Here is a 72,089-nt window from a genome sequence, read left to right on the forward strand (position 1 = left end):
GACATCCTGGCGCCAGCCGTGAAACTATCGATCGAGCGCCAAAGATATTGCAAATATACCTATTTAATGTACCTAACCTAAAAGTTTTTATCATAATCTTTAACAAAACATAAATGTTGAACTTTAAGCGTTTGAAAATTTAAACATTATCAATATTTTATTCTTTTTAGTTTCTTTTATTAAACTACTTACTACACTTACACACTCCAATACATCATTACATCATAAATCTTAAAAAAATACTTTCATCTCCTGTACATAATAAATGTAAAGTATGGTTGAGGCTCATAGTATTAATGCAGAGCATAAAGACTTAATACATGATGTTGCATTTGACTATTATGGAGAAAGAATGGCGACATGTTCTACAGACCAATTTGTTAAAGTAAGTGTAATTCTGTTGATTTTTTGTAATTGAAAATGTTAAATGATACTTTTTAATAAGATTGCTAAATATAGGTTTGGGACCAAGATGAACAAGGTAATTGGAATTTGACAGCTAGTTGGAAGGCTCACAGTGGATCTGTTTGGAAAGTAACTTGGGCTCATCCAGAATTTGGTCAAGTAATAGCAACATGTTCCTTTGACCGTACTGCAGCCATTTGGGAAGAAATAAGTCAGTATTGTAACAACTATAGTTTACAAATTGTGTAAAATATGCCAAATACATTAACTGAACCATATTGACAGTTGTTATTTTGTAGTGGGCGAAAGTAATGAAAATGGAACATTACTACGGCATTGGGTGCGTAGGGCAAACTTGGTCGATTCCCGCACATCTGTAACTGATGTAAAGTTTGGTCCAAAATCTTTTGGATTAATTTTAGCAACTTGCTCAGCTGATGGAGTCATGCGAATCTATGAAGCTCCTGATGCAATGAACCTTGCTCAATGGCCATTACAACATGAAGTATCATTAAAAGTGCCTAGTAGTTGTCTCACATGGAATCCTTTATTATCTACGTAATAATATTTAATTTTTTTATTTATTTATTTACTAACACCCACAAGGGTTAAGCAGTTAACCAACAATATTATTATACTATAATTTCATGATAAAATATATACAGATACAATACAATTAATTTAATTCAATAATATATTATAATTATAAAAGTATTTTACAATATTATGTACCTACAGTTTTAGAATGCCGAACGCAATGATAGCAGTTGGTAGTGATGACAATTCCAATACTATAAACAGTAAAGTATTTATATGTGAATATAATGAAGTATCTCGTCGATGGGCAAAAACAGAATCTGTAAATAGTGTAGCTCATCCAGTACACGATATGATATTTGCTCCTAATATGGGACGATCATTTTATTTGCTTGCAATTGCTACAAATAATGTTCGCATTTTAAAACTTAAACCAATTGTGTATGTATTAAAATTATGATATAATTGTTAAAAAATAAATTTAATTCTCTATTAATAATAGGATTATTTTTACACAGTGATGCTACTAGTGGTTTTCCTTATACTATTGAAACTGCAGCTCAATTTAATGATCATTTTTGTACAGTCTGGCGTGTTGCATGGAATATAACTGGTACTGTTTTAGCATCATCTGGTGATGATGGATGTGTGAGGCTTTGGAAATGTAAGCTTAAAAATATAAATAATTTTTTTTCAATCTTATCAAATGTATTGAATATACAACTAAAAATAATAGTTTAAATTTTAGTTCAAGGAAATTATAATTTTAAATTAATTTTAATGAATGTTTCTGATCCTTATTTTATTTTTTTAGCTACTGTGGATACTTGGAAATGTGTTGGAGTGTTAAAACGTGATGGAAAATTGCCACAGCCACAATCAAAAAAGACTCAATCAACTACTCAAAACAATTTAACTAGGTTCTTTAAGCTTGGTCAAATAACTCATCCTAGTGAAGTACATTGGCATTAATAATTTATTACTATTATTTGTTTATCTTGTTAAATTCATTAAAGTATTAAACATGAGATACTTTCATGGTTTTCAAGTAAAAAAGTTACAATAATATTATTTTTATTTTATATAATATATGAACAGTTGAAGTTGATATGTTGTATTTAATAAGCATTAACAATTATGGTAATAAGTAATAACTAATAAAAATGAATATTATCTTTTGTGAAAAAAAAAAAAAAATGTATTTTATAATAAAAGAAAACTTGGGATCAACAAATAAATATTATTATTATTTTTTTTTTTTTTGTAATAGCATCATTACTCAAAAGCAAACTATGTATAAATAGTTCATTGGTATCAGGAATGTGCACAAAGAAATAGGTTTTTTTTTGATGTGAGGGTGGTTTTGAAAACCAGTTATTGAAAAGTAGAACTTTTCTTAATAAACAAGAAATATGCCAATACACAATAAGTATAATTTTATTTTATTTATTTATTTATTTTTTTGAGTATATTAAAGTTTTTATTTTGTTTTAGTCAATTTTTCACAAACACTATGTGATAATAAATCTGTCTAAAGTATTATAAAACAATTAACATTAAAACTTAATAAGTAAATAACCATACAAAAAATAAAATATTTTGGGAGGTGTTTGAACACTCAAACACCCTTCTATGAACTTACTGGTATGAATCTACTAAAAACTACATACAAATTATTAATTTATGATAAAGCATGTTACATAAATTATTTAAAAGATATATTGAAATTAAAGTCAATGTGTTTTTACTTTTTAGATTTTAATATGTTGATTATTTTGTGTGTGTAATGTGTATATACAATAAATAGAGAAAGAATGATTCAATTTTTAATTTTGAAAGAAGTTTAGGTTATAAAATTGAACAAACTTGTTATTTGGAGAGGTTAAAATTCCTTGTATTCTTCAAAATAAATATAAAATTTTACATAAACACAGTTTTCTATAAAATGATTTTATTTTTTCGGTTTAACTTAAAGAACAGTAACTGTAGAAACTTGTTATTTTCAATAAATGGTTATATGGTTGTTTTATACACATAATATAATTTTAAAAATATTTTGGGCCATTTGTGTATATTTAAAACTTTTTTTTATATACGTGTTCTGGGAAAATGACCGGCCAACCATACCAAAGTATACCTAAAATTATGAAAAAATACCTTTTAAAGAGTGCTCTAACTTTTTTATTTTTTAAGTTATCGGCAATTTAACTTTTTTTAAACAAAACTAAACCTACCACATATTTTTTTTATGTTTCTCCAAAAATTTTCAACATTTTAACATAATTTTTGTTTTTATTTTAAAGCTTTTAAATTATTCTATCAATCAACATATGCAATTAAACCAAATATTATGTAAAATGTTATTATTACATTTAAAAAAATAAACATTTTTTATCAAAAAACAGAATTTTTAAAAATAAATCTCGTACATTCCTTCAAATAATTCAATATTTAGCATGAGTTTTTTTATTTGTGTATTATTTTACTGAATAATACCTAGAATACCTATACGTTTGATTTTCATATCTTCCATAATTGAAGAGTTATACGCAGCTAAACATAGGTTATATTGTAATTATTGGTTATTAATAATTTTACTAAACATCAAGCCTAAATGAGACATAAACTTACTAGAAGTGATATAAATAATTTAATTAATTAGTTTATTTTTTAAGATAAAATATGCTTGAAAACATTTCATATTATATAATATCGACAATCGTAATTGTGGCCCTACCTTGCGTACGAAGAATCAGTGTTAATAACTAAAGGTTAATTACTCAGTGTTATATTTTTTGTAATCTAAGATGTTTTTGAAATGAGAAATCACCTTTTCTTTGGGAATTGTTGATTTTTTTGTTTAAACAATTTAAATTTAAAGTATTTGGTATTACCTACTTTTGATAGGTATCTTTTTAGCTTATTTTTTGATTTAAAAAACCGAAAAAAATCGAAAAGTTTACTGTATACTGAATATTTCGTTAATTGTGGTACTAATTTAGATCATATTATAATCTATAAGTATTAAGTTCTAACCAATAGAATACGATTACACATTTATTACTATAGGTACAAATTATTACCATATACTAAGTTCATAAATTTACGAATTATATTATTCACCATGAACTAAGATATTTTAAAATGATATTTAGTATTTACAACGAAATTTATCTATAAAATATCTTATGACCTTGTGGGATTTGGTTTGGTCGAACCACTCGAATCTGATGATTGTGTTCTTCATTTTAATTATTTGATTTTATAATTTTAAACTTGCCGCTTTAAAAATTGGCCAATCAGAGTAACTCTATTCACAACACTAATCTGCGTAGAAATCATGTGTTTCCATGCATCTTAGAGGTTCATACTTCAGATTATTGGGTAAACAAAACCCTAACAGCTGGTCGAGTATCATTTCAATATTATTCAATGCTATTGCTAATAATATTATCTATCACAGGATACAGTAATAGTATCACAAATTCACAATTTACACTTTACAGTTCATAAAGTTCTGGACATTACGTGGAAAATTTTTCTCTCATATTTTTTTTTTAATTTTTCTCTTTTTATAATTTATTGTTTGATTATAAATATTGCAAAGTTCATAACTGTTATTTTTAACAATGTCGTTAAGAATCATAACCAGAGCTATTCAAAGATTAAGTACAATTCAGACTGGTAATGGCTAAAAGAATTTCTTTTTTTTACCAATACATATTTATAATGATCGATTTAAAAAATTTTCTTTATCAATGTTTTTTTACTTTAGGCAGCAGAATGCCCAAGTATTTCAAAACGATGATCCGAGCTGAATCCACTACAGGTAGATATTGTTTGCCAAGTATTTAGTTATACATACTTTTTTATGGCTATTTAACAAACGAATACATATGTAATTTACACAATGTTGGTGGTTCATCAACTGTTTTAGTTTTTCTTCTTAATACAATAAAATAATATAATTTAATTGTACTGATTAAAAGTTTAAATTAAGTAAAACTATTTTAATTTTTTATCTTGAATAATAAGGTAAAAAAGTGAGTACTTTATCATAGCTAATTCCAAAATAGATCCATAATACACACCTAAGAAGAGATTTTTAAGAAAAAAATTTAATATGTAGTAGACATGTATAGACTCATATCAAAGTTAGAATCCGAATGAGTTGGTGAATTTTGCTAGAATAACACACAACTTACTTGAACTGCTTGGAATAATTACACTCTATTTTTTCTACAAAAATCTTGAAGGTTACATTTATTTTAAAAATTCGTGATTAGTAATTTTATGAGTTGAAACCTATGCCTAACCTAACCCTAAAGACTCTTGATTCACAATAAAATATATACATTTTATATACTTCATTAAAATGTGAAAACTATATTTTAAATTTTAAAATGATTAGATTAGTTGTATTGTGTTTTATTTTTTTATTGTAATTAACTACTAAGTATAAACAAATGATAATTAAATAATTTTTTGAACAAAATGATATTAAAACTATTTTATAATTAGCCTCTTATTATTTCCTAAACAAATCTGTATTATTAATTATAATTAATGTATACATATTTTTTTTTAGTGGTACCAAAACAAAAATTTGAGTCGATAACAGATCAATATCTTGGATTTGGAAATTTTGTTGCTGAATGTTTACCTAAGTATATTCAAAAAGTTCAAATAAGTTCTAGAAATGAATTAGAATTACTGATAGCACCTGAAGGCGTTTTACCAGTATTTCACTTTTTAAAAAACCACACAAATTGTCAATTTGCTAACTTATCAGATTTATGCGCTGTAGATGTTCCTCAACGTTCAAATAGATTTGAGGTAAAGAATTTTTTTATTATAAGAATATTTATATTTTTTTTTCTATCAAGTAGTGTAATCAGTAAATTAGATCATATGAACAAATTACATTTTATGAAGACATGAGAAAGGAGGCAATCTATTAGTTGCATCTCTGATAATTATTATGTCTTACATTGATTTTTTTTTATATATTATGTTATAATGATTGTGGTGAAGTGTCTCTTAGCTAATTTCTTTTTAACCTAATAAGGTTTGAATTTACCAAAGGATTATTACTTGGAATTTGTGAAGGAGATCCTTTCTGATTTAAAGTAAAGAATACTTGAATAGAGTTGGTTCTGTTGAATTTCATTTTTCATTTTTGGATCCAGGATGAGATCAAATTGTGGTAATATTAGATTGTTAGATTGTGATGAAGGATTAATATTAGATGCTAGAATTGCTATGTTATTGGCGTATGTAGTTAAAATGGTATTTGAGGTTTTGGAGATTAAGTAAATAATTAAGGACTATAAAGTACTATTGACATGTTACTATCTTGGAGGATTCCTACCTTAATATTATGACAAGTTGAGTTTGAGTTCTCATGTCTCATAAAAAAATTCTATTTTTAAGAATTAAAGGTAATACGGAGCTGATAAAAAGAGTTTTAATTTATATAATAGTTTATTGCATTCTAAATTTTAAAAATCAATTACCTGATTTTTAAAATTTTAAAAAAAGTTTACAGATACTTAATATTTAATTTATTATGAATTAAGTAGTTTTTATACATTTTTTGTTTATTTATTACTCGCTAAGTACTAGGTGTGTTTATTTCATATTTTCAATACAAAATATAAAATGCTGCTTTTATAATAGTTTGTGTTTAATAGAAAAACCTAGAGAAATTAAAATATTTGGATGTGTATTCAAAAAAAGAGTAATAATAAGTAGGTTTTTATAATTGTTTTTAAATATTTTGCTTACAGTAAATTTATTTTCTCTTATTATTTATGTTACATTTAATAAATTGTGGTCCATTTTAACTTTGTGATGTATATGGGTATCAAATACATATACATATTTCATTATTTTATTTAAATTCTAAGCAGAGCAATGACTTTAAGATATGTTTGGGTTTTTTTTTTTTGATGCTTGTAATAACTTTTTGGGGCAGTAAAAATGCTTTAATTTTCAACTTAGGGAGTGGTTTCTAATGTAAATGGATGTAAAAAGTTTTCGGTAATTTTCAAAATAATTGGGAATCAAAAAAAGAAAAATGAAAAATGATAAAAAAATGAGAATTTTACACTAAATCAGTTTTTAACTAAATTGATTTCTTGGTTTTATTATAAACTTATGATTCAAAAATATTATTTGTGGAGACTTAAAATGTTTATCTTTCTTATGAATTTTTCTATTTGCAATCATTTTACATTTATAAAATATTCATATCAATTTTAAGTTATTATAAACATACTGTTTTTCAGCAAGATTTTTTTTTTTTTATTGAATTTAAGCCTGGCGATTAGGGCCATTAGCTGTTGTAGGGGTAATGAACTGTGGGTAGAGCTAAGGTTGGTATAGGTAGATTGTTATGGTTGTTACGGTTGATAGCAAACATGTGTATGTGTGGTAAGATTTTTAACTACTATGAGCCTGGGTGGTCACCCATCTGAGAACTAGTAGCTGTGGCTGTTACTTACTCCCAGTTGCATTCCGCAACTGGTAGCAGCCAACGTGCCACACCAAGCCATAATTTTAGTAAGATTGTATTGTTTCATATTTAAATTAACCTGCTGTACTATTATTAGTAAATTAATTCAGTAGCATTACCTAAACACATATCATGAAATAAACTCAGTTATATAAATTGATAAACCCTTTCTGCTCAGAATCATTTTTCATATTCAATGGTATATCATAAAATTCAAATTTAATACATCTATTAGAGTGACCCATTGAAAACCTGTATATTAGAGCCATACCTATTTGTCTTCCATTTTTGACGTATTAACTTAATCTAATCTAATCCATTAGTTTTAATACATATGAATTTTGATATTAGTTATCAATGTTATTACTTATTACTACTATAAAACAATAAAATTATTTGAAAAAAATAATATATTATAATTAATGATTCAGATTTTTTTTTACACTTTTTGTTCATTAGATCGTTTACAATCTGTTGTCACTTCGATTCAATACTCGCATACGTGTCAAGACATATACTGATGAGTTAACACCAATTGATTCTATTACATCTATTTATGAAGCAGCAAATTGGTACGAAAGAGAGATTTGGGACATGTATGGTGTGTTTTTCACTAATCACCCTGATTTAAGAAGAATTCTTACTGATTATGGATTTGAAGGTCATCCATTTCGTAAAGATTTTCCATTGTCTGGATATGTAGAAGTAATTCATTAGTATATAGATTAAAAAGTATAATATTAACTTCAAAAAAAAATATATTGTTTAGGTGAGGTATGATGATGAAAAAAAGAGAGTTGTGGTAGAACCATTAGAAATGTCACAGGAATTCAGACGTTTTGAGCTATCCACTCCGTGGGAACAATTTCCGAATTTTAGAAGTGCTAACACTGTTGAAGAAGTGGTATCAGCAGAAAAAGAAAAAAAATAAGTTTAAATTTTCAAGGTAATTGTAAATAATTTCTGTACTTGACTAACCATTAATTTATATAATTAAAAATACAGTTTTAATATCATACTGTTAATTAGTAAAATAGTTACAATACTGTATTTATAATGTTAATAATATTTTATCTTAATTATATGTTTGTATGATATTGATATTATTCAAAAAATACTTCAAGTTTTACTTAAACCAGTAACACAAATATGCACATTTATGGGGGGGGGGGTAAGTTTATAAATATATTTTTCCAGGTAATTTAGAGTCAAAGCTAGACTGGTGCTAGAAATATTAGTCTCCTAAGCAAAACCATATCTTGAATACCCTTCTCGCAATAATCAATAACAATTTTTGTAAAATAATATAAAAATAAAAAGGACTCTTAGTATATCAAAACACTAAGAAAAGATCATAGAGATAATAAATTGTTAGATAAAACTTATGCTTTTAATAAATAGCTATATCTTAATTAAATTTCTTTATTGATTTTCAGTTTAAAATTATTAGGTAATGATAATATAATTTATTTTTTTGTAACTATATATATATATTAAAATATTGTTGGAGCCTCTTTATAGCAAACAACCTGATCGGCCACTCTTATATTTTACTAACTTATAATACAGCAATCAACTTATGTTCTGTAGTTCTAATTTTGTATAGTAAGTAAATTTAAGTGAATTAATCTATTTATTAAACTTAAAGGTAAGAACATTATCTATGTAGTCCTGTAGTATTTTCATAAATATTTTAATTTTCAAAGGAATTATAAATCTCTAGAATATTATAAAAAAACCAAGTTAAAATATAGATAATGTTTTAATTAAATAAATTCACTTTATTATTCAAGGTTACTACATAAAATTGGAACTTCTCAGCATACATTTGCTATGTTGTACATTTGTAAGATAGATAACATAATAATATGCAGGTATAGCATTTTTAATACTATTATTATTATTATTATTGGTAGAAAATTATATAGTTACATGTTGAAATATCTTATTAATTGATTCATATTTATAATTTTGTTTAGGAGCATAATTATTGTATGTTTTTTATCTTTAACTGTTGGTGGTTCTAAGGTTCAGAAAATTTACTATATTACTTTAACAAATTCCATTAAAAAATATTTATATCTATTTTTACTAGCATTTTGTATTTGTATGTAATAAATAGTAAATTGGTTAGTTCTAAAATTATTTTTAAAGGTTTATAAATGTATACAAATGTATAATCAAAATATATGTGAAGAGTAACTATTAATGAAACGAGTATATGTGATAAAATAAAGATATTTAACAAATTTGTTACAATAGTAGTTGTGGTTAAAATTTTATCTAGATCTTGAATAATTAATTCTAAGGTTGGTGGACTTAGATTAGAATTAAACTACCATTTAACTTTATCACATAGACATATATGGGTATTTTATTTTTAGTATTAATTTTCAACTATTAATGTTATAATCTATAATGTATAACTAGTTAACAAAATGACAAATAAGAATGGGTGAATACAAGAAAACATTTTTTGAAAGTAAATAATAATTTAATGCTTATTTTTGGATTATATTATATAATATTGTCTGTTAATAAATATTAAATTATATTAATAAATATTTTATGCTAAGTTGTAACCATAATATCAGATCCAATCATTTAAAATTTTTTTAAGGAACATATTAATTAACATACTGTGTTAAGATTTAATTTTAGTACACATTAATTTTTTAAAAATGTTGTCATGCAACATACTAATAAGCATTAGAATTAAAAACATAATATGTGTGAGTATGTATAATATATTGTGTGTATAAATAAGTTGATCATGAAAAGTGGTGTATATAATACTGATGTAGGGGAATGAATAAAATTGCATAACATAATAAAAAATTATAAACTCCTAATATGTTTTGTACGTCTGACTAAAAGACAACATGAATTTAAATTGGCTCCTTCACATTTTAAAAGTTCAGAAATATCTACTGATTGTAGGGTGAAGTCAGTTATTTTCTCTGCTAAAACCTGAAATCATTATTTCATAAATTAATATTTATTAAAAATTCGATTAAAAAAATCAAAAATAATTAAATTATATTACATTGAATGATAATGGTATTTCTTTGGCTGACCGATGTAATAATGTACCATTGATGTACATAACATTAGCGGCTTCATCTTCGGGTAATGTAAGAATTTGGTAGCTATACGTAGCTTCTCTTTCTAATCTCTAAATATTATTTAAAAATATATTTTAATAACATATTAGTTGAAATATTAAGTTAAATTACCTTCAAAACATTTTTTGAAGAATCACTCGAGCCCACACACATAAGATCTGGTCCTGCCATTGATACAATTGTTTTAAGATGCTTGTTTTCTGTAACCTGTTACATCACTTTACTGGCTTTAATTATCATTTAAACCATACTGCCTACATAAATATGTAACAAAATAATTGAAAATTTTCTAACCTTAATTGGAGTACAAGGATATTCGGGAAAAGCAGATGCAACTGCACATGCTCCCGATTCATTAGTCCATTTTGTTATTCCAATAAAGAATTCTCGGCCTATAAATAATGATATTTTTATAATTAAACGTGGGTGATAATAAAATTTAATAATTTAAACTAACTTTAACACATTCAGATAAATAGTTTCATGGCATGATGATCATTAATAATGACACGTTTAAAATATTAAATTAAGGCGTAAATTGATAGTGTCATCAGAGCTATACTTAAACAATTATACTGCAAAGAATATGTATATAGAAATATATTTAATAGTTATTCATTATATTTTTATATCATAATAAATTAAATTACTTTGTAAAAATTAATTATATGAGATAAAATTATGATTGATAAAATATATACTTGACTCTAAAGCAGTACTGTAACATTATGTAAAAAAAAAAAAAACAGGGGTTAATAGTTGTGATAATATATGCTATTTAGTGTTTTTAAGTAAAAAATTGAACAATGATAAAAAAAAAAGTTAAGATTTATTGTTGGTATACCATGAAATTTTTGTAATTTTTTTTAAATAGAATTTATTTATTACCTAATAATTTATGTCATATATTTTATACCTGTAAATAATATATCGCTTCCATGTAATTTTGCAGATTTATCAGAAACCTCAACAATAGGCAAACCAATTTCTTTCTTCAACACCGCTCTTATTGCTTCAACCTGAAGCATTTCAAACACTTATTGTTTAAGGAAAATGTGGATTTATTTTATGTAGATACTTCATTCTAGAGTAATAAAAAATTATATTATGATCAATTTATATGTTAATTAATATTGATGCTGTAAGTAAATCGATTGATTTTATGAAAACAAAATTGTAAAATCCTATTGCATGTGTTTTATAGTTAAAAATATTCATTATATCTACTGTAATAAAATCCTGATGAGAGGTAATAGAAATTACATGTTAGTTTTATTCTTAGGTGTTTCAATTTTACAATTGTGTAACATAGTAAATTGTTCAGCAGTTCTCATTTAGCTTCATTGATTTAAATATTAGGTAGAATTAATGTACTATTATAAAACCTAAAGGTAACAATATTTTCTGTATAGAATTGTATTTTTTTGTCTAACAAAATTTAAATATCAAAACAATAGCAAATATTATACTTATGTTAGATAATAGATAAATTCACTTTTATATTAAAATTAACAATACTGAATTTCTAAACATAAATGTATTGTATTGGCACTTATACAACGAAAATTAAATGCGTGAAAAGTGTCCAATTAATACTTGTGACGAAGTAACAAACTTACTTCTTTCAGTCTTTCGGGCTCAGCGGGCTTAGTGATGATCGCCGTACCATTGCACACAAACGCGGTGTCGTCAACGAAAACACACCAAGGTGTATCCTCGTCTGCTGGCATTTCAATCACGTCAAGACCAATATCTCGCAGGGCTTGAACGTAGTTCTCATGTTGCCGTTTAGCTCGATCGTAGTCCAACGTAGGTTGTCGGTCTTTTAGCGATCGTGGTAAACGATTTACCACCGCGTGGGTGTAACGAGTTGTTGGCATTTTAGAAACTTGTTCTTGCCAACTAACAACTGAATCCTATCCTAATGTATCTAAAAGCGGAAAGCCGTTACGCTGGTAATGAGTAATGATTAATGATAAAAATCAAAAATGATAATTTTTTAGCCACGAACCAGTAACCACGATTTAAGATACTATGCCCTATGGTTGTGTGACGGTCTATAATAGGTTGTGGCCTGCACTCTGTAGAGAAAAATTACATTTTTATCAAATTAGACAATAACCTGCTCATGCTAGCGCTTCCAGTGGAATATAATACGAAGTATTACGTCTATCTCCATTACCATTCCAATTCCCAATCTTTTTCTATACCTACTATGGGCATATTTTACTTGCGTGTCTGGATTCTGGATCGTGGTCTTGGAATATTAATTTTTATATAATAAAAAATGTATACTTATATTCTTATATATCTGTTTGTTTGATAATCTTCATTATTAACCAACAATTTCAAGATCTTCGTATTAAATATAAATTCGTGTTGAAGTATACATTGTTTAAAATAAAATTATGGTTAGATTTTAATATAATATACTGATATTGTATTAAACTTTATATTTTATAATATATGTATATTTATTAAAATATACATGTATTGTTGTACAATTGAAATAATTTAATTAAACATTGACCGTTTTGGAAAAAGCGAAAATGTTACAAGATGTTTAGATTTTGTTATTTAATATATAAATATTATGCATTAAATAACAAATGAACAAAATTTAAATGTCTTTTCATATTGTCACTAAGTTGCTTTATATTATATTATCAATAATTTATTTATTATACTGATTTTTGATTTTACTATTATAATAACATTTTTAAATTAAGAAGACATCACACCAAAACAAGAACGTAATCAATCCAATTTTATTACTTCAATAAATAAAATTAGGTTCAAATAACAATTGAGTCGGTGAATCAATTTTAAATGTTTGATTTAACTTTAAACGTTGGCCTTAATAAATTTTGCTTTTTTTTTTACAGTGCGTTGTTTGTTTTCTTGCTCTTTTTTAATTCGCTCTAAGTTTTTAATATCGCTTAATTATAATCGTTTTCTAAATCATGGATTTACTAACTCTGGCAACAAACACTTGTAATAAAATCTATACCTACTACCTAATACCTATAGGACTTACTAAATTCAATTAAGGTTAAAGGTTAAATGTTTTTATTTTAAAATTGTTTGCAGTATTTTATATGTAATACCAATTTTGAGTAATAAAAAAAAAAAAAATGAAATAATGTTTTTTTTTTGTTACGTGAAGTTATGTTAGAATTTTAAAATAGTAATCATGATTTTTTTAAAGTAGTACTACTTCCTTATTTTTATCCATATATTCCTGCAATAGATATGATACCTATAGAGAGAGTTTAAAATATTAAAAAATAAAATAAATTATGAATTAGTGTATTATTTTTCCATCACCATAGCTTCAAATATATCTAAGTAGGTAGTTTTTGGCGGAATATGGAAATTTAATTTCAATTGTTTCGTCATCTCCAATAAGACTAACTACATTTATTAGAAAAAAAAAAAATGCAAATACAAATACGAATTTAAATTTGTTTTATACTTTCATTGTAATTTGTTTTTGAAATAAAAATGACAAAATAGTCTCAGTTGATCGGTAAAATATTTTAAATGATTTTATTTTTATAAAATTATTAATTATTCATAACCCATTCATATTATGTGCCATTAAAAGCCAATAGAAAACTTCCAATTTAATATTGAAAACCTAAGTGACAATGAAAATCTTTAATGTAATTATGGCAAAAAATTGTAATTAATCAAACATTCTGTGTAATATAATATTGCCAATTTGAACAATAAATCTATAACTATTAATTTTTTACTTACATTTTTTTCGAGATAAACAATTATAAAATTTATTTGCGTTTATTATTGATAATTTGTGAATTTTTAAAACGTTTCTTGTGTTTCCTGAAAAATCAGATTTTAGTACATGGGACGTTTTTTGTGTCAACGACGATAATATTGTATTTTACCGACAGAGAAAGCGATAAAACGAGACTACTTCGGCACGCGAATATTATGTAGTTATGTAGTAAGTCGAAAGATTTTATCATTGTAATATTATTATAAATTTTGTTAAGTAATTAAAATGTAGCTATAGGTACCTATAATTGAGACACTTCGTGATAATACAAACGAATGTAAGATGACAAACTTACCTAGCCGTCTAGGATATATTATTATATGTATATTGTTATATTTATGTATATTAAAATAGTAAAATATAAATATTTAAATAATTTCCCTTATGGGCCTTATGGTATACTATAATAGGTATCTATACTTAATAATAAAAGCTTCGACTAACTTGTTTTCGTGGATATGCATTTTAATTAAATACATATATAGTATAGAATATTTGGATCTATACAACAAGTTATTTTGTTATAAAAAAACTGTGTTTGATTGTTGTAGTATTAATATGCTAGCGCATAATTAATATTACATCAGTGGCATAACTTTGGTTTGTTTTTTTGGTGAGTGGTAGGCAAAATATAATACATTTTTCACCTATTTTAAAATATCATTGTACCTATGTTTTTTAATAATTAAAATTATATTTTTATTATTGCATCTTAAAAAAAAACTATATAGGAAATATTACATATTTCGTATTTAAATCTTTATTGAGCTATATAAATTACTTACTCTGATGGCGCCCAATGTCCATGATATATCAGAATTTTGCGCTCTGGGAGATCGGTCAGCTCGCCTACTTCTAAGACTGATCCTGTATGTTAGTATCAGTTAGATATTGTTGTATGTCAATGTCGTACAATATTTAATACTCGTATATATATTTATGTATACATTGGTATAAATAGTTATCTACACTAGTTATTAGTTATAGACAAAACTACCTACTTATACCATAATTTTGAAACATCAAACTAAAGAACATATTTTAAATTGAGGTTGCCATTTACAAATAATATTACACTATAATATTCCCATCAACACAATTTCGAGAATTTTCAGTAACACTTTTTTTAGTCACACGTTATTTAATGTTTTTATAATATCAATAAACTAAAAAAGTCAAAAATTAGAAATACAACAAATTGTAATAATATAATAATTACTATTTTTTATACATAAATATAATTTATAATTTAATTTAATTTTAAAATTAAAAAAGTTTTTCAAGGTTTTTTATGCACCATCATTCATCATTAATTTTATCTAACTCTTTATTTTCCTAATCTATTGATACTAGAAATCCACAAATATTCATTAATGATAATATTCTTTGTACTGCAGCCTAAGATCCAGACAATGCAAATGTAAATTTTACAGTTTTTAATAATATAGAATTATCAATATTATTTTCTGTAAATGATTAAAACTCAACATTAATTTTTTTCCAGATGTTTTGCATTGCCATTTATGGGTATTTTTTTCTTAAAAGTTATTCAAACATTTAAATTGATCATACAGTTCTTTCTCGTTCAAAATAATTTTAAGAGTTTAATTTTAGAAAAGAAATAGACGGCCGCTGTATGTTGGATTAATTTATTTCATCTTTGTTAGACAAACTCATCTTAATGAATTTAATTCTGATATAATATGTTAGTATGAAACAGTTTAATCGGTTGGATAGTTTATGCATAAGTTATAAAATTTAGTACACGTTTTTTTTTAACTCTTCTTTAATTATTTTACCACTTTTTTTTTAGACGAACAATTGAACAAGTAACTAGATATTTATCCGTATGGGCCGTATGATAATTATTTCTTTTAAAATGATTTTTGTTTTTTGTTGTAATTCAAAAACAAATAACTGAAGATACCTAAAATTTTCACAAAATGTTTATATTATCATTTTCATTGTATTATTGACCATAAATATTTTTAATAAATGGTTAAATGATAAAATTTTCAACATTTTTTAACTTATTTTCAGCTAATTATCAATTTTTTTTTTTTTTTTTTAGTGCCGATAAATAATTATTTGATGAATCAATATACTTAAACTTTTTTAAAAAACACAGTGAATGATCCAAATAGTCTTAGAAAATATTTTTTTATTTTTTTTTAAATATTTTATCCAATTATGTACAGATTTATTACATAGATGTATAGTGTTTTAAAATTTTTACAATTATTTAAAAAAAAATATGTTATAATTATTAATAATCAATAGTTAATAATTAAATAAAACTTTTAATTTTGTGTTAGAATGGTTAGTTACCTGTTTAACGAATTGCATCATAGTAATATTTGTATAGAACGATTATTTGATTATTTAAACTAATTAATTGTCTTAAAATTGGAGAACACTTATTTATAAATAATTATTAATAAAATTTTGATATTAGTTGCAGTTTGATACATGAAATATTTTTTAAAATTATTCAGCTCCAAGTTACTAAATTATTAATTCTTGTTGTCATTGAAAAAAGTACAATTATTAGTATAATTAAAAATAGTATTGTAAAAAACACTTTATACTTCAACCCATAATGAAAAGAAGATATCTTTTCTAAATTGTAATTCAACTTAATTCAAATTAACTTATAAAATTAATGTATTTAAATTGGTCACTCTGTATACATAATGTCTATACTTAAACTTATTACTGTAGATATGTATATTATGCTATACTATATTATGCTAATATATAGTGTTGATTCTTAAATATTAATGTCTTTGGAATCGTCATATTATTATCTCTTATAAAACATTAAGTAGATAGCAATGTAATTATATAAAAAATGTATAACTATTAAAATAATAACAAGCGGATACGCATAATATATTATGTTTATAATACGTATATATATATTATGAATGAGAATAGACAATGGTCATTAATAAGCTAAAATTGTATAAATACAAAATATATATTGATATACCTACATCCTATTAATATTTATTTACCAAGTATATAGTCTATAATGATTATTCTATTATAGGTAAATATATAATTTAATTTTTTAAACAATATGTTTAAAATTGTCATATTATTAATTCTAATAAAACATTTATGTGGGTAAAAAAGTATTAAAAATTAAATTTAAAAGGTTTTAATAAAATGGTAATTTTTTGTAAATCGGGTAAGTTTCAAAATTGGTTGCTGGTGGTTAAACTCAAGTACTATTTTTTATATTATACTATCATATGTCAAATATTTGTATTATATATTATATCGTAGTGTCGAATATAAGTTTTGGTATGTCGGAACGCAACTACTACTAATTGAAGATTTTTCATAATAAAACATTTCTGAACATAACGTATGTATATCATAAAATATACTTAATAATATAGGCTGACAGATCGTCATCGTTCAAAATCGTTTTTGGTATATGATAAATTGTTATTGAATTCAAAATTAACTCAAATATTACCACGACTTACTCAATGATGAAGTATACTCAATACATAATGTAAAGAATTAAAATTATAATGTTGATTGTTTACAATTAATTTATTTAAGAATAAAACTGATCATTATACCTATTTAAATATATTTGTATAAATATTATACTATATTTTTATAGCTATGAATGAAGTTTTATAGAAATAATAACATATTGATATTTTGAAAATGATACTTAAATACAATATTTTTGATTTCATTATTCAGATAGTTAATAATTTAATAAACGTAGACCGAAAAGTGGAAGATTGTATCAAGATATATTAATTAGTCAGATAATTCCCGAATACAGTAGATTCACAACTAGATAACATATTGATTTATATCAACATCTTATGACATAAAACATATTTATTTAAGTATAAAAAAGTACAAGTTACATTTATAAAGTACCAACTTCTACAACCTATTAATGTCTAAAATAATACATTATTATTATAAATAATATATGACCTATAATGATTATCTTATTATACGTAAATATATAGTTTGAATTTCTTAAACAATAATATGTTTGGAATTGTTATATTAACATATTATTATGTCTCATAAAAAATGAAGGTAGATAGCTGCTGTTATAATATTAAACCAATGCATATAAAATCGAAAAAAGAATATTTCGGGCATAACTCCATAACCAAGATAATAATAAATTAATACGTATAATAAATGGCAAACACTTAACATATATAAGTAAAATATATTGTTAATGTTGATGGTGATCACATGAGTCTCCTTAGCTGAAGTTGAACCACGTTATTCGTTTGGATCGTATACACAACAATATTATAAAAGCACTCATTCGGAATGATGCAGAGTAGTGATTATTTATCGTTTGCATACAATTTTCTCCGGTGGATCGGCGTGTTTCAATCGAGTGACTCAACAAAATGGACGCGTTTGGCTTTGAACTTTTACAGATTGATCATTTTTATCATCCTGACTTTGTTAACGATTCTGATGTTGGTCCAGATGTTCATTACCACCGACCTAACATTGTTGGCAAGGACCATAGATATTTGGACCCTGTTTTTCTCAGGCTTGTATAAATGGCTTTATATGACGGCGTTCAACTGGGAATTTTCCCATCTTAAATTCGCACTGACACAATTACAAACTCAAGGATCGATGGCATATGGACGCTCAGCCGATGTGTTTACTGCCGATTATTTAAAACAAATGCGAAAGATCAGTTGTTGGTATTTATTCAGTGGTTTTGTTGCTGCTTTCTTTATATCCGTCAATCCCCTGTTTACCTTGAACAAGTAAATGTAATTTTTTTTATTATTTTTTAATTTAGTTAACTTTAGTAACTCTTAATTTCCTCGATAATAGTACAAACTACATGTAAAAGATGAGATTCCTCCCTTGGAAAGATTTGGCAGGTGCGTCCAAAAACTGCACATTTTCGATTTCGGTTCCAAAAAGGTTGATAGAAAAATATTTAACATGTTATTGATTTATATTATATGTAGCAAAATACCACATACTATTTTCGATTTATTACAAAACAAATACATTATAAACGACAAAACTTCTACAATGCTAAACAAAAAGTTTGCAAGTATCTAAATAATTCAACCTCGGTGCCTAAAATTTCAGTTTATAATTCAGGGAAGTCTGGTAGATTCATAATACTGTATTCTGTTTCTGTTAATAGTAAAAAATCTAATACTTTATTAAACAACGGGAGGAACAACTAGTCTGTTTGTGTTATATTATATTTAAGCAATCGATGAAACATTTTTATGCAATTATTTTAATAATTACCTATTGTATGTATTATAGTGATCAGTCCGATTTTCAATACTACAATGATCCAAAAAGCTATCCTTTTATCTGTTGGATACCATTCACGTTGAATGAAAATTGGATGTTTTTAGCAATTTTTGCCTGTCATATTATTGCGTCATTTTTAATCGCGGCTATATATTTAGGTATTGATATATATTTTTTTGGGGCAATTTATGCTGTCGGTGGTCAAATCAAATTACTAAACACATCTCTAAATAATAACGAAAATAATTTAGCACAACGTAAGTATTAAATTATTATATTATATTATAATAAATTATCTGAAATTTTTGAAATTTTTGAATTTTTGCAAGAATAACTTATGTGATGGGTTTTTGCCTTAAATGTTCAAGATTTTTTATTTAAAAACAAAAATGTTATCAACATAAACGGAATCAAACTATAAAAGTTGAAAATTTCAAATCTTAAATATTAATTCTAAATGTTTAACAAAATATAGAATTTTTTTTTTAAATTATACAATGTTTAGAAAATACCAATATAAAATAAATATTATTACCTTTTTAAACTTAGGAAATTTTTTTTTAAATTTTGTAAGACTATGATCGCTCTCAAAAAGATATATGAATAATAAAATTATTGCATTAATTTTTAGATTAATTTTTCAAAATTATATAATATATTGAAGAATTTCATTATTATATGTAGCACGTAACTATATGTTAAAATATATTAAATATTAATTATTAAAGATTCTTTATTAAATTTTAATATTTGGTTAAAAATATGTAGATTCTTAAATTCAACTTCAGGAGAATTTATGTGTGATACTATTTTCAGAGACAAATTCTTGTTCCATATAAATTACCAGTATCGCATCTATTCTACCTCGTTTGTTTTATTTACTTTTTTAATATTGTTTTCACCAAACTTAGTTAGACAAACATATTTACACCTGAACGATTAGAAACTTAAAATTCAAAAATAATTTCACAGTCTTAAAAATATTAAAAATTTTAACTTATTGATAATTTTTTGAATCATTGATTAGCAGTTTTATTTGATGTCCTACAGTCCTTACTAGATAAATTCCGATAAGGAATGTAAAAACCTTTATTTGGTTTTTAATTCGTTACTATTATAGTAATATGTAAAATCTTTCAGATAAATATCAAATTTTTCATCTTTAAAATGTAAATTTCACAAATGTCAATTATGTTTTTTGGTAAAAGTAATTTTTAATTATTTTAAATTTTTAAATTATCATGAAATTAAACTACTATCTGATATCGTCACAACTTCCAATATAAATTATTACGAAAAAAAACTAAGCCCTATTATTTATCAAAATGGTCAAAATTATTATTATTAAAATAAATAGTTATTTATTGGCATAACATAAGTTAGATTAGTTCTTATATAGGTAATTGCTTTTCGAAGAATGTTGATGTAATAACTAATTAAGTAATAAATACTATAAATATAATTTTGGACAAGTATTACCTATAATTTGTTATTATAATAAATAATAATTATTTAAAGCCTCGATAAAAGACGTTAAAGGATACGCTTTTGGTATTCCTAAATCTAGTTACTCTATTGAGTTTTGTTTTTATATGATCAATGTAATAAATATTTCATTTGATTTATCAAATACAGTGATACTTCGTTAAGACGCTTTCTCTTAATACTCCATTCCACTTGGGCGTAACACGATTGCGCACTTTTTACCTAAAAAAAATACAGCACAATAATTGCGTTAGGTTAGGCACTTATGTAAAAATGTATGCCACATTTGTACATAAGTTTTAGTTGATTTTGAAATTAAAAAACAGTAAATTACTGGACATAAAAACCATTTTGTAATATATGTATTGAATACAGTTGTTTAAAATATTTGGGTGTTTATGAAAATGTTTCGTATGCAAAAATATGAGAAACTTGACTCAATAGTTTAAGATTAGTTTTGCAAGTGAATATGACTGGACTTAAAGTTTCTTCCGTGTGATAAAATAATTCACCAGTATAAGTTGTAATATTTTCACGACCATCAAACAACTGAGTTATCGCTTCCTTTAAAGATTTTGGAATTTTTTGCATGTTTTTTCTACGTTTATCGTACATACACTTTCTCTTTAATTTATATCAGAATAAATCGGCTAGACATATTTTTCGGTATATATTTCTAAGTTTTTGCCTAGTGAGAAAATCATTTTTACATTTTATTTTTAAACGAGAATTCACAATTTCCCTACCAACAATATTTTCTGAAATCACGTCATGTGTATGCTCATTTAACATGCTTAGCACTTTTCAAAACTTCAAATTCACTACATTTATAATCATCAACTAAAATACACGGCTTACTTTTTTCTGTTTGAAATTTTTTTTTTGTATTTGTTTTTCCATTTTCTCAAAGCGAAATTGCACAAAAATAAAATGGAAATATACACGTTGTGCGATGTGATTAAATTACGTTTAGATATGAAGTTAGTATGTGACTGTCATACTTGATATTTCGTTAACGTACAGTATTAGTTAACTATCAAAAAAATCCGGTGCAATAAATATTATCGGATGCGAATACGTCAGAAAATCAATACGTTTAAAACTACAGCTACTAACACTTATCAATTATTATAGTAATAAAATATAATTTATGTAGCTGCCATAAAGTATCTACCAGCCGTAGCAATTGTATATATATATACGTATACTATATTATAGGTGGGTTTTTAACTATTATCATTTAAGCCAAAAATATAAAATTAAATTAATTTTGTGCACAATCGTGTGGTATTTTCTCAAATATTAAAAGATAATGCACAAATTTCACTTAGTACGTGGATTTTTTTTTCGGTCCCTATAGTACCTGTAGATCTTTTAACATTGAAAAAACACGCTTAGTATGCTCCCAATTTAATATTTGATCCCGCATAATCCGCTCTTTTTTTTGGACACTATCGTATCTATTGTACATAGAAAAAAAAAAAATTCATTTAACAAAGTAAGTATACTTATTACACGAAGATACAAATTTCGTTGAAACGTTTATCTTAAATTCATAAGATAATATAATATTATAATCAGCGGCGTAGCTAGGATTTTTTTTCGGGAGGGGAGGCTATATAATGGGTTTACTTAGGTTCTTCCATAATTTGAACATGCAGATGCTGAAATTTTATTTAAGATTTTTGTTCCTATAACCCTTAACATATATTGATTTAATATACTTGTATACTTTAAATACTTTGGATATTTTATTTTAATAGTAATATACAATAAATTATTTTACCAGTATTATTTATTTAAAAATAGTAATGCATTTTCTTTTTTAATAGAACATAATAATATAGTATACCAACATTTTATATAATAAAACTAACTACAATTTAATAAAATTGAATATATGATAAATAAAAAAAATGAACAATATTTATTTACTATTTATTAAATGACAAAAAATTAAAGTGACAATTTTAACCTTCGAGTCTTTCCGCTGTTGGCAAATTTGTCTAATATTTTTTGATCATCTAAATTGTTATTGTCTCTATGAATAGATAATAATGCAAGTCCGACAAGTCTTGACTCTGAAGTTGAATTTCTAAGGTAGGTTTTTAGTCTTCTAAAAGAAGAAAAACTCCTTTCTGCAGTTAAAAAAAAAACCAGAACGCTATTTTGTATTATCGCGACCTATGCAGAATATTATATACATTAAATACCTACTAGCACAGCCACGGCTATAGAAAGCTAACAAAATTTAATTAATCAACATTAAAATAATTTTTAAATTTTCTTAAAATTTCGGGGGGGGGGGGATACAGCCCCCTCAGCCATCCCCCTGGCTACGCCACTGATTATAATATTATATGTTCTGGTATATTACACTTTTAAACCGTGGATTACCTATTTAGTTTAATTAATGTTATCGATTAATAAAGATAATGAATTGAATTTTGATATTTTGTGACGTGCAATGTTCTTACTGTATAACTACAATAACAACTACATCGTAATCGTGTTCGATTGTTGAAGTGGTGCATGAATGGCATGAAGATTTTTAATTTTTAATTTTTATACGAGTAGTAGTTGTTTTGTGTAGTTTGGATATAATTCTAGTGTGTAAAATGACAAGTACGTATATGTCAATTAGTCATGCAGGGGTATAAAGGAAAGCTTTATCTATTGACGACAAACTGAACATTATAAGACACTTAAGACAATATGACGAAAAAAATGGTGTATTGAATAAACAACAAATTAGTGAAGAATTGAGATTACCATCCTCTTCGTCGTGGACCATATAAAAGGACAGGAGTGAAATTGAAAAAAAAAATGCGTTTTCAGGAAGTATAAAACGTAGAAAGGTTAAAGTTAGCAAACGCGAGTAGATAGAAAATATTTTGTTGGAGTAGTTCAGACCAGCTCGCACGTTAATGTTTATTTGTAAATAGTCTAGTTTTGGCAAAAAAAAGTGAACGAAATCGCAAAAAGTTTGAACATAATAGATTCTGGCTTGATTGATTTAAAAAAAAGCATGGGATTATCTATTGTAAAATGTGCGAGAAAGCTGAAGCTAAATGTGATAATTGTAATGCATTATTTAAAGAGATTATTCTACTAAATCTGTTGAAAGACTATTTACCTGAGGAGGACACACACAACGTCGACAAGTTTGGCTTGTTCTTTAAATTGATGCAAACAAGTTAATAGTGCTGAAAGACGTAACATGTCATGCGTACCATGTTAGTAAGTTAAGTAATGAAATGTTAACTGTATTAGCTTGCTCAAACTAACAAGTTAAGACTATTAGTAATAAGTAAAACGAAATCCCTCAGATGTTTTAAAAATGTACGCAATCTCCCGTGTGACTACAAAGCTCAAAACTATGCATGGATGACTGGAAGTTTGTTCAATTAATGGGTTTAAGAGCTTAACCTCGGGTTTGTTAAATAGAAGAGAAAAATCATTTTATTTATCGACTATTGCCCAGCTCGTCTGAAAGAAATTTCCGTTGAAATCAAACTTGTGTTTTTTCCATCGAACATTACAAGCAAGCTTCAGCCTCTTGATTAGGGTGCAATCAAGGTTTTAAAATAGAAGTACCGTAAGAAGTTAGTACAATGGTATTTACGGGCAATAGAATCAGTGACTGATGAATAAATCTCTAAAATTAATGTTTTAAATGTCATTCATTATATTTCAATCGCGTGGGATAAGATAACACCAGAAAGGATTAAAAACTGTTTCAATAAAGCCCACATGAAGTTTTGAATTCAGACAAAGAAGATGAATTTGAAGAAGCTTATCTAGGCTATATATTCATTGATGATCAATTAATAACGAGTGAAATTTTAGATCTTGAAAAAATTATCAACCAGATTACAATTACTAATGATGAACTATATGTTTTAAAGCAGTGTTTCCTAACCTTATTGTAATGATGAATCATAAATCTACTGCTTGTTGGTTACGCGATACGCCCCCACTAATATTAAAAAAAAATTTGTATTGTACTGAACTGCCTGATGGAACTTGTTAATTGGTACCACCAGATATGGTTATACAAACAATATATTTATCCATTAGAAAAATTAAAACTTAGTATACATTATATAAAATTTGAGTATTTAAAAATGAGTGTCTGATCGTAAACTAAAACTTTTTGTTTGTTCCTACTCTCGTAGTCTCTATGTACTGCTTATTGTTCAAATAAATGGAAAATTTACCGACACCATATCTACAGTTATTAACACATATACCGATAAGATAAAAATATAATACAAACTTTACTAAAGATATATTGATATCTACAATACTAGCAAGACTTCACATTATTATTATTTATTATGCGTAAAGGTATCAAATAAAACCTAGCTTAGGCATTTATAAATTTTCTTTTAAAATTGTTTTCATATATATTTTAATTATAGATCACAATTGGTGACCCATAAAAAATATTTCACGATCCATAAATTGAGAAACACTGTTCTAAAGGATGTTGAGGAAGAAATCTCTCTATCTTTTTACTCGCAAGTACTATATAATCAATAACTTCATTAATACAGGTACTTACTGTAACCTATGGTTTCGAAAATATTCTTTAATAATACTTAGGTAAGATAGAAACCTTCTTATTGATAAATTATAGAACAAACTTATTGAATAACAAACCAGTACCACTTTAAAAATAATAATATATGATATAATATAACAACCTTGTAAATGTATATGCATTTTTTTATATTTGATGTTTTTGTTATGTAATAAATAACATGGAATACCATAAACTTTTTTCTAATTTATTCTGTCTAGCATCCCGCTTGGACTCAATTCTGTACAATGCTCGTTTGTAGTTTTACGAGTTCTCCTTCGATAGCGTCTAAACGAAGTTTTACTGTAATATGAATTTTTATTAATTTTAAATATAGTCATAGATTGGACGAATCCGTGAAAGCGTACTAGCCCCGGATGTTCGTCTAAAACTTATAACATAACATTTTTACAGTTGAAAATTTTTCGTGTTCAAACCAGCCTTCAATTTTTACTGAAAAACAACTAATGCTATGCTACTCGACACTCCGAGAATGTCTAAAACACCACATCCTAGCCCTTGAGTATGTATTAAATTTAAATATATACATATCTAATATTTTACATAAAACTATTTAACTATATAGCTATATGTATTTTTTGGTTTATTATATTGTATAAGTAGGAATTTACAATTAAAATAATTGTTGGTTTATATTTTATATGTCATTTTTTGTTTTGCAGTTATATAAAAAGTATAAGTAAACTATTTAGCACACTTATACTTATGGATTATTTACATGGAATAACCTCGCTGACATTTGCATTGTTTCAGTTAACGGTATGTTAACTTTTTTTACTGTAAATTGTTTAACAGATGGTTATAATTTTTAAATCATCATAGACACTTATCAAACATATATTATTATCATGAACTTATATTATTTTAGCCTTAAAAGTTAAATGAAATAACTCAAAATGATTTGTTCAAATTTTGAGTTAGAACAAAAATTTCAATAAAGCCATCTGCTAAATAATTTACAGGAAAAAGAGTGTTTACTATTATTTAAATATTAAGAGTTGATAACACCACAGAGTACTATTAAATGGTATAAAAAACTCTATAGATTTGAAAATAAAATCCTTAAGTATACTTAAAAATTCCAAAAATCAGGATTTGAATAAATTCATTATTAGGGACTAGGGTTATAATAAACAGAGATAAATACGCTTGATATATTACTCTGTATGTAACATTATAATTTTGTACATCAACTTTTTTTAACACCTACCTAAAATTAAAATATATCTTAATCATGGTATAGGTAGATGAAAAAAAAATACAATAATAAATTAAATTAAATACATAGCCGTATTAGTATTTATTATTAGTTATTATTATATAAATATATAATATAGGAGTTATATTTTATTTATATCTTTATCTTAGATCAGTAATCAGTTGTTGGTTTTATAAAATAAATCTATTATGATTACTTTTAAACATAATTTATTGCAAGTTGCATTTACAGCCATATAATGATATAAGATATCATATCATTTTGATAATATTATAAACTTAAACATATATATATATATAATTTAATGTTTAATTATCCTGAAATAATTATATTATATCTATTTAAAGTTATTTTCATTTTATTTAATTATTTTCCTTTTTCTGCATTTTACTAGAAGTTATTTTTAAAATTTACTTACCTAACTAAAAAGCTTAATTTATGTAAAAACTACCCTATTTAAATTGTTATTTAGGTTGTAGAAATACAATTATTTAGTTTTATCACGTGTTTTATGTTTAGATAAGTACCAGCATAGCTGAAACAATTACTGTAATATGTTTCATTTGTGTGAGTGTTTGGCATCAATATCTCAATAATTTTTTTGGTGAATTTATCATACAAAAAGTACGGATAAACCAAAAAACCTACCTAAATATTGTAATCCTACTGTTATTTTTGTCTATGTACAGCAAATAAGTGTTAGTACGACATTGTATAACGTTCCGTGGTGGCGATGCGATAAAAAAATACGACAATTAGTGACGTTAATGATTTTGAGATCTACGAAACCAACTGTAGTCACAGGGTATTACATGTACAAATTAAGTTACAAGTCGTTTATTTCGGTAAGATGGATTTATTTTATACTTTTTTATCTTATCTTAAATCGACTAATGCAAATTATGTATCTATACTTGTAAAGTATAATATACTAACTATTCTATTAAGTTTTCGCTAACTGGTCATAACTATTTATCTGATATATCATTGTAATTAATTATTTTCAGTTTGTTAAAGCACTATACACTTACTATATGGTATTAAAGCGAGTCAATATCCAAGACACAAATATATGAGGTCGGTTCTATTTAAAAAACATATAGTTGTTTAATTAAATATGATATATTTGAACAAGTACTTTACATTATAGTCTCATTTTTATAATAACATATCATATTATTAATACTGAATTATTCATATTATTAATTAATGAATTTACATAAGTTTAAAGTTAAGTAAAAACTATAAATGAAATATAAAACATTTGGAAAAACTAATATTGTAAATTCTTAAAATTATTGTATATATAGATTATAGGTATGAAACTTGATAAATAGTGTAATCAGTAGCGTAGAGTCGTTAATGGTATACGCTATTACTAACAATTATACCTACCTATTTCATACAAAGCATGCATCTATATGTAGAAGTTATAATTATAATTTTATAAAATTGTTCTTTCTTTGATTAAATGGTAAAATTAACATCTTTAACATGATCATTTTTTGATCATCATAAAACAATTATATTTTTATAATTATATAATTTGTATATAAAAATATACAAAATAATTTATTATCTATACGTAATCATCAAATAAAGAATATCGTTAATAATGATAGTTCGAATTTGAAAGTCAATGAATGGCGGTGACTAATGAGTCTTGGTGTTGGATCAATACAATTGATTAAATGTAATAATGTCGATAAAACCACGATGATTGGCCACGTAACACATTTAAAATCGCTTATATTATTAAACCTATCATTTAATTTAAAAATAAATATTTTATGATCATCGTAAAAAATAAAATATTTTAATTGTCTTTATACCACTGTATTTTTGTTATTTAAAAATTTAGATTATAGATTATACTTATTTACTAGTTCTCAATATTGAGAACACATATTACAACCAATGTCACTGTTAGCAAGTAGTAATATATATATTATAATAATTAGTAAATGCGGTAATAAATGAATGATATCATTATTTTTATTATGTAGAACACTGATATTCATACCAATAATAGTTGTAGTAATGTAATATTAATATTTTCATCCATTACCAATTTTTACTCTATGCTCTGAATAGAGCGATGAATGTATTAATTTTACAATAATGAGTATTTTTTTATATCTATACATATCTTAAAATAAAATTTGTTCAAAATTTTAAAACATTTCTTAGTTTTTACTATTTTACTATTTTGTAGTAAGAAATTCAGAAAAAGTTTTATTTTTTTATTTAAGTTTTGAAAATATAAGATTCTTCATATCTATAGTTCTTACTTGAATCATAAAATCTAAAATATATATTTATTATAAATATTTTAGGTTTAAATTTGAAGTAAATAATGTTTTTAAACAATAACAAATATCAATGTTTATTATTTTGTTAAAATTTTAAAATATCATACGTGGGAACTTAAAACTTTAATATATATTGTGAATTTTACTATACACAATGAAATTTTATAAAATGTATTCATATTCCATTAATTTCAAGATATTATTTAATTATAATATTGTATTATGGTGTTTATAGGAATATGTTTTTAACTTAAAAATAAATAATAATAATAATATTATATGGTTTAAATATTAAGTATACATTATTATGATAATTTATAATAATTTTGTGCATTGTTTTAAGAAAATATTATATCGATTATCAACATATAATATACTAATAAATAGTAAAATAAATTACTTTAATAGCTATCATATCAAAAAACATATCATGAAATACACTTACTGATATTAGGCTCACATATTGTCTCCATTCAAAATCGTTTTATTTTTTTTTATATGGGTACAATATAATAAATAATATAATAAATTTGATCATTAAACCATTGAGCTCAAATTTAACACACCAATGATAGTGACCTACTCGCTATCTAGTGTACAGAAAAGTAGATCAACTTGTCTTTCTTTTTTGCATCAAAAATACTTAATAAATCTTATAAGATTGTGTAAATTATATTATAAACCTTCTTATCATAATAATATGTATGACCAAGTCACTTAAGCAGTAATCGAAATTCAATTATTTAACTTTTTTTTTACTGAGTTAAGTATCAATTTTTTTTCCATTTAAAGTATATAATATTTTAATTGTATTTGAATTGTAAAAAAAATCTTCAGATTTCTGGTTTGGATCCGTGCTTGTATCATATCTATAAATTATTGTTATATTACATTTTTTTTTTTTTAATTTACTGTGATTTATCGCTTTCATTATTTTCAGGTATTAATTAATTTTATATGTTAAATAGCAACCAATAAATTTACTTATCCTAACCTTGCAGTGTTTTTATACAAATCGATGTGTCACACAATCACATCACTTTTTATTTTAGTTGGTGGGCAGTGACTCAAGTATGAAGAATGCGCTACAAACTCAAAAACGATGTTTCATCGCAATTTTATGAGAATTTTGTAAAAAATATAATTCGAGTGTTTATTTTTATATTTTAAAAATATCATCATTGGGTCACTACCATAGTGAGTAAACTTATACGACTAACATCATTCATTTCAGAAGCACTTTGTATATAGTCAGATAAATTATATTGTTAATTAATTGACTAATCATTTCAAACTTAATTACAAACAACATTTACAGAGCGGCATAGGCGTGCGCAGACTTCAATTTCTGGTCGCGACTGGAACAATGAATGCCCCAATACTTGGACAGTACCCTTAACTTTTTTTTTTCAAACACATAAATGTACATTCTAATTGTAAATTAAAAACTATGAAAATAGAATCAAGTTATATGTGCACACGACATCAATGTGTTAATTTCTAGACATATATTTTTTAAGTTAAAAATAAATTTTTCAATGATCATGTCAATATTGATACTAGATGTTAGTTTAACTTTAATAATTAACTATTAAGTCAGTCTTGATGTATAGTACTCCTAAATTTATTTTTACTATTGTTAATTTAGACAATTTTCATTTGCAGGAACAACTTGTAATTGATATTACACTGAATAATTTCAGTGCAGTGAAAAACCTATTAAACGATTTTATGTAATTATTTGCTTTCATATAATCCAGCCACGAATGTATTAATTCATTATTAATACTAATATCTGGTTGAAATTTTATTATGTCCCTAAAAAGATTCGACCGGTTCGACTGGCTCGCCTCATGTGCATGCCTATGCAGAGTGGCATGTTGAGTGTTTATACTTACTTTAAAGTATCTTTTATTATATAGGTTCTAATCGAATACTTTATATTTTTACAATAATGCAACCTGTTAATAAACTGAATTCAATTGACACCAAAATCATTGTAATTTGTAATCTATATATAATTACAAAATAATATTTAATAAATAAATCATATAAAAAAATTATATTTTTTTATTGTAATCATTTATTATTATCATTATTATTTGTTTTATTGTATATTATATTATCGTAATAGCATTTACAAAAATCAAATTTTGAATAAACAGTTCAATATAGTTATAATTTTATAAATATTTAAAGTTATGAATAACGAACTAATATTTTGTAATTTTGTTATTTAAAATCTTGAAAACAAAAATGTTGTTTCCAATTACTTAAAATTCTATAAAAAAAAAATATTCGCAAAAACGTTTGTATTTATCAAGAAAATAAGTGCTTACCTTTAAAACTTAAAAAGAGTCACTTTATTGTATATTATAGTGATAATAAAATTGCATCAATTTATGATAGCGAGTTAAGTAGACAGTTATTAATAAATTATATCTGTTTGAATTGACTGCAATTAATATTTATCTATAATAAACAATGTAATCCAGATAATAATAATAATTTTTATTTTATTCAGTATATTTTTAAGTGTATTATATTATTTTATTAAATGTGACAAAATCAAATAATAATAAAAAAAAGTACAATAAAATTTGATGGCTTGCAGCTGTCTTTGATAATTTGAAATATTTGATTGAATTGTATATCGTATTATATTTTAAAATATATTTGTTTGTCGCAATTATTCTGTAATGAAATAAAACGTTATCGTTAAAAAACGTAATAAAATAGTCATCAGTAAGGTTGGGGTGTATATGAATCTAGACAATTTTTATTTTAGTTGTAAGTACATTGACATACAATAGAACAAATTATAAATCCATTTGATACGATGTATAATGATAATTTATTATTATACCGTTATGAAAGTTTATTTTGCATACTTTTGATCATTCTTATAGCTAAAAATGCAATTTTTGTTTTTATCTTATATTTTTTTTATATTACAAGTCATTTTTTGTACATTGTAAGCATATCATTTTATTTATTTATTTTTTAAACTTTAGATTTCAAAGAAAATATGAAAAAAAAATAGGTGCTTGTTCGTTCATACATTTTATGTATGTCTTAATAATGAATATTAAATGTATTGTTCATAATAATAGTATAATAATAAAAATTAATAACCAATTTAAAATTTAAAATATATTTTAAATGACTAATGATTAATGTGAATTTTAAAGTATTTTATAATGTCATGTTTAATTGTTTTGAGATTTTAAAAGCATACTTTGATATTTGTTAGTATATTTTTAAGATTATAATCTTTGAATTAAATTAAACAATAACAAATCCGTTTATACGACGTTCACTTTAAAACATAAATTTTGCCCTAATTTAAAAATAAATAATTTACCTGTCCCTTCTCTTGAAATTTTTAAATATTTAGGTTTAAACATCGATAAATGACTAACATGACAAAATCATAATATGGGGGAAAAACGAATACTCAAAGTCCGTTCCTGACCCTTAAAAATATTACTTTCAAAAAATACCGAATTAATTTAAATAATAATTATTAATTATTATAGGCATATACTAACTATCATCCTCGATACGGGCCAAATATTGCTGAACAGTTGGCGGGAAAACTTTTCGGTCTTCGATCCACATTGTGTATAAACTTGCATGTATCGTAACCGTATAAACTCTGAGTATATTCTGTAAAAATTGTGATCATTCAACAGAATAAGTTAAATAGAAATATAGATTGTACGAAAAAAGCACTTCGTATTATCTTAATATATAATAAATTTTAATTTTTTTAACATACATTAAACTAAAACTCACTGGCATTTCATAGGGTTCATATTATACAATAACTCCATATCTACTCCATTTATCGTCAGTTTATCTTGCAAGTCCTCATTTATTACAATCGATTGGTTTTCAAAATTTTGCTTCATATAGTACAGCAATTTTTCGCGCAGTACTTCGGTTTGTACGTCATTTTCTTTAAGCGCTTTCAAACATGCCATGTGTTCTCGAAATTCTAACAATAATAGTTAAATTTAATTAAATATTCCTGATAATATAGTATTACGCAAGATTGGTAAGCTGGGTCACTAACAATTTATCACATGTCAATATGAGTTATTGTAAATGTAGTAAAAATATATAAAAACATTGTCAATCAATTAATTTTATGACACTTTAGCCTATACTCGTATTATACCTATTACCTACATTACATTAGACCAACGATAGGACCATATAATCCAACTCATGTAAAATTAATTAGTTTAATTTGTATTTTATACTCGCTACTAATGATTAAACTTATTCTATTCGTGATTAGTATGATTATAATTTATAGTATAGTTAATAAATTGAGAGCAATTTTATGCTATATATTTATGTATATATATGTAAATATATGTGTGTGTGTGTATAGATCGCACAACGATAGTTACTTTTATTGAAGTTGGTCATAGGCATTAAACTTAACTATGCAAATATAAATATACTTAATATCAAGCATCACATATAATTTCTAATATATTATACAGGTACAAGTCGTACAACGACAAAATAATGTTGCAATATGTATTTTATAGTTCTTGTAATAATATTTTATACATACGTATGTAATCTAATAAGTTAATGTTTTCGGGCTTTTTATATTATTCTTACACTATTAATTTATAAACATACCCTTTTTGTAAGGCCGACCTTTGGTGCAGAGCATCCTTGAGTTATCAACCGGTGGCATATTTACCAAGAATAAATATTTATCTTTAATGGGCATATGTATATTACAGCTTTGAAAGTACAAGTGTATACACTTGGAGTACCGTTCCACAATATTGAACCTGTTTTTGTAAATCACAAACGCAAAATGACGAATTAACAATACAATCAGTGCATTAAATCAGATAATTACATAGGTTATGTACAATATTAAAATAGGGCATACTAGAGCTATACTAAGAGTACAGACATTTATTAACATAGTATAATAATTTCTGACATTACAACACAATAGAATACTGATTGCCGATAATGAGTCAACAATCAACATGATAATTAGGCAATAAATTAAAAAGTATAGCAGATGCATCAAAACAATTACTTTATAATAGACTATTTTATTAATTTCATAATATTTATTTATTAATTATTGGTTTATACGATATTACCTCAAACAATAAATTACTTTGATATTCCTGGTTATCTATATTATATTCACATACGTGATACGCATAAAATTACGTAATCAGTACGTATATGTGTATTAAAAATTCTATTTAAACATAATTTTAAAATAATTTTCGCGTAATTTTCTAGAACCCTGATCTTACAAAGTAAAACTACTGTAAGTCATTATAATAGTTTTACTAACTATAATTTATAACTTAACGGAAACATGGACCACATTAACTAGATATTTACACTATGTTTAAGTTGCATCCTTGATCCCGGTTCAGTTTATAGTAATGTATACATTTTAACTATTAAAATATAAATAAAGTAACAGATGTAAATCCGGAATACGTTTAAGTACGATTGGAGGAGAATCGTTGTAAAATAAATGATTGATTTTGATTCAAACTTAAAACTGTTATCACAATATATTTTCAATATTTTAATGTAAAAAATCTAAGCATGTTTGTATTTGATCGAAAATATTTTACTGTTTTCAGACTTTTTTATAGAAAAAAAATTAAAATATGGGATCTTAAAAGTTATCATTCATAAATTTGATTTTCTGCCTAATTAATTCATTTTGAGCACTGCAATCAATATTCTACTCAAAAATGTGTTCACAGAAAAGTATATTTAGGTTAGGTAATCAAATTAATACATACAATAACTGTGTCAAATACTAATACAAATACAACAATATTATATTCAAAGATAATTTATAAAAAAAGAATTTCATTTTTATTTGTTTACCTAATTAGTTTGTTAATTTTGAAATTAACTTATCTTGTTCAAATACCCGTTATAGTAAAATAGTTTTTACTAGTAAATTTAAAAAAATAATACATAATGAAAAATCATGTTAATACAAAACTATAAGTAATGAATTACTTGGTATTAAATGAAACTTTAAAGTTTAAACAATGATTTTAAATAAACAAATAAGTATTCATCGATTTAATAATCTAGTTTATACTGCAATTTGCAAGTGTATAATTTCTTAAACTACTTACAACTCGAATGAATCAAGAAAGAATAATAATTAATGATAAAATTATATTCATTATTATAGTTATTATAAATACGCCTTTTTAAAAATACGTTTATATCTGCTAATTATTTTAAATTGTTTAAAGTTTTACAATTACTACGTATAACAAATGATATTTAATTAAAACAAAATGAATGAACTATTTTTCAATTGAGTCAAGTTAATTTTTTTTTTTACATGATATGTCTTAAACTTTTAGAGTTAAATATATTATTTGTTAACTACTAACTAAAACTTAGTAACTCTAACTTGAAATTCTTAATGGTGACTCACAACTTACTAGTTAATTTATTTCAATAAATTGCAAATTTTTGGGGGTATATTTTATTATTATTCTTTATATATAGTTCAATAGTATACTGACGGACAATAATAGTTGTCTTGATATTCGTAATTATTAATTTTATTGATAGTTATGTCGATAAAATTTTTAATTTCAGGTGAATCACTGCAGTTGCCTTTTAGATCGATCTCTTCGCAAATCCATTCACCCTCAATCTCGGATCTCACCAACGTTATCAAAGTAGCTATAAACATATCAGAAGAAGAAAAATCAATTTATTAAATATTTGTGGAAAAAAAGGTATATTTACAACATAACATTATAGATGAATTTTAAAATCAACCATGGTTGTATTATAATTTTGTAAATATAATAATAAGTATTTTAATGAAATGACACTCACTGATTACAAAGAATAGTTTCAGCATTTCTGTAACATAATGTAATATGATATTTAGAATTATTTTATTTCACTCGTAAAAGTTTTCACACGTCTATTAATAAATATAGAAGTTCCATGAAAAAACAAAAATTTATTTTTTAAGTAAATTTAATGTACTAGGTATGTATTTTATTTTATTGTACTGTGTTTAAATATTAACCATGCATTTTTCAACTCATAAGATACAAAAGATATAAAAGCAGCATATTCAAAATATTGTGTGACAAAAATGGTAGGAATCGCACAAGAGCCAACGTATCCCCACCAATTTTTTGTTAGTGATATTTGATAAATTTTGTACATAAAGTGATTCATCAAGCATGCTCACTTTATATTTTTCCTTTAATTATTAATTTAAAGTAAATCATTTTTTTTAAATTTTAAATTGTACTTAATTTAAAATTTGAACGAATATTTTCTTGGTTATTAAAATATTAATACTAAGAATAATAGCTCTTAAAACGATTTTACAGATGTATAAATTAAATATAACATTGAATCTAATATTTATTATACTTGGACTGTTATTACAGTTATAAATATTGATAGATTCATATAAATTACCTGCTAAAATATTCAAGTCTAAATTATATTTCATATCTTTTAAACCCATATTTTATCATGGATCTATTACTCTTAGTATACAAAGTTAAATCACTCAAAAACTAATAGTTTAAATTTTGATTTAAGTAGGTCAAACTTTAAAAAAAAATATCTACTAAATAATTAACAGTTTTAAGTAGAAGGGGGCCGGGGGGTTAACATTTGAAATTTGAAATGAATTTATATATCCATAAAACACTCCTTAGTAGTATAAAACATATTAAGAATTTAAAAATATAGTTCTTAAATATAATTTAAAAATTGTAAGAATCAGATTTTGAGTAACTGCAGTATTGACGAAAAAAGGGTGGGCGCATTTTATCTGAATCATTTCTTTTACTTTAAAATGTATAGTTACAACATATCTTGATCCAAATATACTAAAATCGTTTTGGTATAAAATCAAAAGTTTAATTTTTCAGTTCTTGATTGTATACGATCGTATCCCACGCACAATTAATTAGTTATAATTTTTAATAATCGTACATAATGTTTGGAGCAACTTTTGTCTCTTATATAATCATAAATTCTTACTCATAGACATTTATAATAATTAGGTTTAGTTAAAAAATAAGTTTTTTTTTTCTGTTAAAATATAGTAAATCATTTTACCATCAAAACTTTTTATTTTATTGTTAACATATATATTAATTGTCCTTTAATATATTAATATGTATATAATATAATACGTATTATCTGAATGTTGTCATACGATCAATTTTATTGTCGTAAACAAATAATAACATCGATGACAATTGACGATCAACAGTTTAATACAATAAATCAATCAATTGAAAAAACTTAGGAAAAATTTAATTAATAACCTTAATCATAATTTGTAAGTAAATTATACTTTTATTAATAAAAAAATAGATATAATTTGTCTTACTGATGATTGCTGCAGTAGTGATCTGTAATCGCTGTAAATAATCTGCTGCACTTATAAGTGTGCCGGATAAGTATGTAACTATTATTATAATTATATTGTGCAAAATCGAATAGGAATTTATAAAAAATAAATACTAAACAAAATTAACAAATTATCAAACGAACAATTAACTGAGGAAAAAATCCAATTTATACCGCGAGTACTCACGATCGAAATGATTCTACTAATTTTGGTTTTTCATCGGCCAGTTTTATTGTGATCAGTTTATCAGCAAATTGTTGAGGTGGGGTAGGTATAAGTATATTATTCATAAAAACAAAATTATTTTATCATTATTTTTATTATTTATTACAGATATGTCATGTGGACATATTTTAAATTAAGAAGGTTAAGAGGGGAGGGGGTGATAAATCATGAATTTCATGATTTTACATATAATTATATACCTATGTATTTTAATAATTTTTATTTTTGTATCAGTCATTACTTTTTGGGGCAGTAAAAATACTTTAATTGTTAGTGTTGAAAGTAGTTTCTGGTAAAAATTGAATTAAGTTTATGCTTAAAAATTTAAAAAGTCAAAAGTAAAAAGTTCTTAAAATTTATTAAAATAACCTTGAAAAATAAAAATAATCGATGAAAAACAGAAATTTAAATACTATTAATTTAAAATTTTCATCAAATGGTTCTATACATTTTTCCATTTATTTAAAAAACATAAAGTTTCACATACGGTGTAAATTTACAAATTAAAATATATTATTTATACATATAGATAGTCATATGTTTTTATATTCTTTTAAAATTAAAATTTTGAAAAAATTTTTTAATGTGGAAATTTGAAAAATTATTTAGTGGTTACAAATTCATAAATAATTTTCTTTTAATATGAGATTCCTTAAAAGTATTTCTTCCAAAATGTCACATTAATTTTTTATGAGCGTTTTAAGTTTAAATTTTTTAATTTATTATTCACTTGTAAAAAAAATCCTCCTCAATTGATTTTTTATATTTTTTTATAATTTAAAAATATTATTCTCGGGTTCTTGAATTTATTAACCTATATTAATATATTTTATATTCACAATAATAAAATTTTAAAATTTAATATTTTCGTCCAAAACTTATTCAATCTTCTGTATTAATAATAATAAAATAAATCACTTTAATATTAATGTAAATATAAGCAGATACTTACTAATATATGATGTTGATGACTGTATTCCCTCAAAATCGTTTTTCATATGTAATGATTAATCATTGGAATCATACTCAACACATACATTGTAGTAATTAGTAGGTAATTTACTCCTCAATGACGAGGTACACTGGACACCGATAATTGTTCATTAGAGCGGTTACCTCCTTTTATCCTCTTTTTTTTTTAGTTATTTTAAAACAAAATGTAGGACATAACTTCATACTTAATTTTGGCTGATAGATTTCAGGCGTCATCATAAAAAAATTCCCGGTCCATATTATGTGGTTAATGGTTATTTTACATTATAACTATCCACTACAAACATTAAGAATTTTATACTTTTCCCATAACATAACATATACATGGCTTAATATTCATACTAAAATATATATGTAGGTACTATATATTTATATACAAATTAAATGACCAATTTTTCAATAATAATTGATTTATCAAAAACGTACGTTATGCTTGGATTACCTATAAATTATATTTTATGAATTTTTTATAGAAAATTTGGTCTATTTGATTCTTCGGGTCAACAATAAAGAAAAACATTTTAAATTGAAAAAAAATCAAAAAATATTTTATATAGGTATTGAGAAACGGAAATAAATGTTTACGCAAACCAGTTTTGGACAAAATCGTTTTTATTATCGAATTATTATTCAAAAATTAAAAACCATTAATTATCCTATTGGGAGTTGAATTTCCACCAAATATTTATTTATAATACAGCATTTTCTAGTTATGATAATATTTTGGTCCATTTTAGACATACTTTTTCGATTTATGAATGTTAAATTTTTTTTTTTTGTTATAATAGTTACAAATTTTGAAAATACAATAAAATTACTCATATATTGTTTTTATAGCAATATAAAAATATCTTTATTTATAAACGAACAAGTTTCAAATTTGAACAAAATCCCGAACATTTGAAATTATCTTATAAATAGTTAAAAAATTATAAAATTTTCAATTTAAATAGGTAGGATTGAAAATGTAACATGAAGATAATTCATAAATGTATATTCTAGCAATAAAAATATGTTAAAAATAAATAAGCACGAGTTTAGTTTTTTTATTTTAAAACATTTGAAGTATTATTTTTGATGAAATTGAATAATTAAACGGAGCACAATTAACAAATTTAGCTATTAAATGTTGTAATTAAAATATATTAATATTGGAGATTTTTTAAACTTTTCATTATGATACCTATAATATCAACGTCATTATTTTCTATATATACAATGATATTTTTGATGACTCAGCAGTTGGATCATATTATATTATTGTAATGAATTGTCAGAGTCGCATATACAATATCATATCGAGTCTGGCGCTACAAGTCTAATCTGAGTCCGATAACTGTAAATAATTGTATGCGGAACATGTGTATATTTTTATAAATTTTATATTAACACTTAAGAATCCTTGGATAAGAGGCGATAGGTAAGATTTTATTCGACGGTCATAGAATGCGAGAAAGTGTCAAGGTCGTAATTCTTGGTGACAATGTATCGTAGAAGTTTAGTACGATAATTATATTATGTTTGGTTATGATTATTGTACACTATACGCACCAGGTATGAAGATAAAAAAATTGAACGCTGGTTAAGTATTTATATTTTATTGAAACCAAATATTTTAATAAAATAAATGTATTTTCTTTTATTACTCATTACTCTATCGTTGAATAATCTTATATTGAGAATTTAGTTATGGTGAAATAAAAAGGATAATTATATTAGTACTATCTAATAATTTGATCAATATTTTATACATTTTGTAAGCTTATCTGCATGATTTATTTTATAAAATAGTGATGAGATGTGGAAATTTACAATGTGGAGACGTTTTGAAAATAAATATTAATACAAAATATTTATTTTTTTTTAAATAGGTTAGGTTAATCAAAATGGACCAGAACGCACCAGTATGGTAATTCGATTCGCCATGTTGTCTTTACTTCCGTTTCATGAAAATTCTTAGTCTTAAATATGTTAATTTTAGGTTATTTAATTTTTTCTATTTTTTTAAGTCGTTAATAGAGTTTATAGAGTTGAATAACACGACAGTTATAACTGGTGACAATTTAGAACCACTATAAATATATATATAACTTAAAAAAAAAAATGATTTCTATAGTACTGCAGTTAGTAGTATTACACATTTGCATTAAATATATACATAATATACATAATTAACATTTTAACGTAGCTTAAATTTTCACATAATAGTGTTAGATACTAGTATTAACCTACTTATTGAATTAAAAAAAATGTATATTTATGTTGTATAAAAAGTAATAGGTTGTAACAATGGCCAATGATGTCGAATTTATAAATAATTTTTTTATTAAGCTCTATGGCTTAGAGAGTAAGGCAAATATAGAATTAAGACCTTATCTTCTCACTTACTTATAATGTGCGTGCATTAAAATTATATGGCTTATATTTTAAGGCCTATTAAAGATTACTGGATTAAAAAATAAATATTCAATAACATTTAAAGTTTATAGCATAAACTAATATTCCACTTCAGTGCATCTGTGTTTTTCGTTTGTACCTAATGTTCAAAAGTTTTACTGAAAAATATAAATTCTAGTGATATAAAATTAGTGCTTTTACGTATTAGGGGTTAGAAATTACATTTGGAAAAGTATTGAATTTTAAATAAATGAAAATGTTTCGATACTAGACAAAAAATAGTTTTTTATCGTTCGTGGAAATGTTCTGTGGCGTACAATGCGGTAATGCATCAAATTTAAATTCACATTTGTAACAGTGTTTAAGTATGAAACAGATACAAACCAATCCTAGTCATATTAAGTAGGTACCTGCATACTTTAAATTATATAGTGTAAATTTCCTAAATTATTTTTTTTATTGAACATTTGTACATCAGCTTTTAAGTTATTAGTTTATATTTTACATTGTATTTACATTTGAATCAGAGTAGAAATAAATTAAGACTTGTATAAGGTTGTATAATTTGATTTCTTTTAAGAAGTTAATAATGTTTTTATTTGATTGAAGGTCAGGTTGTAGGGCTTCTCCTAGAGTATGAGATATGTAGTGGTTGTTTCTTGATTCTTCAAACTTGAGGCATTTTGTTAATATGTGTTTGACTATGTTGTTTATTCGCATAAAAGGGGATCGTTTCTGGCCATGGAATGATTGTATATTATAAATATATGTCCTATTTAGAGGCGATTCAAAATGGTTTCATCTTTCCTGTTGAGGCTCAGGTTTTTCAATTATGAATATTGTTTTTTATGGTATTTAATTTGATGTTTTATTTTATTCAGTTGTTTTGTCATTTGAGACGTAGAATCATCTAGATGTGTTTCTTTATATAAGCGTAGAAGAGTTGGGTGTTTGTGGAGGAGATGGCTCTGAATGCTTCTATATCTGTTTTTTCATTTCCGTGTATTCCACTGTGTCCGGATATCCAAAAATAAGATATTTCTATTCCTTTTCAACGTGTTTTATAGGTTTTTTTCTTGAATCTTTTTAAAGTTGTTCAAATGTATACGTGTATATTAGACAAAAAGTGATAGTGGACATTTTTAAGTATTATATCATTTATATCCATGAAAAATTAATAAATTATAAAGTATAATAGTAATATGTATTATACTTGTAAAAATTCTAGTTTGTGTAATTTAGTAGTGTGCTTGCAGAATACATAATTTAATTACATTGTGTAGATATATTAAATCTATTACTTATTTTAATTATTATATAGGTACTTTATGTAAACTTCATTATGTTATTATATATTTATATACCTACCTATATCTACATTTTTTTACCTATATATTTATGTTTATTTATGTCTAATAAGATTTTAAAATACTTTCTAAATAAGAAAATGTATTAAATGTACTAATTTTTTTCAATTTCTACATATATCTAAATATATTTATAATTTGCATATTATTTTTTTAATACTACATTAATAATTTTAGTTGATAATACGATCAGAACATTTTATTGAAATTATATACCAATTTTGTTTCATTGAAACAGATTATTTTATCAACATATGCATTTTATTGAAATAATAAAATTAATAGTCTTGATTATAAATTTTTTATGATTTGTTTATCGAATATTTAATTGTATTAATCAAATAGTGTATTGTATTCATGAAATATTTTATTAAAATTATATTATTCATAAAAATATTATAATATAAATCAATAATGTAAGTTTATTCAAAATAATAAAATATTTGTCATTTTACAAAACATGATTATATATTGACAATTTAATTTTGTTAGCTGAACAAATCTGTTTGTAAGCTGAATAGTGACAAATATTTTGTTGATCGAATCTATTTTTTTATCAATGTTACCAAGGTTTTTTTTTCAGTGCAGAATAAAAAAATATTTATTTTTAGTTTTAAAGAAATTACTATCAACCACATAAACACATTGTGAAGATACCACTAAAATTAATTAATTCAAATATTCAAATACTTAATTTCTACTATTTGCTTCGAGTATTATTCCTTTCGAAATATAAAGGTTGTGACCATAATATTTTCTTCACTCTTAAATTAATATATTAATGTATTAAACATTAATTAATTAGTTTAAATTACAAAGGTACAGAAACTCATGCATTAAATACATTTTTTATCTAGCATCTTTATAATGTACAAAATAACATATTCTGACTTAATGATTCATCATTGCTTAGCTAGAACTCAAGCTATGAGTATTAAATTTGGTCAGTAGTTTTTTTTTTTTTATAATATAGAGGTCCACTAAGAAAGTATACTCCAAAATTCATGCCCTAAGGTGATTAAAGGTATAAAAAGGGGTAAAAATGAAAAAAAAACTTTTTTTTGGTAAGATTTTTTTTGAAACTTAGCATATATACTCTGTAATAGTAATTATAATTGTATATAATTTTAAGACAGAGTAAATTTATTGGCATTATTTTTTACAGGCAATGCTGTCCGGAATCAGCTAATATATTAGTATATTCCGTGCCTATAATAAATAATTTCTATATACTTCCTTAAAAGAACGTGATATTTTTATTATTTACGATCTTTATAAATTGATAAATGTTATACTATTCGTTAAACGATACTTTAGATAAAATAGAAAAATATAACTAATAATCTACAATAAAATGTATCTAAATTTACCCTAAATACTCATAAAATGAGCAACACATTTTCAAACATTCGAATTGTGAAGTTAATACAATAATATATAGTCAAATACTAAAATATCAATTGGTCTAGTAAAATAAATGATTTTAATAATATACATATTATAGGCACTATTTTATTGAACAAACCATATTATTATGCTTATGATATTTGTTACTTTAATATTTATTTAGCTTCATAAATGCAACGGCGTACGGAAATAACTTCAACTTATTCTTCCTTATAGTTCAAAAATAGTAAAAATAATAAATAATATTAAATATTAAAGAAAATTGCCCATAAATTATAATTTCTAAAGTGTTGTTAATGAAGAACTTCCTCCACAAATTATGCATGTGCTAATTATGATAAAATTTTTTTTGTTAACTATTACTTTTTGTTTTAAATATATTTTAATAAAAAAAAAAAAAAAAAAAAAATTATAATTTAAATACGTATTTCAGTTATATTACTAAAAATTGTAAACAACCTACTTTACTTTTACATATTTTATAGGATTACGTACTATTTTATTATTTTATATTTTAATACCTATGGAGCCCTGCTACCTCAATAGGACGCACCGACTACAAGTGTTATATCAGTCTTACATATATACAACATAGAAAATTTTTGTTCAACAGAATTTATTTCATATTTAATATTAGAGTAAATTTACCTATTATATCAAACTTAATAGTAAGAATTTTATCTAGACCATTACAAAAGCGTTTATTGATATTATAATTTTAAAGTGAGTTATGAGCACTTTAAAGTTTTAATATTTTATATAGCTATAACTCAGTTGAAAATACCTATCAATAAAGCCTGTGAGGTTAAGTTAGGTACCTATATATAGTTAAATCTAAATTTTAAATCAATTGTTTTTTTTTTTTTTTAAATTTAGTTTTGGAGTTTTGAAAGTAATATTGCATAAATAATATGAAAAAACTTAACAAGTGGTACTTAAAACAAACATGAAAAAAATGAATTACAAAAAAATTGGATTCGTTTTTTACTTCTAGCAATAAAAATATTCAAATATATTCAAAAATCTGACTTATGTAAATGACTTGAGTAAAATTCCTTCTGCGAATTTAAATACTTCTGAACAGATAAGTAAAATAAAAATGACATATCTAAAAATGATTCAAAATTTTTTAAACGAATAATCGATAATATAAGTGATATTGATAATAGTACTTCTGAAAGTTTAAACATTTTTTTTTTTTTTTTTTGAAAAATCAGTTGATAGAGTAGATGAAGACAATTATAATACTGCCATTAATATATTTAAAAATTCAAACATTGTTGAAAAAATAGTTGATAATGTGAATGATGTTAAAAATGTATTTCTGTGTGCAACGATGTTTTTGAATTAAATTATAAGAATTACAAAGATAACAAAATATTTTTCAATATAACCTCTACGTTTTGGATGTGTAATGAAATGACTCGTGATCACTTTGTCATATCTACATGGTTTCAATTATTTATGGTAATTCTTGATGTACCTACTAAAAAATAAACTATTAAAAAAACGTAAAGTTTGTAAACCTTTTTTTTTCTTGACAAGATTATTTGAATTTAATCCGTCTGAGATAAAACAAAAATCAAGCAACCTCTGGAAAATATATCTAAATGATTTTGATTATGAAGACTTGCAACTAAATTATAACAAAATTTGTATGCGACTACGGCAAGGATGGCTTAATTATTGTAAGATAAGAATACATTTTACACTATGGCATTCAGAAGAATGTTAACTGTTTTATTTCCATGCATTATTATAAATGTTATCCTGTTAGATTCATGAACAGATACAAAACTAAAACTTAAATACTAACAATACTATTCACTAACAATTGTATTATAATAATAATAATAATAATAATAATAATAATAATAATAATAATCAGACGCGAGATATAATCAGTCGAATGATAAGAATGATTGTCGTTGTCGTCAGTATTAGCGACATTACAGAAGTAAAAATAAAAATAAATCGTACACATTTAAAAGATTATTTACTTAAATAAATTTTGTCCAAAATCAGAGTATCTTTTAAAATCAATAAAATTAATTTTTGAAAATAAACTTAAAACATATTTTTGTATATTATCATTATTATCCAAATGTAGAAATTGTTTCAAGAATTTTTGTTTGTACACTAGTAACTAATTGTTTGGCCTAAAGATAATTTTCGTGCCTCAAGAGTATTAAAAATTATTTAAGACCGGCGCAATGAGTGATTAAAGATTAATTAATGGTTTAGCAATATTATGTATTGAAAATCAAATTACAATAGACATAGATTATGCAGACATCATAAAAACTTTCTCGAAACAAAAAATAATTTTATAATATTTTAATTTAGGTATTTTAACAAAAAAAGTGTTTTTACAAATGAAACGGTAAAAAAAAGGTATAATTTAATAAATTTCAAGGTTTTTATTGTATGATTTTTTTTATTGATATTATTTATGTTTTCTATGATTCTAGGTTTATTTTTACTATTTAAATTTTCATCACGGAACTATATGAAAATCATATTGACAATTAAAGAAAATTATTAAGCCTGAAATATAATATTACTTTTAATAGTTGTTTATTTTTAAGATTTAATATTAATTTTTATGATTACAAAAATTTTCAGGGAAATGTTCAGACTAAATATTATAGACTCTTTGATACCGTGAGGTGAAGAGGAGCACCAGAATAATTTAGTCTAGGGGTGCCAAAAAGCTAAAACGCCATTTCATATGTTCGATATTGCTGTATGTTTTCAGTGTCGTATAGAAATATTTTATTATGAGTGTTACCTGCAAAAATTAATATTAAACAATAATTATTAATAAATATGAGTTTAAAATTATTGTTTCTGTAGCTTTCAATTTACACAGTTAATGATTAGTCTGTGTATATTTATTTTTTAATGAGTTATTATTCAGTAGGTAGTAGCTCCTAATAATTTTGATTTAACTATATTTATATTACTACACAGTTTTCAACGTATTTATAAAATCAATTAAAAAAATTAATTTTGAAGTGATATTATTATTTTAATAATATTTACAACATTTTAAAATTAAAAAATATTTATTTATTTGTTGGTTAAATAGTTGATTTACATTCTTTACAAATACGCACGTATTCTATGATCTGTAAAACAATACGTCTCGTGGCAGTTGATAACTTTTGACTAAATCTTATATTGATAATTGATATCGATATTTAAGTTAATGCGGAAACAATTAGTCATATCTTCTATTTAAATTTTCTAAGATAATATCTTATTTCTAAAATAGTGAATTCGACTTTAGATAACCAATATTATGATTTTGTAAATGTTAATATTTAAGCGCTATAATAAGTAATGTAATATTTTTTTTAAATACATTAAATTTTAAAATAATTGTGAGTGGGAGATTCAGGTACCTATATAAGATTTAAAACTTTGTAATCGTATAAAATAAGATACCAACAAAATAATATAATATACATAAATAATATACTAATCAGGATCTAATAAGTCGATAAAACGTTAATTTGTATACGTACTAACGTACACATTATACATAATATTAATGTTAAATTTAATTGTTTAATTATTTTAAATTTTTAATAGTTAATAATTATGTATTAAAATGCTATGTAATCTGAAACTAAAATATAAATCGTATTTAAAAATAACTACATATTTATGTCTGTATAATAATTATATTGTTGTTTTTAATAATATAGTATTGATGATTAATAAAAACAATTAGCTCGAAATATTACAGTGGGGAAATAAATTCTGTACATCGAACATCATTTTAAACAATATTATTATAATATAGTAGCCAACCGGCCTGTTTGACAGAACATGGATATATTCTCTAAGCCTTTTTTTTACGCATTTACGCATTTATGTCTAACGGAAAATTAGTTTATCTTATTGTAACTATTCAACTGTTGTTAAATATCGTATGAAGTTTTTTCATTTATCAAGATCGGACTTTGGATCAAATTATTTTATAATTACTAATATTACGTGAGTATTTAAACATAATCAAAACCTACTTAAAAAATCCCTTAAAATTAGTACCATCGAGTTAAAGACATTAATGGTTTTTTAATAATATTAATAACAAAAGTAAACGATGTTAAAAACGTTAAAATAAACATTTATGAAGATCGTTGGAGAATCAGAGTTTCAAAATAATATTTTTTGTTTTCTTGATAATTGTGTGTATAATTTTTATTTTAAGACACAATAGTAATAATTGTATTATTTTATAATTATTTGTCTCAACAGTAAATAATACATTAAATATTATTGATATTTATAAATTATAATTAAATAAATATTTTATATTTGTATTTATCTAGTATTTCCGTTAAGAAAATTTGTATTGGTAAATTTGTCGGGGGTGTGGGCCACTGTAGGGACTAAATTTCTCTATTGTGTAGTTCTATATAGCATATGATACAGAATATTTAACCCTCTACCCTCGATATAATATTAACCAAAATTTTCATATATGGACATAGGTTCATAGTTTATATATTAATATATGATCATACTCGGTTGAGTTATTTGAGTTGTATAATAAACTAAATTTATTTATAGTCGTATTATAGAATAGATTATAAATGTTCATGTTTTTCAAACATACAAATACAAAATTAGCGGTCACCAAAATCGTAAATGAAAACTCAAAAAGCTATTAGAATTAGAAAAATATTCAAAAATGTCTTCATTTTTTAAATTTAATAAAAACTCACAAGACTAGTGTATAATAATTCAAAACTGTTTATGCAGTAGGTATTTTGTTTTTTTTTTTTTTGTAAAATTTTTGATCCTATGAGCCGATGTAGTTTAGTAAAAAATAGATTAAACGACTGGAAACAAACACACGAATATTTAAAAACACATGAAAATTCGCCTCACCATATAAAATGTGCTAATTTATGGTTGGAAACAAATTTAAGACATAAAACTAATAAATCAATCGATACAAACTTACAAAACAGATAGTTTCTGAAAGGAGACATTGGAAAAAAGTTTTAAAGCGGTTAATTTAAATTGTAGTTTTTCTTGAAAACATAATTTAGTATTTCAAGATTCTTCAAACAATTTATTTACGGTACACAATAGAAATTTTATCATGGTAAAGTCATTAAATTAGATCTCAAAATCTAATTAAGAATTAAGATTTAAAATTAAGAAAAAATTTGTGACAAATATGTATCATCTACCTATTATAGTAATTATATTGTACATTTTATTTAATTAATAATAATAATAATAACATATTTAATAATACTTGTGTAGCTGTATCAAAATTATTGTATCTTACACTCTATACACATAGGTAGCTAGTTTTGAACAAAATATAAGTGAATAAAAGTAAATATTAAGTATACAAAGAATATTTTTAAGAGTGCCTTTTAGTTTTCCAGGTTGCTGTAATATCTTAGGCCAGCACTGTAAAAGTCTGTATGTACATTTGAGGCAATCAATATTATTGACTACTTATTTTAATACATAAACCGTTATCACTAGTTATTGCACCATATTTGCATTTAGATTTTATATGAATATTTTAAAGAAGACGTGTTATTATCATGTTGATTCGAAACAAATAATTAAAACTAGTTTAATTATTATAACGAAAATTGTACGAATAAAATACACACTCGACACAAACAGTAACAATTATACATGTATTGATAAAACAAATATTGTATACTATGTAATGCGTAATAACCTAATAAATGATTATTGGTCTACCAAATGCATGAAATCATTACAAAGTCTTGCCAAGTATGGTGTATGCTTAGGCCAGCCTCCTACAAAGGATAACCTTTTTACAAAACTTTCACATCAATTGTTATAAAATATATAATTATCGTCTTTTTCCTATTTTTTCCGTACCTATCGCTTATGTATAATTCTGCTTCCCAAATATAGTAAACAATTATTGTGGGCAAAAGTCATAGACCATAATCAATATCATCATCAGCTTAATTGGAAATCATGCAATCGCCCAATTTCAGGAAGAATCTAAATCTATTACGAACTTGCTACTATATTATTTTTACTAATTTCCATACATACATCTTCTATTTCAACCCTATTATACTAATGTTTATTATCATTATTATTCATTTTCCTCATAGATTAGAAAATAACTGTTGAGATGTCATAACTTTTGGTTGGAATATCAAAAAATAAAAGATAAATATAAATATAGTCATTATTACTATTTATGTTTCAGGGGTGGCAAATATGAATATGTAAGTGAGCCATATGGATAAATACAATGATACCAAGAACCAAAATATTCATTAATATATTTTATATAATTTTATAATTTTTTTTAAATATTACTAAATAATAATATTCATGATAATAATATGTAAATTTTGATTTTATAAATAAGATGCAATCCGCATCTAATAATGATGAGAGCCGCAAGTTGGCTACCCCTGTTGTATTAAGTATAATAACTGTATTTAATTAATTATTATGGACTTCCTGAACGTTTTAATTTGTAAAAGATTTGAGTAAAATAATTATAAAACGCACATAACTTAATTTGATTGATTTAATGATTTAATTACATTTTTTGTTACAGGTAAAATAATAATTTATACAAAGTACAACAAATTAAACATTTGACAAAGAAGAATCGAAAAACTTTTAAAGATGCTGAAATCAGGAGTTCATAGACAAATTTACGCCACTATAGCCGGTAAGAGCACACGACGTATTAAACGAGTAGTTATACATAAATACGTGTTTATACATGAAATAAATATATTCTAGATGATAGTTATAATTAGTTTTTATTTTTTTAGCACAAAACAACAAAACATATTTATAAAATTATAAGTAAAAATTTAAATAAAAATATCAAAAAAATTGTCAAAACATTTTTTTTTTTAATATTTCACAATAGAATAAACACAATCTATACAATTTAATGCATATAACAAATGAGGCTACACATAACATGAATTACTTGTATAAGAAGCCACCTATTAGTGACATTAACTTAGTGTTTTATATTGGGGTAATTAGGGTAAGATATTTTTAATTTAAATTGTCACACCATTTTTTTTTTTTTTTTTTAGTCAACATTATGGATTTCCAGGAATTGTGAAAATATTATGTTACTCTTTTAGTGGGTTGGGGTAATTTTCTAGTCTAAAAAAGAATCGTTTGTAGAATAATTGCACTCGTCTATAACAGGTTTGATACAATATAGACCTTGATGGAAAGTTCGATTAGAGACACAGAAGGAAGCGTTAGTGATTTTTCTAATCGTAAAATTTTGAAAGACTTGGATTTTGTTTATGTTTGATTTTTTAGCCGATTCCCAGAGTTGTAACCTATATGTACACATAAATATAGGCCTTAGGAAAATTTTGTATATTAATAGTTTGGTTTTTAAACTAGTAAATTTATTTTTCAATAATTACGTTTTTAATTTTTTAGCTTTTATATGCTTGTTCCAAGTTAATTTTTGGTCGAGAATTAATCCTAAATATTTAACAGCATTGAGGAATTGGATAGGTTTATTATTGACTGAAACATTTGGACAAAGACCCTATCTAATGGTAAACATTATATTGATATATTTATTGTGATTTAATTTAAAGTTTTAATTGGGTTGTTATGAAGGTAAAATTACTTTATCATCTGCATAGTCGGAAATTGTGTACTTGGAGTTGTGAGTTGATCAGAAGTATGTATATATTTTAAAGAGTATGGGTGAGAAAATAGCTTCTTAAGGTACTCCGATGATGATTGAAGCTATATCTGATGTTGATGACGTTGACGTTTTTGAATAGCCAAACATTAAAAAAAAAAAAAAATTAAAATGTTATAATAATAATTAATAATTAATAAACATTTACCATGCTAAAGCTGCAGGTTAAGATTTGTATACTTGTTAAAACCGGGATTTATAATATTGGACATAAAATTAAAGCTGATTTCATTTATCTAAACGATACCTAAAAGCACTTTCCTACAACATGAAGTTTTATGATAATCCATAAAAATAGATCTACCCATTATAGTGAAGCTTTCATCAAAATTTAAAGTTTGTTAATTTTTTTTTAAAACTAGTAGCTTGCCTATCATATTAATTCAGTGGCACCCCTAAGCTGTAAAAAAGCCACCCTTAATTTTTTTTTATTGATTAAACAAAAAATGAAGTTTCTATTACAAAATAACTTTTTTTTTCTTAGAAAAAATACAATTTTTATAATTTGACATCAAAATGAGTACTTAATATACGAGTCTTATTACTAATATTATTAGACGAATACAGTATATTATGTAACTAGAATATAGAACACTAGGTTATGACTTATGAGTTTTATGATAACCGATCATAAATTCACGTATGGTGAACATCAATATACTTTAAATATATAACTCCATACAGCATTACCATTGATTATAAATAGTATTTATAATCAATGATATTACTAAATGCATATGAATTAAATGTGTTGCTCTATAAAATTATAAATATACCAAACAATTAAAATATATATTAAAAATAATTGTATACTTATGACTTATCGTTACCAATTACAACGTTGTGGAATTTATTGTTATATAATGATTAATGACTTTCGTCTCATAATAATATGTTAACAATGTGGGTAAAAACATTTCATCAACTTTTTATTATGACATGAAAGAAAAGTCATCGAACCGAAAAAGGTCTACTTGGATAAACAGTTCATAATATACAATTATGCGATCATGTTGCTGGATTTCATAAAAAGGTATAATAACTTCATTATAAACATATTTCACATATTTTAAAAAAGAGTGGACTTTATTAATTTGATTTAAGGCAACTATATCTATTTATACTAAAACCTGATAGTTTCAATTGTGACTAGGGAGATATAGGTGATATTTTAAATAACTGAATACTATTGTAAATATTATATAAATGTATAATATAGGTTATTGTTATACAGCATAAACTCGATAATCCCTTGGTATTTTATTCAACTATATAGGTATAATTGAACAAATATTGGCATAATCAAGCCTTTAAGAGGACTTGAATTTCACTTAAATATTTTTTCATACACTTATGAGTTGTGACCATCTTTTATACATCATAAATTGAGGTATTTACATATAAATACCTTAAAACGTTTATATTTTTTTTCATAGCTGCTTATATTATATTTTAAACATTAATATACCATACACACATATTACGTATTAATAAAAACCTTATTTTCGCATTAACAATAATATTAAAGAAAACGATTTTTAGAGCGCTATATTCATAGTGGCTTTAATTATACTCATCATTGCAAGTTTGTTTTAAATTTCATGACACAAATTAATTGATATTATATTTTATTTTAATCGTTACAGATTTTATAATTAATATTCTAATTTTATTTGAATTTAATTTAATTTTCATCCAGTACAAAAACTAGGTCATCAGCAGTTGTAATAAATACCTGATCGGAAAGTAGGTATAATTCTTCTTTAATCTTTATTACCTTATAATACGTCTTGACACTTGTTAAAAAATAAATAGATGATAGATGTCGTATAAATATTTTATGAGACAATGTGATTTATACATACAACAATAAATAACGCTATTTTTTAAATTAACAAAATTAATTATTTACAAATCATTTTTATAAAGCTTACGGATTAAATTATATTTGCGTTTTTTAGTTTAAAAACTTAAATTGAGTTACAAATATAATTTAATGTAGATATACACGGTGCAGAAAGTGTAACAATATTTAGATCTCAACTCTTGATATTCTCAATTAAAAATTTTCAACAGTATCTAAAACTTTTGGACATGAATTAAAAATTATATTTTAATGTAAACGTGTTTACTAATTTGACTCTTTTATGCTTGACAAACCATAGTATATTGTATTATTGTATTAAAAAAAATTGATGTAATTAAATATGTATAATGTACATGTGCATGTTATTATTATGTAGTTATATCGTTAAACTAAATTAATCAATCAAAAAATGAATGTAACAGTATGATAACAAATACATAGTTCGTTTTAAGTTAGATTCTGAGCAGAGTAATTATTTTATTTGTTATTCTATTTATTATTTACAATGATGTATTTTTATTTTTGTGAAGACATTATATTGGAAAAGTAAAATTTCTTCAATTTTCAACGTTAAGGGTGGTTTTTTGTAGAAATTTGAATCTAGTTGATATTTTTGGAGGTTGACAGTAAAAAGTTTCTTGTACTTCTAAAAATAATTTCAAAAAGGAAAAAATTAAGGAAAACGGGAATTTTTACGTTAAATCAATATTTGACAAATCTGTTTTTTTTTTTTTTTTTTTTTGTTTAATTCAATTATATAAGTGAAAATCAGAGAACGAGTGCTTTAGGATACTAAACCACCTAATTATTTTAAGTACAGATCATCTTAACCCCTTTGGCCTTTTTTCTAATAAAAATCGATATATTGTAAATATCAAAATAAAGTTTCTTTTGTATGAGGTATTAGATTAGTTCTAATTCAATTAATTTAGTGAATAAATATTTTTTAAATGCTTAAGATTAGGCATTTAATTACTTTTTATGATTAACTTGTTTAGTTTTTTAAACGTTGTATGTTGTCTAGTTAGAATTAACAACTGCAAACGAGCAAACGGATTTTGTATAGATACTATACTACAGTAAAATATTTCACTTGAGCAAAAATTTTAAATTTAATAAAAGATCTTGCATAAGTTTTTCTTATAATAATGGTAAAGTATTAGGTATTACTTTTTTTTATAGATACGCATTTTAAATTAAAATTTGAACGAAATTAGATTTAATATTTAAACAAAGAATGATCAACACATAAATAAATGAATACATTTATTGTCAGACACATTTTCTTTAACTAATTATTATATTGTAAAAATCAGTGTTCTTACATAATATCAATGTATCATAATTCAAACGATCAGATGTCAAAATGAATGGAACGTGAGCATGTGCTCTTAAATAAGTTTAAATTAGTATATAACCTATAATATTTTGTGCTTTCTCCATAATATGCTTAAGACATACTCATTAAAATTATGCTATTATGTTATATGTAATAGCGTCCATGTCGATATTCATCAGTGGTATGTGGCTGGGGTGGCCCAGCTCGGCGTCCGAGAAGTTCATTAAGCACCAGACGGGAAAATTGCACGTGAACTTTGACGAACTGTCATGGATCGTGTGTATGATGGACCTGGGAAACTTCATCAGCCCACTGTTCGGTGGTTACCTGATGGACCGATTTGGCCGGAAGAAGGTGATCGCCGCGCTTGGCCCGCTGTTTATCGTCTCCTGGTCGCTGACACTGTTCGTGCCCACTACGGTCGCTCTGTACACGGCCAGGCTGATGGCGGGCCTGGGCAAGGGCATCTCATACACGGTGGTGCCGGTGTTTCTGGGCGAGATTGCGGGTGTGGACATCCGCGGCGCCCTGGGCAGCGTGTTCACCATACAGCTCAGTGGCGGCGTGCTGTTCGAAGTGATCATCGGCCCTTACGTGTCTTACCATACGCTCAACGCCACGTCTGCTGTGGTGCCCGTGCTGTTCTTCATCGCTTTCCTCTGGGTGCGCGAGTCGCCGTACTACCTGCTCAAAGTGGGCAAGGCGGCCGACGCGGCCCGGTGCTTGCGTTGGTATAGAGGTTGTGATGCCGGAAGTGGGAGTGACGATGTAAATGCCACCGTGGCCGCGGAGCTCCAGCTAATGGAGATGAACGTGCGGAAGGACATGGAAAACGGGTCGGCGTTCAGCGAGTTGTTCACCAACCGGAACAACTTCCGTGCGCTGGCCGTGGTGGTTGTGGCATGCGCAGGACAACGTGCGGGTGGCATCAGCAGCCTGACCGCGTACTCCGCGCTCATACTACCCGAACCGTCACCAGTCCTGGGCAAGTTCGAGTTCATAATCGCGTTCGCCATCGTCCTGGTGATAGTAAACTTCGTCGGGCTGGCCATGGTCGACCGGGTAGGTCGGAAGCCACTGCTGATCGGTTCCGTGTCGGGCTTGGGAGTGGTCACATTCTTCTTTGGCGTCTACTACTTCGCCGCCGAATACTTTGCCGATACCGCCGCGGCGTTCCGATGGCTGCCGTATGTATGCCACACCACATTTGCCGCCACGTTTTCTATCGGTATCGGCTTCATACCCGTGGTGTTCCTCGGTGAGATGTTCCCGGTTAATGTTCGGTCCCGGTGCTCGGCGTTTGCGTCCGTCACTCTCGCCTTTTTCTCGTTCTTGTCCAACAAGACGTTCCTCATCGTCTCACACAATTACGGCTACTACACTATGTTCTGGACGTTCTCCGCCGTCAACTTTGCCTGTGCATATTTTTTGCATAAGTACGCAATAGAGACGACCAACAAGACGTTCCTCGAAATCCAAGAAATCCTAGACGACAGCGTTCGAAACAGATCGAGTAGGCGAAGGAAACTACCAGACATTGTTATGACGTATGACGACTCGAGTAAGGTCGATATGTAATGGGTGACTGCAGTAAGTTACGCCCCAATGTACCATTTTAATATAAATTGCGTTCTTAGTATTCCTTGTTTAGATGTAAATTGCGTCCCGAGTATTTCTAGTTTAGACGTAAATCAGGTACGTCTCGGTTATTTTATTATATTAAAATTTTAAAGTTTTTTTATGTTATAAATTTTCAATTAATATTAGCCTTTCCATTTTCACAGACTTAGGTGTCAACATTACTGTTATGGTTGGTTATTGGTATGGTTAAAAATATTGATTTTTAAATTTTTTATACATTTTATATTAATTATTTATTACTATTTAAATTTTAAATTGCATGTTTCAATTAATTAATTAATTAATTAATTATAATTTATAATTTAAAACTTATAAAAATTATATTGAATTAGGTAAAAATTTGAATGGTAGTTGCCTTAAAAATTCAATTTAAGTAATTTTTTTAGTTTCCAATTATTCCACTTTTTTTTTATACATCCATGTTCAAACTGTATAATAAAACTTATAAATTACGAAATGTCGAGAAACCTAATATATTTGTTTCATTATTATTCACTAACAAAAAGTCTTCACCTTTAATTGTCTTAAATTCCATATTTTTTAAAAAGTCATGAATTTGTGTTAATTAAGTAAATGATTTGCATAATTTTGAAGATAGAGCATTATGGATATTTTAATAATTAATAAAATATCTGCAGTAGTTATATTTACAATATTACCATTTTTCAATTCAGAATGTATAATTTTTGGTGATTTATAGTAAACATGTCATTAACTGTTTTTCGTTTTAAATGATTACTAAGTTTTTCTAGTTAAATATTTTCTGGTAATGGTTCATCGTTCATCGGTTCATGATTACGTTCATTAAAACTTTTAATTATATAAAATTAAGACTTCAATTTTGCAAAGCACTAATACGTTTTGACGGTGCAACACCAACATTCAATATCATTTTTTTAAAACTTACAAAAAACGAAATTTATGACCGCCAGTCAATTATAATCGTTATTTTTTTCACTTTTCGTGGTATTGTTTAATTCACTATTCATAACGTTTATTTCAAATTTAAAAAAAAACACCGAATCATTTGTGTACTTATAAGGTTATCGGTGAACTAATATGTGTTTGTTGTACGTTTCTACAATAGTAGTATAATAATAGTAAAAATAATAACGAATTTTCCGTCAGACACAATTGACGTATACTTGAGTAAGTATATGACAAACACGAATCGCAACTTATATATATTATTGTTATCGGGACGCGAATGACATTTACCGCATTTAATAATATACCTATCACTTTATTATAATATTATGTATAATGACATCCGATACGAAATCTTCAATCCGCGAGTTTGAAATCGCGGGTTTTAATATTAAGTATGATGGAATTTGCAAGATAATTCAGTAAACACTCGTTATCTCAAAATTTAAGTGGAGATTACCTGAAAAAGTTTTCAAAAAATGTGTTTTTTAGATAATTTGTAGTTATTACAAAATAAATTAAAAAAAAAAAAATGTTAACGCTACAAACCCTTTTTGAATGGCGTTGTATAATAGTATTATAGTATTATAATATCTATTTACATTCGAAAATAATTTCATATTCCTGAATAAATGGTATCTAGTATCTACCTTCTAGTTCTTTTCAAAAAAATTTGAATTATAACGACTTTGAATGATATACAATAAAATATTTTTCAGGATAATGAACGTTTCTAGATAAAAAAAAAAAAAAATCACCCTGTGATATTAGGTATAGGTAGTTTAGGAATTCGTGATTTGCACCAAATTAAAGATGTGTAATTTGCACCACTGCAGGTAGCCGAAAGTAGTGTTTGTAATTTGCACTAAAATAAGGGTATATAATTTTCACCACCGTTGGTAGTAAAAAGTAAAAAATGTAATTTGTACCAAAATCAAAATCGATTATTATAAGATAGATACTATCGAAAAAATAATCGTACAAGTTTCGATATTTAAGAAAATGTTTTACTTCATTAAAGTTCTCACCGATTTTCAAACAGATACGTACATAAAACTATCGAGTTTACATAAACGTAACCGAATGACTCCTTAAACAAGTGAACGAACAAATCAAATTTAAGTTGCTTTGGACCATTATAATAATAAATTGATATCAAAAACTTCATTCATGAATTAGCTGCATACAAATACAAAAAAACCTGTAAATATCAAAACATAAGTTGCAATCTAACTAATCTGACAATTAATGCAACATCAGTTTGTTTTATTATTTTTTTATTTTTATTATTTTTTTTTATGTATTACCTATACTCAAATATTAAAAATTGTACAATTATTCTTTCAATAGTTCCTATTTTATATTAATTGATTTTGATTTTTGTGTTAATTACATTTCCTATTTATTACTACCTGAGATGGTGTAAATTATATTTACATATCTTTATTTTGGTGTAACTTATAAACGCAGTTTAAGTTTTAGTGCAAATTACATATGTTATAAATATTTAGGGTAAAAATTGACTACACTCGTTAGTATTGAGTGCTAGATAGGTATAATACTGCAGTGACATGTATAATGTTTCAGGTCCCTGTAGAGTATAATGTACAGAAATAAAAATTTAAACAATTCATTTGATATATTTAAAATTAAAGGTAGGTACCTAATATTTTACAGTATATTCATTTTTATTATTATAAATGTTTAAAATGGTATAAAAATGTTTAAATATACCTAATATATTTTGAATATTTGTATTTTGAACGTTTAAACTTGTTTCTTAAAATTTTATCTGAAACAAAATGTTTAATAATTGTATATAATTTAATTATAGGTAATTATTTTTATTACGATTGTCATTTATTAAAATAAAAGAAAGTACTTATGTTTTACTGTTTTTAATTCTTACCATATGAATTATACTATATTGTAATGTTAATAGTAGTACATCGTAGTAAAATAGTAAATAGTAGCCAGTAGATAGGTATATAATTTATATAATTTAATTTTATACTATTGAACAATATTGTCTTCTTTCTTTACTAAATAATAAAAACAAATATTGTGTATTTGCGCTATAAATTCATATATACGAGTACCTACGACTTTCTATTAAAAATTAAACAATAATTGTTTTCAGTGTAAAAAAATAATCATTAGGCTTTGTCATAGTCTATGACATAGGAGTAGCTAGGATTTTAATCAAGGGGGCAAACCAGGGGCAGATCCAATGGGGGTGGGCGAAGGGGCGCCCAGGGGAATACTTGCTCCCTTTGCTATGCCATGCATTTTTATGAAACATTAACATTTTAAGGTTTTCTGTGATTGTAAAATATATTTATATTAGAATAGGCAATTGCTTTTTGCTTATTCCAACAATAAACAGAATATCTATTTTTATAATTTCTTATCACCGTCTGTAGGGATTCGTTAATATTAAAAGTGTGGAATTTCCATAGACCTTATACTGAGTATAAGGTCTATGGGAATTTCAAAGAAATCGTTATCATCGATTTTAATTCATCTATTTCAATCTAGCAATAAACAATTATTATGAATTCACTATTCAGTATTATATACATTGTACAGGTATAAAATTATTTAAAAACAGAGTGATGCTACCTAACTTGAGTATTAACTACCTAAATCAATATTGATGCATAAAATTACACACATATTTAAAAGTAATTAAAAGTTTATAAAGCTTAGGCTAGGATCACACTATGCGTTTTGTCGGCAACCGAAAAATACTATCCCGATTAACCGCAATCGGGACGATCGATCATACTGTGCGTTTTATCGGTAACCGAATACATACAAATGAGATTAAAAAGCCCGAAAATCGTTTTTAATTTAAATTTAAATTTTAAACTGATTTTTTATTTAAACGAAATGGATCTAATATTATAAGTAAAAAAATAATAAAAAGGTTGTGTAATTAGAATTATTTGTTTTTATTTAAAACGTGTATCAACTAATTATGCTAATAAATAATAATATACATCTATAATATAAATAAAATATAATATATATATGTATATTACAAATATATTTTAAGTTTTTTAATTATTTAAATTTAAAAATGGTTATTAATTATTAATAAAATTTTCAATTTCGGTTACCGATAATCCTCGCAAATGTGATCAGACAAATGCAATTGCATGTGTTGTGCTTTACATCCCGAAACGCAACCGGACGGTTGGGCCGCAACACGTTGCGGTCGCTTCCAGACGGTTTTTAATCGGTTCCGAAAATCAGTCTAGTTTGACCCTGATAACGCGTTTTATATTTAAACCTATTTTATTTTAAAGTGTTGCGGTTCGGCTCCGGTTGGTCGGGAACCGACAAAACGCATAGTGTGATCCTAGCCTAATATAACATTTACCTATATTTTATAGTTGTACACAATTTTATTTTCTGTTTGCACTATTTAGTTTAATTTTTTTTTTTCATACAGAATCGGAGTATAAAATATCACTTTCGATGCAGGTATACATTATTTTGCTATTATAAAAAAACTTAAAAACCAGTATATGAGCGGACACTGAACAGTAATAACTAATAACTAATAATAAACAGCAGTCTGAAGAATTATGTACGTTTCCTCACAATTTAGACAGTATATATATTCTATATATACAGATAGTATACATAAATATGCATACAAACAATATTGTAGACTGTAGAGTACAAAAATTGATAAAAACATAGTACCACTTCTGCATAAATAATGTAAACGTGATTATACTGTACACCTATGTTTAAGTTCCACCATTGATTGTGTAATATAACAATGAATAATATGTATATTATAAAATCAATGGTACTATACTCACTACTGCTTATTGTACATCGTATTGTTATTATCATCATTGTGATTTATCAGATCAAAATAAATTTTTTACTCATTCATGTTCTATCTTCTTTATGTGACGAATTTAAAATTAAAATACTATCCTATAGTGCAGGCGAATGTAATCCAATATGGTCTCCTGAAAATGCACTTTGTACAATGTACATAGTATATACTATATAGTATGAACGATAGTTGTTTATTTTATAATAAAAATACGTATGTTTCACTATTCCAGTCGTATTAATATTATTAATCACGTTGCCGTGTGTGCCATGGGATGAACTAGTGTAAGACGTTTTTGTATTTTTGAATTAATTATTTTCTTATTATTTTTAATATTCTTCATTTTTTATGATTATTGGCGGCGCCGAGTACGCACTCAAAAGTCAAGATGATGCATTTGAACCATCTAAAATTGTGGGTGGTTAAGTAAAAATATTTTAATATTTTTTCATATTTATGTATTAACAATTTATTCTTACATAATGAATAGTAAATTAACAAGAACTAATAAAATTTTTCAAATTCTATAAATGTATGCAAACATGCTACATGCTACTGTATCTAAATGTTTTATGTTAAAATGATTGAATTGCGAAGATTTAATCGATTTTATCGACCTAACCTTCTATCAAATGTTGACGAAAGTCGATATAATTAATAGAAATTATTTAACTCTTAAGAAATCGTGTTTTAGTATTTAAATAAAATTGGTTTTGCATATCTACTTATATAATGTATATTTTAAGATTTACTATATTTTTTTTATAGTAGGTTATTAAATGATATTCAGTTAATGTAGTATATTATTTTAGTTATTTAGGTTAGCAATTTGCACATAGGCCTACACGTGGAAAACATGTAAATACACCCCTGGCCCTGGAGGATCTTTCCTATAAATACTAAAGAATTTTATCGCCTACCGAAAACATATACATATTAAGATAAAATTTGGCTACTAACTTCATTCTTCCTTTAGATCTACGGAGGGCCGTCTACGTTGGTTTTTCGAGTTTGATCAAGTACCTACTGTACAAAAAAAATTGTGCCTATGTAAAATATAAGTATAACGACTATAAAATGATCTACATGCGTCTTACTTGGTTCACAGCTGTCTATAGACAATTGTGTAGTATGGTAAAGTGACATAAATTACGTGATTCAAAATAAAAACACACTGTATAGCTGGTTAAAAAAGGTCTAGTTGTTGCTCGTAGGCTAACCTAGGCTTGGCTACCAGTGCAATTGGTCAATATTTTTTGGAAAAATTCCCATTTCTAGATTAAAAAGTGCTTACATGATACAGACTACTATTTGCACACAGCAGAGTACCAATATTTACATTATAAACACATTCAGTTTTATTGAACTTTTATAAGTTTAAATTAACTTTAAAGATGAATACAATAAATTATTGACTAATATACATTTAGGTTTATAAAGGAAGTGTAAAATATTAAGTCTTCTAAGATGTTAAAAAAAAAAAATCTGATTCATTTACTTATTTATTAATAATTGTTTGTTTATAAAAACTGTAGTTAACCCTAAATATATAGCAAATTTTAGAATAATTAACATCACATAAAATATTTAAAATAAATCAAAATTGCTATACATTCTATAATCTAACCATCATTATACGTGATAGTATCTTCATCGCAGAGTCCATACAGTTCACTATAGTAAACTGTTAAAGAGTTATACCTTGAATTAAGCATATTCTGTTGTACCTCAATAAAATCATCTTCTGCAGATTTAATACACTGAAAAAACATAATAATAATGATTATCATATTTCATAAATATTACGCATTAGTAATTACTATTAACTTAAAGTTTATCTTACATCGAAAATGTTAGTATTTTTTGGTAAATGTAGTGCAATATTTGATGTGATTTGTCGAGTCAAACTCATCATGTGTTGTATGCCACCTTTTTCGGGCATTATGTAACTTAGTTTGTACTCTTCAAGATTCATGAGATCAGGTCCACCCCAAGGTGGAGACAAAAACACAACATCAGCTTTAAGAGTTGGTGCTAAAGTAAAGTAATCACCAATAATGAATTGAATTCGATCTGCAACACCATATAATTCTGCATTGTGACGGGCTATTTCAATCTTTTTTGGATCAATATCAATAGCTATAACTAAAATACAAAATAAATTTTATTGTATGAATGATATGTGTGAAACATAAAACTATTGACATTTTAAGACTTACCTAGTTCACAGGTCTTAGCAAATTGAATAATGTTACTGCCAGCTCCACAAAATGGGTCAACAATCAAATAGCAACTACATCGTTCAGCTATATGAATACTAATTATTTCAGGAGTAACAGAATACCAACTCTCTGAAACCAATTAAAAGACATAAGTATCAAAGAAGTTTATTAATATTATTAAGAATTAAAATAAATAATTTTGACATCAATAACTATCAATAATAATAAACTTAAAATAATACCTTCATCTAGTTTTATCCCTTTTTCAAATTTAGAAAACAACATATATCTTTTTTTCCAATACTTCAATAATTTAGGTTTATTTTGCAAATAGCTATAGCCCAGTCTATTCATTTCTTCGATAGTATGTTTTTCTTTTATATCTTTACGTTCTTCTTTTTTTAATGTTTTTTTATTTTTAACTTTACTCTCCACACAATCTTTAGAATTATTCAATAACAAGTTATCATCAAATGTAGGCGTAGCACACTAAAAATATAATAAAAAACTTTAATAAAAACAAATTTTAATATAAAAACACGTTTGAGCGTAAAAATGAACATCATTGACTTTATCTTTCATTAATCATTAATAACTATTAACTAACAATTAATTGTTCATATTAATACAACTTGAAATAATAAAAATTTATCAATAATTAATAAAGTTTTAAAATTACTATTAAAAAAATATATATATGTTTAATGTTTTTTAATTTTTATACTTGTTACACATTGTACACATTTTAAATAAATACCTGATATAAATAATATGATGTATAAGCTTTATACCAATTGTATGCTGGAGGAATTTGATTAACTATGTCTTATAATTACACAAACTCAGTTTTTTTAACCATATCATTTCATTATACTCTATAATCAATAATATTTTAAACAATGAAATGCTGAAGTTAATTATATAAGTTCTTTAAGTTTAAATACTCTAAATATAGATATTGTACGTTTATGAGCAAAGCTTAACATTAATAATTATAAAAGTCGCATTACTTTAACATCACAATAATTTGAATTTTTTAAATCCATATCTTTATTTAGATAAATTGTAGTTATCAGCCCTAATGAAATGTTAGAAATCAATCAAGAAACTAAAATATTTTCAAAAAAATAATAAAAACTCACCATCTTTGGAAACCTATACACATTTAGATGACGAGTTGATTTAATAATGTTTTTTTTAAGATATTGAACAAATCCCATATCAAACATATTTTGATCATTATAAATAAATCCCATTATACTAATAGCCCTATAAGCTTTGGAAAGTTTACTGTTTGGTTGTTGAAAATTTCTAAAAACATAAATCAATTTTAATACAATAAAACTAATTCAATCATATTTAGTTGAACAAAAAATTGTGATTTTCTTTTAAAAATAATAAACATTTAATCAATTTATGTGCATATAATATAATACCAGTTAGGTATTGATTCTATGCTGTAATATTACTTATATTTACTTACTTATATTTGTAAAGGAAATCAAAATTTGAAACTTGATCATCAGTAACAAGTTCTTTGCTATATTTTAAACTACATTCATCATTCTCACTGTTTGGAAAAAATAGAAATAATTAAATATTTTATTATTAGTATAAAAAAATTGTTTAAAACATTAACTTACAAATTCTCAGAGGAAGTTTCTGAAGCATTAGAACTCATCTCATTAATAAACTTCCAATATAATATATGATATTGTTGTTCCTTATGATTTTGATATAAATTTTCGATATCAGTTGGAAGTTCATCTAGTGTACAACTTCCATACAGTTTAATCCAAGCTTCATTAACAAAGTTTTCACCATTTTTTTCCCAGTAATCATACCATTCAGCATGTTGTTGTAATTCATTAGTACTTAAATTTTCAAACTGCTTTTGAACAGTTGAACACTCATCTTCTTTATTAGATTCTAATGGCTCAATGCATCTTGTATCTAATTTACTAAAACAAAAATAATAAAAAACTTAGACATTTTAAAATCAACAATTTATTCAGGTATTTTTTGATTGAAAATGTATTAAACAATATAGCTTAATTTATATCTAACCATTAAATAAAATTAAACAAACATGTTATTAATAATTTATAGGTATATACTTAAGATAACATCGGGCTAAAAGACGACTGCATAATAATTTTACAAACTGATTTTTTGAAGTATCAGTATGAAATGATATTTCTGCAAGAACTTCATATCTACAACTATTGTAAAAATCTAAATTATTCATATTCTGCAAATTAAAATATATTAATTAATGATGTTTCTTGTTAAAAAATGAATATGAAATACTAGATTGTATATACAATATAAAACTAATATAGATAAGCTAAGAAATAGATAACATACTATGTTATGTTTTTATTGATATGATTAATGATTACATTAAAAGTAAATTAATTGAAAAAGATTAGTGCATTACACAATTTTAATTTTGTACACTTACATACTATTATGATTTATTTTAAATTATAGTTAGCTTATAGGTGTCAGATGCAAAGTTTGATTTGTATTTTGTAACCATATAATTATTCAATTTAATTGTTCAATTCTACCTGTCCAACTGATCTATTTTCAATTTTGTCATGATCAACTAGAAAGACTAGAATGTTGATAAAAAACAATCATGGGCTAGGTTCATGATAATAAACAAAGTGATTATTTCAATCGTATATGATATGACATTCATTTTTGGCGGTTTTTAAATTCAATGATAAGATAAAAGTAATTCAAAAATTTTAATTTCATAGTGTTTTACACAACATTTACCATATTTTTTTTGATTCACTAGTACTTATTACATATATCTAACTAGTTTCAATTAATAAGATTTATTCTCTTGATTTCTAAAAAAAAAAACTTTTCATGGTAAAAAAATTGCATAAATTTATGTAAGTTATTGTATTAAGTAAAATGTTTAAAGAGTACCTGTATACTTATCATGAAGATGACCTACTCAATATACTAAAATCTGAAAATAAAAAGCAGCACTACTCATTAACAATTAAGTATATTGTCATTAAATATTTTTATTTATAAATTAATTAACAGTTGTATGGGTTTTTAGTTTTTTAACACTTTTCGAGAAAAATGCCAAATTAGGAGAAGAAATACTCGAGGATTCAATTAAATTACTAGAACAGTTTGACAAAGATTTGATCACGGTTCAAAGAGTTTTAAAAAACAATCACAAAGATTACTCAGTTAAACTCAGGGTTAAAAAAAAAATACATACTCGAATTACTGGTTTGTATTACTATCTGATTAATTCTAACATTGAACACATTTGTAATTGAAATAATTTACTTTTATATGGATCTATATATAATTCATAATGCAAATATTTATTGATGATTAATTGATTTTAGGTAAATATTTAAATGTTTAAATGTTTGATTAGTATAATTACGTTTGTTTTTTAACACGTTAACTGCCATATGACTGTCAGCCAAACATATTTTTCAATGTTTTTCAAATTTTTATATACTAAATATTTAAAAAAATTGAAAAATTAATAATATATGATAGGTACTTATATCAAAAAAATTGTAATAATTCCTACTACGCCATGGTCCTTATTTTGGTGCATTATTGTAGCACCATAGAAATGTTAATAATATAAAATTAAATTAATGTATGGTTGCTGGCAGTCATATAGCGTGGTATTAATGATAAACTATAGGTGCCAGCGGTCACAAATGAATAAAATTTGAGAATTACAGATGATCGCCGGTAGTCATATGGTGGTTAACGTGTTAATCAATCAAAAATTGCAGCTTGTAAATAATTTTAGTATTTATTATTTAGCATTACCATTATGTCCAGAACTTCATCGTACAATATTTCCTCGCAATGAAGATATTGGTTCATTTTTACGTGTCAATGGCACTGTTGTAAGAACAGTTTTGCCCAAATTATTAGAGTACAAAAAAGTTTATTACTGTTCTAAATGTAAAGAACCATTTGACGTAAAGGTATAACTTAAGTTTTTAACATTTCTTGTCTATAATATTTTATAATAATGGCTTATGATATTAAAATGATTGTCCTAGAACTAAAATTTATAAAGAACTTTACTATTACAATAAATTATTATTCTATAATTCATCGTTTCTTAAACTTTTTTATCTGTAGAACCTTTTTTGGTGTTTACTTTCATTGTGGAATCTTTACTTTTATTTAGCTTTTTTGGGGGGTTTATTTACAATAAAAATTATAGTTATTCCATACAATAATAGTGTGTTAAAGACATTAAATTAAAAAATATGTTAAAATAAAAATAAAAAGATTTATAATTGTGTATAATAATACATAAATTACTTTAATTAGACTAAATTTTAATTTTAATGAAATAAGAGTAATTTTCTTGAAAATTTTGAAAAAAATTACACAGTTTAAGAAATTCTGCTATAATCAATACTAATAATATTCACTGCACCATAGATAATTATACTAATAATTTTAATTGGGTACTTATATTATTAATAAAAACCCTTTTATTTTTATGTTTTTATATTTCCTTTTACTTGTTATATATAATTTATAATTATGAATTACAATACTCTTTTTAAGATTGATTATGAGCAATTTAATAAATTGGTAGTTCCTTTAAGATGTCCAAACTCAGAAGGTTGTTCTGGTACTAATTTAAAACCATTAAAAGATGAAGATCAATTTTTAAAAGATTATCAAGAAATTAAAATTCAAGTAAGTTTCTATCTACATGTATAATATTTTAGCATTAAAAGTATTAGCACATTAATATCTTAGGAACAAATTGGTAAAGTGGGCCTCGGAGCAATGCCTCGTTCAATGTGGGTATCGTTAGAAGATGATTTGGTGGATAAGTGTAAACCTGGTGATGATGTCATAATATGGTAAAAATGAAAGTACCTTCTACCTATTTTCATTTGAATCTATAATGCTATAAGTTATTTTTTTTTAGTGGTACTGTTATTCGAAGATGGCGTCAGACTGTTGAAAACTCTTATATTGACATAGAGTTATGCTTCAGAGCTAACCATTTGATTGTCTGTAATGATCAACAGTCGGCAATTATGATAACAAATGAATGGGTCCATGAATTTGAAACATTTTGGGAAGACAATAAAAACGATTTATTAGCAGCTAGAGATCTTATTATAGCATCAATTAGCCCTCAAGTCAGTAAAATTATGATTATTGTTTTATTTTCCTATTTAATTTGATTTTAACCATGAATTTTAGACTTATGGATTGTATACTGCAAAATTGGCTGTCGCCTTAGGTTTAGCTGGTGGAGTGCAAAGGCCTGCATCAGAAGGTGGTGGAACTAAAATTCGTGGTGAAACTCATTTATTATTAGTTGGAGATCCGGGTACTGGCAAATCGCAGCTGCTTAAGTTTGCATGGAAAGTATGCCCTAGATCAATATTCACCACTGGAGTTGGTTCATCAAAAGCAGGACTGACTGTTGCGGCGTTCAGGGTTAAAAACTAAATTAGATTAATAGTATTCTAAGTTAAGATTTTTCAAATTTTTATTATTAATAGGAAGGGTCTGAATGGCATTTGGAAGCTGGTGCCCTAGTATTGGCTGATGGTGGAATTTGTTGTGTCGATGAGTTTGGATCATTAAGAGAAGATGATCGTACAGCGATTCATGAAGCAATGGAACAGCAATCGATTAGTGTTGCAAAAGTATTGAATATTCTTAATTAAATAAAAATTATTACTTATAATTTTATTCTACACTTTTCATTTTATTAAGAATTAATATTTTTCTATTACTTTTATAGGCTGGTTTAGTATGTAAGCTAGATACTCGCTGTACTGTTATGGCTGCAATGAATCCAAAAAGTAGATATAATTTAAATTTATCCATATCGGATAATATTAAAATAGCCAGTCCATTGCTAAGTCGTTTTGATTTAATTTTAATTCTTATAGATACAAAAAATGAAGAGTGGGAAAAGTAATATTATTTTACCTGTACAAGTTAAATTTTGATCAGATATAATAAATGGTTTAACTTAATTATTTAGAGTTGTATCTTCATATGTGCTTCAAGGAAAAAAACCGGGAGCTCATAAAAACAGTACAACATTATGGAATCTAGAAAAACTTCAACATTATTTTTGTACTATAAGAAGTATGACTCCTGAGACTACAGAAGATGCTAACACAGTTCTAAGTAAATATTATTGGATGCAACGTCAAAGTACCTACAGAAATCCTGCTAGAACTAGTGTACGGTTTTTGGAAAGCCTTCTGAGGTATCATTAATGTAGTTGAAATAGTATTAAAGTTAAAAAAAATAAAGTTTTAGACAAATAAATGTAAAGTCATTAATTATTAATTTTGAAATGATAGGTTTATCTAACATATTATTTAAATGAATTAATATTTTAATTTTATTGGGTGCTTATTCAATTTTTTAAAAAATTACTATTACTATTTAAAGTAATAGCATAATATGTTTGGTATTATTTTTATGACTGTTATAGACTGAACTACTGAAGTCGTAATTTAAAAATTTTGTGTAATTCTAATTATACTTTGTCTTTAAGGTTATCTCAGGCACATGCAAAACTCATGTTCCGTAATCAAGTTCTCGTTCAAGATGCTATAGTTGCTGTGTCACTAATGGAATGTTCAAATGATGATGGGTCTCCAGATAGTATTAATACCTTATACACTAAATTTCCTCCATGTCCTAAAGAAGCATATATTAAAGAAAGTAATATATTTTATTATGATTATTATTTTTATTATTATATAGTATTTTTAATAATATTTTTGTATGTAGTGGAAAGAATTTTGAAAAAATTAGGTTTGGATGACATTCTTGAAAAAGAAATGAATTTGTGGTGTAATACATCTTCAGTACATTTGTCTGACACAACTAATACCAGCATAGATGATGTTAATAAACAGAACATTCTTTCTAAAAATTCAGATAATAGTTTAACAAACAAAATAACAGAAACCATACAAAATATTAAAATAAAAAAACAAAAAGATTTTTTTAAATCTCAGATGCACAAAAAAGAATTAATAAAACCATTAACATCTAAAATTAAAACAAAATGTGTTAATGCTCCCAAACAGGACACACAATTTATAATTGATGAAAACTCGAATGATGAAGATATTTTTGTCAACAGTACTAGTAAAAATATTACCAACATTTCAACAAATTCATCTACCTTACCTATAACAGCAGTAACATCACCAGGGCCATCTACAAACATTTCTAATAACTCTTGTTTAAAACGGAAAAATTACATTTCACAAACATTATCTAGCACTAAATTAGATACAGGGCAGTTGGCAAGAATGAAGCTGAGTGTGTATCGATATCATAAAAAGCCAACTAGTTCAAACAATAATCAAGAAGAACAACCAAATATTTTGAAATCACCAACAATCCAAAATGATCCATCATCAAATTTATCAAATATTTTCTCATTAGAAGATGAAGATGATTTATCATATTTAGATATAGATTGAGCGTATTATAATCAATAGCACATTCTATAAGGTAAAAAAAATGTAGCCTTAGCTTAAAATTTTATATTTATAAATTATATGTTTAGAATGTTATTATAATTTTTATTTTTAAACTTAGGTATACATAATATAATGTAATATAATATAAAACAATTAATTTTTATTAAAATACCTATTTTATTACTGTTTTATCAAAAAAATATTTTTAGTCCTATCTTAAGTTTTTAATCTCTTTAATTAGCAGGAAGTTCAGATTATATTATCAGAGAAACTTTAATTAATAATACATCAATCAATTTTTAATTATACATGTCCTGGATCTAGATTAAAAACTGTGAAAAACTTGAGCCAGATTAATTTCAGATTAGGTACTGTTATTTTTTTATTCACTGATTTATAAAATTCATAAAATATTGTAGTCATGATCTCTGATAACAAATTAAGCAACTTTTAATATATTTATATTTTTATCATGTGAGTATTTAAAGTTTAAGTATTATTAAATTTAAAACGATTTTGAATTTTATACATTTTGTAACTTAAACACTTAAAAATATCATTAGATCAGTAATGTGTCAAAAATAGTAAGTTATACAATTATATTAATTAGAAGATTTTTTTCTTATCCAATTTAATTTATTAAATTAAAATTTTATGGAAATTACTTTACCTAAAAGTATATAACTATTGAGTTTGAGGTTTGCATAAAAAAAGCTCTAAATTTAAAATGGTTATACACCTTATATTAGTAACCAGTAGTTGCTTACCTAATTATTAAATTTCTGTATGTCTTAAGTCTACTATCATGATTTATTAATTTATAAAAAGTAGTATCTATTAACAATAGTTATAGATAATT

At 24.9% G+C, this 72,089-nt stretch overlaps 8 protein-coding genes across 11 annotated transcripts; 5 read left to right on the top strand and 3 right to left on the bottom strand.

Moving 5' to 3' along the window:
- The first annotated feature begins 274 nt into the window (after positions 1-274).
- LOC112599214 (nucleoporin SEH1-A) lies at positions 275-2,053 on the top strand. The gene is made up of 6 exons (XM_025346035.1): positions 275-385; positions 460-616; positions 705-963; positions 1,144-1,383; positions 1,461-1,606; positions 1,757-2,053. The coding sequence occupies exons 1-6, from the start codon at positions 275-277 to the stop codon at positions 1,912-1,914; spliced, it is 1,071 nt and encodes a 356-aa protein (XP_025201820.1). The 3' UTR covers positions 1,915-2,053.
- A 2,348-nt stretch (positions 2,054-4,401) lies between these two features.
- Positions 4,402-11,619, top strand: LOC112595658 (NADH-ubiquinone oxidoreductase subunit 9). Its single transcript, XM_025340944.1, has 6 exons — positions 4,402-4,626; positions 4,718-4,771; positions 5,531-5,778; positions 7,919-8,164; positions 8,229-8,405; positions 11,537-11,619. Exons 1-5 carry the CDS (start codon positions 4,572-4,574, stop codon positions 8,388-8,390), a joined length of 765 nt encoding a protein of 254 aa, XP_025196729.1. The 5' UTR covers positions 4,402-4,571; the 3' UTR covers positions 8,391-8,405; positions 11,537-11,619.
- On the bottom strand, positions 10,097-12,832 carry LOC112595647 (N(G),N(G)-dimethylarginine dimethylaminohydrolase 1). Its single transcript, XM_025340933.1, has 6 exons — positions 12,204-12,832; positions 11,501-11,603; positions 10,879-10,976; positions 10,696-10,791; positions 10,506-10,634; positions 10,097-10,429 (listed from the first exon to the last, which is right to left on the bottom strand). The coding sequence occupies exons 1-6, from the start codon at positions 12,462-12,464 to the stop codon at positions 10,298-10,300; spliced, it is 819 nt and encodes a 272-aa protein (XP_025196718.1). The 5' UTR covers positions 12,465-12,832; the 3' UTR covers positions 10,097-10,297.
- Positions 12,833-18,542: 5,710 nt separating this feature from the next.
- On the top strand, positions 18,543-30,845 carry LOC112596097 (odorant receptor 67c-like). The gene is made up of 8 exons (XM_025341595.1): positions 18,543-19,170; positions 19,694-19,941; positions 26,169-26,277; positions 26,438-26,534; positions 27,514-27,618; positions 27,684-27,839; positions 28,002-28,071; positions 30,359-30,845. The coding sequence occupies exons 1-7, from the start codon at positions 18,713-18,715 to the stop codon at positions 28,068-28,070; spliced, it is 1,242 nt and encodes a 413-aa protein (XP_025197380.1). The 5' UTR covers positions 18,543-18,712; the 3' UTR covers position 28,071; positions 30,359-30,845.
- A 1,119-nt stretch (positions 30,846-31,964) lies between these two features.
- On the bottom strand, positions 31,965-39,001 carry LOC112597583. The gene is made up of 7 exons (XM_025343696.1): positions 38,924-39,001; positions 36,195-36,221; positions 35,873-36,035; positions 33,969-34,126; positions 33,105-33,306; positions 32,858-32,975; positions 31,965-32,000 (listed from the first exon to the last, which is right to left on the bottom strand). The coding sequence occupies exons 1-7, from the start codon at positions 38,967-38,969 to the stop codon at positions 31,965-31,967; spliced, it is 750 nt and encodes a 249-aa protein (XP_025199481.1). The 5' UTR covers positions 38,970-39,001.
- Positions 39,002-41,505: 2,504 nt separating this feature from the next.
- LOC112598980 (facilitated trehalose transporter Tret1-like) lies at positions 41,506-56,896 on the top strand. 3 transcript variants are annotated; one of them, XM_025345676.1, is made up of 4 exons: positions 41,506-41,763; positions 50,371-50,389; positions 50,731-50,847; positions 55,231-56,896. In XM_025345676.1, the coding sequence occupies exons 3-4, from the start codon at positions 50,802-50,804 to the stop codon at positions 56,649-56,651; spliced, it is 1,467 nt and encodes a 488-aa protein (XP_025201461.1). In that variant the 5' UTR covers positions 41,506-41,763; positions 50,371-50,389; positions 50,731-50,801; the 3' UTR covers positions 56,652-56,896. The 3 variants fall into 3 exon arrangements, with proteins under 3 accessions (XP_025201461.1, XP_025201470.1, XP_025201452.1); XM_025345685.1 differs by lacking the exon at positions 50,371-50,389 and having other exon boundaries at positions 41,506-41,767; XM_025345667.1 differs by lacking the exon at positions 50,371-50,389.
- Positions 56,897-62,984: 6,088 nt separating this feature from the next.
- Positions 62,985-66,354, bottom strand: LOC112598999. 2 transcript variants are annotated; one of them, XM_025345697.1, is made up of 9 exons: positions 66,187-66,354; positions 65,840-65,973; positions 65,366-65,683; positions 65,206-65,292; positions 64,865-65,033; positions 63,965-64,211; positions 63,720-63,851; positions 63,344-63,645; positions 63,123-63,260 (listed from the first exon to the last, which is right to left on the bottom strand). In XM_025345697.1, exons 2-9 carry the CDS (start codon positions 65,968-65,970, stop codon positions 63,123-63,125), a joined length of 1,524 nt encoding a protein of 507 aa, XP_025201482.1. In that variant the 5' UTR covers positions 65,971-65,973; positions 66,187-66,354. The 2 variants fall into 2 exon arrangements, with proteins under 2 accessions (XP_025201490.1, XP_025201482.1); XM_025345705.1 differs by lacking the exon at positions 66,187-66,354 and having other exon boundaries at positions 62,985-63,260; positions 65,840-65,970.
- Positions 66,355-66,608: 254 nt separating this feature from the next.
- On the top strand, positions 66,609-71,240 carry LOC112599014 (DNA helicase MCM9-like). The gene is made up of 12 exons (XM_025345716.1): positions 66,609-66,748; positions 66,808-66,986; positions 67,548-67,714; positions 68,313-68,447; positions 68,511-68,617; positions 68,686-68,902; positions 68,967-69,206; positions 69,272-69,418; positions 69,517-69,692; positions 69,763-69,993; positions 70,288-70,457; positions 70,527-71,240. The coding sequence occupies exons 1-12, from the start codon at positions 66,654-66,656 to the stop codon at positions 71,228-71,230; spliced, it is 2,568 nt and encodes an 855-aa protein (XP_025201501.1). The 5' UTR covers positions 66,609-66,653; the 3' UTR covers positions 71,231-71,240.
- Positions 71,241-72,089: the final 849 nt, after the last annotated feature.

Source organism: Melanaphis sacchari, unplaced genomic scaffold (genome assembly GCF_002803265.2).
Source record: "Melanaphis sacchari strain LSU unplaced genomic scaffold, SCAv2.0 Contig0_pilon_pilon, whole genome shotgun sequence".
Lineage (NCBI taxonomy): Eukaryota > Metazoa > Arthropoda > Insecta > Hemiptera > Aphididae > Melanaphis > Melanaphis sacchari.

Excerpts from the sequence above, each read along its gene's own strand:
- LOC112598999 (XM_025345705.1), bottom strand. The coding sequence starts at position 65,970 with ATGAATAATTTAGATTTTTACAATAGTTGTAGATATGAAGTTCTTGCA. Across the intron at positions 65,293-65,365 it reads GAAACTTCCTCTGAGAATTT|TGAGAATGATGAATGTAGTT; the intron begins GTAAGTTAATGT and ends TTTTCCAAACAG. Across the intron at positions 63,261-63,343 it reads AAAATACTAACATTTTCGAT|TGTATTAAATCTGCAGAAGA; the intron begins GTAAGATAAACT and ends ATGTTTTTTCAG.
- LOC112597583 (XM_025343696.1), bottom strand. The coding sequence starts at position 38,969 with ATGAAAAACGATTTTGAGGGAATACAGTCATCAACATCATATATTA. Across the intron at positions 34,127-35,872 it reads CAAGACAACTATTATTGTCC|GTTCAATATTGTGGAACGGT; the intron begins GTCAGTATACTA and ends TTACAAAAACAG. Across the intron at positions 32,976-33,104 it reads ATGAACCCTATGAAATGCCA|AATATACTCAGAGTTTATAC; the intron begins GTGAGTTTTAGT and ends CAATTTTTACAG.
- LOC112595658 (XM_025340944.1), top strand. The coding sequence starts at position 4,572 with ATGTCGTTAAGAATCATAACCAGAGCTATTCAAAGATTAAGTACAATT. Across the intron at positions 4,627-4,717 it reads ATTAAGTACAATTCAGACTG|GCAGCAGAATGCCCAAGTAT; the intron begins GTAATGGCTAAA and ends TTTTTACTTTAG. Across the intron at positions 5,779-7,918 it reads AACGTTCAAATAGATTTGAG|ATCGTTTACAATCTGTTGTC; the intron begins GTAAAGAATTTT and ends TTTGTTCATTAG.
- LOC112598980 (XM_025345685.1), top strand. The coding sequence starts at position 50,802 with ATGCTGAAATCAGGAGTTCATAGACAAATTTACGCCACTATAGCCG. Across the intron at positions 50,848-55,230 it reads AATTTACGCCACTATAGCCG|CGTCCATGTCGATATTCATC; the intron begins GTAAGAGCACAC and ends TATATGTAATAG.
- LOC112599214 (XM_025346035.1), top strand. The coding sequence starts at position 275 with ATGGTTGAGGCTCATAGTATTAATGCAGAGCATAAAGACTTAATACAT. Across the intron at positions 617-704 it reads AGCCATTTGGGAAGAAATAA|TGGGCGAAAGTAATGAAAAT; the intron begins GTCAGTATTGTA and ends GTTATTTTGTAG. Across the intron at positions 964-1,143 it reads TGGAATCCTTTATTATCTAC|TTTTAGAATGCCGAACGCAA; the intron begins GTAATAATATTT and ends ATGTACCTACAG.
- LOC112595647 (XM_025340933.1), bottom strand. The coding sequence starts at position 12,464 with ATGCCAACAACTCGTTACACCCACGCGGTGGTAAATCGTTTACCACGA. Across the intron at positions 11,604-12,203 it reads AGCCCGAAAGACTGAAAGAA|GTTGAAGCAATAAGAGCGGT; the intron begins GTAAGTTTGTTA and ends GAAATGCTTCAG. Across the intron at positions 10,635-10,695 it reads CTTCAAAAAATGTTTTGAAG|AGATTAGAAAGAGAAGCTAC; the intron begins GTAATTTAACTT and ends AATAATATTTAG.
- LOC112596097 (XM_025341595.1), top strand. The coding sequence starts at position 18,713 with ATGATGCAGAGTAGTGATTATTTATCGTTTGCATACAATTTTCTCCGG. Across the intron at positions 19,942-26,168 it reads CGAAAATAATTTAGCACAAC|TTGAAAATTTTTCGTGTTCA; the intron begins GTAAGTATTAAA and ends ACATTTTTACAG. Across the intron at positions 27,619-27,683 it reads GTGAATTTATCATACAAAAA|CAAATAAGTGTTAGTACGAC; the intron begins GTACGGATAAAC and ends GTCTATGTACAG.
- LOC112599014 (XM_025345716.1), top strand. The coding sequence starts at position 66,654 with ATGTTTAAAGAGTACCTGTATACTTATCATGAAGATGACCTACTCAAT. Across the intron at positions 67,715-68,312 it reads AAGAACCATTTGACGTAAAG|ATTGATTATGAGCAATTTAA; the intron begins GTATAACTTAAG and ends ACTCTTTTTAAG. Across the intron at positions 68,903-68,966 it reads TAGCATCAATTAGCCCTCAA|ACTTATGGATTGTATACTGC; the intron begins GTCAGTAAAATT and ends CATGAATTTTAG.